Genomic DNA, 60,948 nt, shown 5'->3' with positions numbered 1-60,948 from the left:
GATTAATTTACTTTGGGATTTTTTTGGAGAAGGTCTTGATTGCTTTGGGTCACCTTAATGACAACATTTTTCTTTCCTTCACTAGTTGTATCCTTTCTTTTTTTTCTTCTTTTTCTATTATTCTCTATTTTTTCTCATTTCTTATGCTCGATTCTGGTGGTCATTCCAAAATTTACAAGACCTCTAGTTTTCCTCATAGCTAGAGAAGCTAATTAATATGAAAGATTTATGTTTTATTTTTGTTTTTGAAACGTTTCATTCTTGTGAAATATACTTATATTCACATGAAAAAGTTGTTTAAATATATTTATGTTCACATGAAAAAAAAAAAAAAAAGGAGAAAGAGGAAGAAATTGGCACGCAGCGGGTAGCTGCTTGCTGTGTTGAGGACTGTGGAGTCCCTTTCTTCGCAGAAAGTGACCTCACATCCTGCAGGCTGGCAACCTTTTTCATATATATGTATATATATATATATAATTAATTATATATATTCTTTATACTTTATTATATAAATGTGTGTGTATATATTCATATTGTACATATATATAAATTTAAGTTATTTGACCGATTCATGTGGTCAAATAAATTATTTTTAAATTAAATTCCAATTTAGTTTTTTAAATTTCTAAATATTTAAAAAATAATTTGAAGTGTTGCCCACCTAATAATGCATGATAAGTCCACAAGGATGAATTTCTCCCTCCATATGTCATTCCCTCTTCAATGCGTGATGTAAAATTTGACATCGACGATGCACACAATATAAACCACTCAATCTACTTATAAGAGGGAATATACAATATTCTCTGTGGATCTCAGTCAAATGGTTGTTGGGGCCATTAATTTTTGTCATGTGACAGGCAGGTACAAATGTCTATTCACATATTTATTGTATGAAGATAAGCAATGACCCAAAAATGGTTGATTTTAGGGGTGTTTAAAAAAATTGACAAACCGGGAAAGTTGACTGAATCGAAGTGCATCACATCATGAAATTTTTTGAGAGAAGCGGCTCGGTATGGTTTCAGAAATCCTCAAACTATGCAATTTGTGATTTGAGAATTTCTCAGTTCGGATTAAACAGAACTGTCCAAATATAATGTAATAATAAAAAATTATAAAATAATTTATTTTGATAAATTATTTATTTATCAATCTATTCAACAATTTATAAATTGTTTATAAGTTTATATATAAATTATTTATTTTGTTTTGTTTATATAATCTATTTATAATAACAATTTATTTTAAAAATTATGTAACAATTTATATATTTATGATGTTTATGTATAAACAATCTATTTATGTCTATTTAACAATCTGTTTGTATAAACAGATTGTTTATATACAATTTTATATTTATTTTGATTTATGGGTTAAATAGTTGATGAAATAATTTATGAAATTGTGAAAATCATATCACAAAAATGAGTAAATTAATATTTTGGATGTTTTGGCCAAACTACAAAAATCACACCGCATTTTATGGTGTGGTTCGGTGAGGTTTCTACGCACCAAATCAGATTACGAGTCTGATTTAACAGAAAACTGCACAAGCGATTTGACGTACTGAAAATGTCAAAAATCGGTCAAATTGAACCATGGACACCCTTACTTGATTTGGTAGAAGCTATTCACATGTTTATTGTATTGTAATTTACACTTATATTAACCTCTTGAAGCCTGAACTGTTGCTTAACTTATATATAACATATAAAAATCACTAAATTTGGCAGTTATGTGTCGAATGCAAAAGCCATGCTATGTGGATGATAATTCTTTCCCAATTGCTTCCTTCATCCACAAATCTTTATCATTCAAAGATGGTAGTTGGTGATAATTTCCCTCTTCAATGAATGATGTAAAACATTTGACACTGACGATGCATAAAATATAAGCCACTCAATCTACTTATATGAGTGAATAGTTCAACCATTAATTTTTGTCATGTGGCAGGCAGGTACAAATGCCTATCTATATATGGCTCAAATTAATTTAAAGGACAACATGGGAGACCTATTTAGATTTATATATGTGTGTTATTGTCACGACCAAGAATCATTAATAACAAACCATATATCTTTTTAAGGCTGCAAACCTCAAAAGATTTGGGCGCTCTTTATTTGTAATTTTTTTGTTTTTGTTTTTTATCTTTAGTTTTTATTTTTTTATTTTTTTGTAAAAAACTAAAGAAAAAAAATACCTTTATTGCTGTCAAATATAAACCGGTTTTAATCTTTATAAAACGAAAAAATGTGTTTAAATTGAGAAATTTTCTACTTGAAAACATTAACTAAAAATAAACTAACATTGGTTTATTCTTAATTTTTATTTTTATCCATTTATTGTAATTTTATGAAGTAAATAATAATTCTAATGGATTCCAAATATCTGAAAAATCGTGACAAGGTTTCACTGTGGGTCTTCATGAATTTGGTGTTTTTCAGAGAGTAAATTGTCAATATAAATCAAAGTTAAGTTAAAATAAATTGATAAAATAAATGCTAACGTAATGTTTGTTAGTATTGTGTGCTCTTATGCTAAATTTGGATGATATTTAGCGGATTTGTTGTAATAAATTCATTGTATCTTTGTATAAATCAATAATAGATAAGATTTTTTTCATTCATATTTTCTCCAATCAATTATATGAATGAGTCCCTACATCTTCTATGTGAACCTTATTCTTAAGGTGTTGAGACTGTATGACAGATGTAACACCCCACTTCTCTAGAGTGTTAGGTAACGTAAGATTTCGGGCATATATTTTTCCAAAACAATAAAAAACCCAACATAAACCATTCCCCGAAGATCCTGTTACACCTTCTTAGTATATCAACTATGAATCATCGATAAATTAAGACAGATACATCATCTCAAATGCAAAAGCTCGATCGAAATCTCGATAGACACAAACCAAAACCACTTTATTTAATATAAAACTGAACCAACGTTTACATAATGTCATCAAAATAAACAGCATGACTGAATACGACAAAACATAAACTATCCACTACTCGCCGTCATTCCTCGGCAATTCCCTTTCCCTTTGCATCGCTGCCTTCACCTGGAACGTTTGAATATTCCAGGGACAAAGTCCATATTAGATGATGAATCATCTAAGTGAGAGTTCAAAAACACATTTTTCATGAATGAATGCAAGACATGAAATAAATCAATACACCCGGTAAGCTCTAGCCTAAGAGAATCCCCAACGCTTAACCCTATTATGGGAAAAGAGCAATCTCTCTAAAAGCTATGCCATCATACCGACTTAACGACACGACGCGATTCTAGCTTAAATGAGGCTGCCAACGCATCTCACCAGATTACGTTCCCACCTTAAGTATCCAGGAACCACCATACAATCACGGAAACCAAGGCAGCTATCTCAGCATACTCACCAGCACAAGATACCCCTATTATTCCATCACGCCCTTAGAGAATTATGGCTACACTATTTAGACAACATCCTAGACTGACATCCCACATGAACAATACAGTATGGACCACCTAGTCATCCTAGTGCAACTTTGCTGACCAAACGGTCTGGCACGAAAACCAAGGCGGCTATCCTGACATGCACACCAGCATCAGATACCCCTATTATTCCGTCACGCCCTTGGAGAATTGTGGCTACACTATCCAGACAACATCTTAGATTGACATTCCATACAACTCACAAAACGCAAGACAATGCCACATTTCAAAATTCAATGCATCATATAAACAACAGTTTTATAAAATGTAATGCACAAGTTCAACACGTTTAGGGACGAACCTTCCTCATAAATCCAACCGTCACCGGTTATCATTTGCATGCAACAAAACCATTTTGCATGAATTCTAAACACATTTAAGTAACACAACACCAAGTTTTTAGGATAGAAATACCCACAGTAAATCAAGTTTGGGGGCGAACACTCACAACTTAAAGCCAAGTTTTTCGGTAAAACACTCACATTGACGTATTCGGATTGCCTCGATTCTCGTGCACAACCTTGTTTCACGTGTCAAACAAATACTCATACTTGCACTCAACCTCGAGCCATGACACTCCTAAAACACCATATTTAATTAAGGAAACATCAAAATCCATTTTTCTCAATTTTTCTATAATTTCCTCTATTTTCTCCCAATTTTCACCTTGATAATTCCAAAATAATTATTTCTTCAACCATTTTTTCAAATATTTCAACACAATAAACCCTAAAATAATTAAAGAAAAATTCTAGAATTAAAATTACCAAAAAGCCCTTGCTCACGTGCCCTCGCGCACTCAGCGCATAGGTGAGAATGAAGGCTGGTGCGTGGCTGCACGTGCCACTGTCTTTTTCATTGAACCGGCCGCCGGCGGTTGCTCCGATGACCCCGAAATTGGTACCCCCTTGAAGCCCTTCCTCAATCGATCACAACCCCACCGGTTTCATGCCGAAAGGACACTGAAAAACCCATCGAAAGTCGAGTTGCAGGTAGGTGGTGGCAGTCCGCCTCCAATTCTCGGCCAAGCTTCGAATGGCCTTCAAACGAACACCAAAACGCTCGAAAATGCTCCAAATCTCTTCTCCTTGATGCAAGGATCAAAACCCCCTTATTCACTTTCTCGAAATCATCCTAAAACACAGCCGATTTGATGCCCAAAAATCAAAACCCTCGGCCTTCCTTTTATACCCGATATCCGGCCAAAATCCGGCCAATCAGTGACCAATCCTTGGCCACCAAGCATCCCTCAGCCGTATATGACCTCCCCCAGCTCCTCCCCGGCCGTCCCATCGTCGAAATTGGCCTTCAGGTGCAAAGATTTGTGGCGACTGTCTTCTTCCTTCGCGTTCACATTGCAAACTTTCCATTTTTTACACTTTCACCCCTTGCTTTCTTCCAATTCCATTTTAGCCCCTACCATGATACCTCTGATCTTTCCAACACTGTCACTAAGGCCCACCAGTTTAGTACTTCTCATTTTGCCCTTGAAACTTTCAAAAAATTACTGTTTTGACCTCCCTCGAGCAAATTTAGAAAATTACACTTAGACCCGACTGGTCGATTTGACCTTAAATCCATTTGTTTTAACCTAAAATCACTTAAGGGTTGTTCTATGTAAAAAATCTAAGTCCTCAAGACACTCCGTTGACTTTCTAGATGATCCCTACGTCGATTCAATTTTTTCAGCCTGGTCGACAGTTGTATCGAAAACTGTTCTCGATCCAATTTCTTTTGATTCCTAAAATCATAATTTGTATTACTCGTCCTTACTATACCATTTCCCTTAATCATCTAACGTTTGAGGTACTCCCTCTGACTGATCCAGTCGTCTAAAATCGCGATAGTGTACCTTATAGTCTCATTTTTTCAAAAATTCCATTTATGCCCTTCATTAAATTCCGTTTATATCCTCAAGGATTTCTCGGGTATTACAACAGAACTATCTGGTAATAGAGCTTCTTAAACTATTCCTAGCTAGTCCTTAGATTCTTTAGATGGGGATTCCGATTAATCGAGTATGGACTACTATATGGATTATTATCTCGTTCAATATGGGGATATCGATGGGAGGATGGTGTGTCACATGTTATATGACATGAAATGTCGCTAGTAAACCTGTGGGTGGTCGTTTGGGAATGATCGTAGAATGTCACATCGATGACTGACCACATGGCATCGTGGATAATGGTTGAGTGATCAGGTTGTAATGGTGTGTTGATCCTTAGACTTGAACCGGCACAGTTGTTTTATGTATTGGTGTGTAGAATTTACTAATGAGCTGAACCATCTAATTGGGAGGTGGAAACGTTCATCTATGTGATTTTCTATTGCTAGTATATGGAGAAAGGTGTTGGGAATAGGATCCATCACCCTCGTCGATATTTGATGAGGTTAATGTCTTTTGTGATCTACTATTGATGTGACGGGATAGTCCTTGGTCAAGAAAGATTGAAAGTCAGAAAATGTGTTTCTTGAGGTGTCATCTAGTCATATTAATGAAGTCCAACACATAGTTATTGAGTTTATAACTTTGTTACTCCATGACTCTCGTTCAGTAAGGGCCATTAGGTGATGGAAATATTATAGCACACAGTAATTGTCAACTATAATAAGTTCACTTAAAGTGAGACTTAATTCACTGCCACCTATATTGCCCTGAATCGCTGCTAAGTGCTATTCAAGAACTTTCGGAACGTCGTCGAGATTTGGAGAAGTTCTAGTGATAGGTCAAAAGTTGATCGATACCGTAAAGGGTTTCAATGTTATTTGATTTCTAGCAAGTAGTAAATGTAGAAGGTTACATATCATACAGTATTGTGTTTGGTACTGACATCGTATCCATGAAATATCTCTAAAAATGGTTAGTCAAAAGTTGACCCTTAGCCCCTCATGCCAATAATGCATAGTGTATAGTATCAAATAAATTATTGATTGCACAGTAGATTGGTGGCAGATTATAAATAGTGCATAGTAAAATCAATTATTGATTGCACAAAAACCAGGGGGTGACAGACGTAAGAAGGGATTGCTTTTTGAAAAGAAAGAAGAAAAGAAGTAGGGGGTTGATAAAATGACAGAGACGGGCCCTCTGTTTTCTCTATATATCTCTCTCTCTCTCTCCCTCCCTCACGCTGCTTTCTTTCTCTTCTTCCTCTAAAAATATCATAAAAATTATATGTGTAATTGTTATGTGTATAATTCTGAGGCCCGGGCACCGGTCATACCCAGATTCTCCGTGTCTAGCACGGAAAAATATGATCGAAACTATATCTTACTATATATTAGGTGTGGATAAACTAGGGCCACCACAACGTGAGGTGGATACGCTCTCAGTATAAAAATTATTTATGTACCCCAACCTTACATCGAATAGTAGGTATACATTTATTTATGCATTCAATTGTTGAATATGCATGTTGCTTAAATACCTAAGTTATGTATAGTGTGTATATTATATTTCGTTGCATGTATTTGATACACGTTAAAAAAATTTATTTTTGCGCTTACCGCCATACTAGTAATTCCCGTACTAGTGAGTCCCTTCATTAATGTTAGCCATTAACAAAATCATAGAAAGATTAACTTGAAAGTATTGCAAATCAATTTTTATCAAAACAACACAAACTAAAATTAACACTGAAATTAAATTGAAATTAACTATTAATACGGATAAAAGGCAGCTACAAATGATGGAGAAGCTGAAAATGGAAGGTTAGCCAGCCACGACAATGACAGATCTGCAACTCACGACGATTGGCAATGGATCTGAGAACGTTGACGACAACGGTTCTACGAAGCTGGAGGAAAAGGAATGGTTGCTCGAGAAAGCTAAAGGGTTTGTGATGATCATCGATGGTCAGCAGCTCACTATGAACAAAATGCAACGATGACAGTTACGGATCTACTCTTCTAAAGAGGATTGGAAGGTAACTAAGAGCATCTCCAACCCACCCCAAATTTGGGGTAGCACTATTCAGTTACCCCAAAATTGAGGTAATGTATTTATCCCCATTTGTCTTTCCATTTTAAGTATAATAAATTTTAATTCTTTTTGTATTTTTTTTTTATATTTTTTTACATCTTTTTATTTACTTATTATTAGTATTAATAATATTCAAATAATTAGACATGAGTCGAATGAACACTTTCAAGATTTAAATGCTACATAAATAAAATAATAATTTAATAACCGATAAATCTCTTTCGAATTCTCCAATATCATCAAAATATATATTGGCCAAAGAAACTAGATCTAAATTTAATATCTCCATCGACCTACATATAAAAAAACTAATCAGATCCAATGGTCGAATCTCCATATATCTAAATTTAAATTTTCGACTAAACTCGATTTTTTAAGGGATGGGTTCTTTCTTCAGTGCGGGCGAGCGAGGTGGAGGAGGCGAGGTAGTGGAGATGCGATGGATAGAGGCAAAGGAGAAGCAGTGGAGAGAAAGAGAGAGAGTGACGATGGTACGAGTGATTAGTGGTTAATTTTGTAAAAATTTTGTTATAATTATACCCTTCTTTTGATCTTAAAAATGGCTTAAATTAGATATTAATATATATTTTATGGTTATATGCAACTTTAAATTGAAAGATGAATGAAATGAAGTTCTAAAGTAAATAATAATAATAATATATAAAATTATATATAATACATATACATCATTATATACATGCATGTAATATATATATATAATATAATATAATATATATATATGTGCCATGTGTAATACATATATATAATATATAATTTATTAATAACATTAAATTATTTTTTAGGCATGAAGAATTCAAGCCCATGAAGAATTAAGGCCCAATTTGAGCAACCCATAGAAGATATTATTTGAAGAAAGCCCAAGGATTATTTTTAATCCTAATGAAGATTAAAAAATCAATTTATAGAAATCTATTTTTATTTTTTATGTGAGAGCTTTATTAGGTGTGTTTTTTAGCTAAAATCCATTTAACTATTAGGTGGATATTATAGCTAAAATCCATTTAACTTTATGAGTGCTTTATTAGGTATGTATTTTAGCTAAAATCCATTTAATATTAGGTGTGTATTATAGCTAAAATCCATTTAACTTTAAGTGTGTGAGTGCCCATTAGATATAATTATGTCTAATTGAATAATTGAAATTGTGTGGTTTGTATTGCATCTTGTGGCCTATAAATAGCTCACTTGATTGCATTTGTAAGTGTGATTATTATTCTTGAATCAAAGTTTAGTTATTTCCTTAGAATTCTCTCTTTGAGAATTGTTCTTGTTCTTTCCCCTTTTCTTTAGTATTCTCTCTTGTGATCTTACTTCCTTCCTTTCTTCTTTTAAATTCTTATGTCATTTATTATTACTTTATTATTCACCGCCTAAATGGCCCGTTAATTTATGCCTTTAAATTTCTGCAATTTTAATTCTTGTCTTTTAATTATTCACCGCCTAGATGGCCGGTTAGTTTATGTCTTTAAATTTCTGTAATTTTAATTCTTGTCTTTTAATTATTCACCGCCTAAATGGCCAGTTAGTTTTTACTATTTTAATTCTTATCATTTAAATTCTGTTATTTAAATTACGTCATTTAAATTCATGTCAATTAACTTTTAAATGAAAATGAGTAGCTAAATCTAATCTTGGGTTAAGGCAAGGACAGTGTCCAACGCCAATGATTCCCAAAGAAAACTGCGCTTTAAATAAGTAACATTAATTTAAATTTCAGTATGAGTGTATCTTAATTATTGAGAAATCACTAGGTTTGGATTGGAGCGTAAGCCTAACTTAGAGCTTTCATGTCACCCATGAGAGTTACTAGAACTGGAAACGCTATCATACCCAAACCCGGATGATTAATTTAGTTGTCTTGTATATTAATTGTAATTGGATTTATAGTGGTTGCTTAAATTAGAATCCCGCATATCATGTATGGGGATTACTTAACCTAGAACTATCATCATCTCTAATTGCATTTAATAACAAACCCTCATATCTGAAATTAAATTAATGTTGCTAATCTTTTATGCTAAAATTTGGAAATCAACGAGTTGGCACTGAAATTGTCTTAACTCAAGTACTATCCAATTTTATATTCTCACTTAAAGTATTTATTTCAATTACTGCCTTAATTTATTTCCTAATATCTGTTGTTTAAAAAAACCATAAAAATCTTGTTGCCAATTTGTCCAAATGCGTGTGTGCTTGTGTGACATTCTTTTTATTTTGCCATAAATAAATCTCTCAGTGGACGACCTGGACTCATTCAGAAAATATAAATTTAAGTTTGGACTACAACTACACTCGTACACTGACGAGTATAAACCTCTCACCTAAATAAAGAAAAAAATATAAAATTTTTATTGTGTTTTGTTTTGTGTTTTAATTGCAGGGTGGGAGTGCAGCCAACGAGTGACAATGACGGGTTTCTATGGCCGATCGGGCAGGGGTGATGACAATGCGAGCAACAGTGGCTAGATTGAGAGAGAGAAAGAGAGTGAAAATGGAAATTGGGCAGAAATTTAGGAAAAAATTAAAAAATAAAATAATTTTTCCGACAAATACTTCTCTAAACCATTCTATACAACTAGCATTTCCAATAATGTATTACCATGATGTGATTGGACATGCCACCTTGCTTGAAATTTAGTGGGGACGGAAGGAAATCTCGAAAAAGATTGGACTTAGTACAAAATATATTTTCTACAAAATTAATTAGGGGCAATTGCCCACTCTCAACTGTCAAAGCATTGGATAGGTCGGTGAATGCAGGTGAAGTTAGATTCTTAAACGAGGACCAGACTTGACACTTGTCATGTCTGGCTCCCCACGTTTACAATAAGGAAAATGACTCAAATTAATTAAAAGCTTATCTCTTTAATATATTTGATGTTTCCACAAAATAGGTGCGAATCTAAAAATTTATATAGGAAGAGATTATTTTTTTTTTTTTGAGATGTAAAATTGCACATCACAGATTTTGGAGTGGGTTGGAAATTTTTTTTAAACTAATTTATTATTAAATTTTTTTATATTAAAAAAATTAATTTTAATTATGAGCTATCCAGAATAGCTCACAAGTAAATCCGTCGCTGCCAAGAAAATGCTTCTTTTAAACTTGCAACGGAGAAAAAAAATAGATTGCATGAATCCTTACTTTAGAGTTGTGAATTGCATATTCCCCATAATATATATATACATATATATATATATCTAGAGAGAGAGAGAGAGAAGTCCACATAAAGTTTTATCAAATTATCCATTAAGATTATACTTAAGTTTCATGAGGTACCCTAAAGTTTATAAAATTGATGAAATTTCTTAACAAACATTTGACCGAAGGGTGATTAATATAAGAATACATATTGTAATTTAATAAACTATTATTTATGCTAAATGTAATTTACTTTTATTATAATGATTTCACACTTATAAAGGGTCACAGTATACTTTTGGTATATTTCTATTTCTAACATCCTTGTCTATGCAATGGTTAACTTGATTGGTGTGAAGATCACAGATGTCAAACCAAATTTAATTCTTGTGGTCATGTATGTTCTTATTTGAATGAAGTGTTATCCAATCTATATGATGCGGGCGTGAAGGAAGTAAATGGACACTTCCCTTCTTGGTTATTTCTATCATACTTTGGCAGTTTCCATTTTTTATAAGAAGGTTTAATTAGCTAATAACTTTTGGTAGGAAAGTTTGTTTTGATTACCGTCTACAGTACTGATCTTGTTTCAATTAGTGCTTTGATTTTGTTTATTTAGTTTCCAACTTTCCTTATTCATGGAGCTCTTATATAGTGAGGATTCCTGAGAATGTAGAAGAGGATTTTTTTTGGTTGAATAAAGTTGGGAGAACATTCTTTGTTTGCGGTTTCTAGTTTCTCTACGCTAATTCGCTGCGTCAGGTGGTAGCAGAGCTGGCTAAAACTAGCCCAATCTGATGACAGGAGGCAACAACGCAGTTGGCGGTCATGTTCGCGACGGTGATCAGGATGTGGAAGCCTCGCAGGCTGGATTCCAAGCTCAAGAGGCGGCATTGAGGGCTTTGGAGCAAAATGTTGATCGCAGATTCCAGGCGTTGGAGAGACGCTTTGACGAGATTGTGGATCGGCTGGATGTCCTAGCCGTAGGTGCCAACCGAGATGGGAATGGTGATGGAGTACGACTAAGGGATGATGGTGCCCAAGACGAACCTGTCTACAGACCTATCTATGAACGTAGGCGTCCCATCTACGAAGAAGATAAAGAGTCAGATGAAGAAACAGAGCTTATTATCAATAACTATAGGCCTACAAGAAACAGAAGCAGGCAGAATTATGGGTTCAGAAATAACGACCATAGGAATGACTTTAGCGATCGCCCCAACTATGGTGGTAGGGGGTGAGAGTGACCGAGATGGTGGTGACTTCAGATTGAAGGTAGATATTCCTATTTTAATGGAAACTTGGGCATTGAAGATTTTATTGATTGGTTGGAAGATGGAGACAGATTCTTTGATTACATGGAGATACCTGAGGAGAAGAGGGTGCGGCTGGTAGCATGCAGGTTAAAAGGTAGAGCCTCTGCCTGGTGGGAGAGATTGCAAACCAGGAGGCAGCGTGAAGGAAAATTACCTGTGCGAACTGGGTATAGGATGAAGCAGTTATTACAACGAGATTTCCTTCCACTAGATTATGAGCAGATTTTATTCCAGTAGTACCAAAGATGTCATCAGGGGCAAAATTCAGTCCATGAATATACTGCCGAATTCATGCGGCTTGCTAAAAGGAACGACCTAAAAGAGACTGAAGGACAACAAGTTGCTAGGTACCTGGATAGGCTCAAGCCACAAATTAAAGATAAAATAGGGGTGCAGGTGTTGCGCACCTTGAATGAAGCCAAGAATATGACTTTAAAGGCAGAGCTGATGATGCATGAAAAGGGGAAGTTTGATAGTTACAGCAGTGAAGCATACAAGGCACCAACCGATAGAAATAAGGCAGTGCAGGAAATACAACCAAGAAATGATGGGAGAAAAGAAGATAAATCAGGTGGAAAGCAGAAAAAACTGAGTGGAAAGGAGGGACAAAACAGCCAGGAAGGTAGAGAATCCTTATGCAAAGCCGATGACAGGGAAGTGTTTCAAGTGTAACCAACCAGGGCACAGATCCAATGACTGCCCTTTAAGAAAGGCAGTCCATATAGTCGATCGAGATGATGAAAATGAAGTAGCCTGTGAGCCTAATGGAGATGATGATGAATACGATGAGGAAGAAGAATGGGAGAATTATGTAGTGAGAAGGTTAATGCTGACCCCGAAACAAGAAGAAGACAACCAGCGTCATCGTCTGTTCCGAACCAGATGCACTGTTGATAATCAAGTATTTGATTTGATTATTGATAGTGGTAGCTGTGAAAATATCATTGGCAAGGGAGTTGTGGAGGCGCTGCAATTACCAGTTGAGAAGCATCCTAATCCATATTGTATAGGATGGATCAAAGCAGCAGAGAAGATCGAGGTAAGAGAGCATTGTAAAGTGCCTTTCTCCATTGGAAAATATAGTGATGAAGTATACTGTGACATTGTTGATATGGATGCATGTCACCTCTTGTTTGGGAGACCCTAGCAATATGATGTAGATGCCCAGCATGCAGGGAGAGATAACGTGTACAAGCTAGAAAAAAAGGAATGAAGTTTACTTTGTTGCCTTTAAAGGGGAAATCCGGCCCTAAAGCTTCTAAGGTAGAAGCACGCTCTTTCCTTACTATTACCCAATCTAGGCGTGGGATAAAGGAAGAAATTGGGGAGATGAGGGAAGTTCATGCCTTGATTGCGAAGCAGGTGTTAGTTGCTGATGAAGAACAGAAGGAGCAAGAATATCCGGAGTCTGTTCGACCATTATTATAAGAGTTTAAAGAGCTGATGCCCGAAGACCTGCCAGATGGGCTGCCGCCGATGTGGGACATTCAGCATCATATTGATCTCATCCCGAAGGCTAGTTTACCTAATCTGCCTCACTATAGGATGAGTCCTAAGGAGAGTGAAATATTAAAGGAGAAGGTGGAGGAGTTGTTACGCAAGGGATTCATTCAGGAGAGCATGAGCCCATGCGCAATCCCAGCATTATTGACCCCAAAGAAAGATGGCAGTTAGGGAATGTGCGTGGACAACAGAGCTATTAACAAAATAACTGTAGGGTATAAGTTTCCCATCCCTAGGCTGGATGACATGTTGGAAAGAATGAGTGGTGGTGCTATATTTAGCAAGATAGATTTGCAGAGCGGGTACCACCAGATTCGAATAAGGGCTAGCGATGCGGAAGACAACTTTCAAAACGAAAGAAGGGTTTTATGGGTGGCTAGTAATGCCCTTCGGGCTGACTAATGCTCCTAGCATGTTCATGCGAGTTATGAACCAGGTACTAAAGCCTTTCCATGGGAAGTTTGTTGTTGTTTATTTCGACGATATTTTGATTTACAGTAGGTCGGAAGAGGAGCATCTTATGCATTTGCGCGAAGAATTGGTTGCCCTGTAGGTAAACAAATTGTATGCCAACCTGAAGGGATCCAAGTTGATGATGCAAAAATAAGGACGATTAGGGACTGGCCAATCCCAAAGACAGTGATTGAAGTGAGAAGTTTCCACGGATTGGCAACCTTCTACAGGCGTTTCATTAAAAATTTCAGCAGTATTGCAGCCCCAATCACAGAGTGCTTGAAGAAGGGGAAGTTCAATTGGGGGGAAGCAGCTGAAGCCAGTTTTGCATTGCTAAAGAAGAAGCTTTGCAATGCCCCAATTTTAGCACTGCCGGATTTCAACAAGCTATTCGAGGTTGATTGTGATGCAAGTGATGTGGGGATCGAAGCCGTCTTGCCTCAAGAAAGGCATCCAGTAGCTTTCTTTAGTGAAAAATTAAGTGAAGCAAGATATAAATGGAGTACCTACGATAAAGAGTTTTATTCTATTGTTCATGCTCTTAAGACATGGGAGCATTACCTGGTTGGGCGAGAATTTGTGTTGTTCTCAGATTGTGACGCCTTGAAGCATCTAAATTGCCAAACCCGAATCAGCAAAGATATGCATGCTAGGTGGATACAATTTCTACAGAAATTCCCTTTCAAGTTACGAAATAAAGCAGGGGTACAAAACAAAGTGGTACATGCGCTCAGTCGCTGCGCAGATTTGCTGGTGACTCTAAGCAGTGAGATCGTGGGTTTTGAGTAGCTGAAAGAGGTGTATAGGGAGGATGAAGACTTTCAGGCCATTTGGGAAAAATGCTCTACGAACCAGCCATGCGGAGATTTTCATATTCAGGATGGCTATTTAATACGAGGAAATCAGCTTTGTGTCCCTAGAACATCCTTGAGGGAAAAGGTCATTCGTGATCTGCATGGTGGTGGACTTGCTGGACATTTAGGCAGAGATAAGACACTTGTTGCAGTAGAGAAGAGGTTTTATTAGCCTCACTTGAGAAGGGATGTGTCCAAATTTGTGCAAAGGTGCTATGTATGTCAGACATCCAAGGGGCAAGCACAAAATACCGATTTGTATATGCCTTTGCCTGTCCCAGGAAATATTTGGGAAGATCTGTCAATGGATTTTGTACTTGGTCTGCCTCATACCCCAAGAGGCGTCAATTCTGTTTTTGTTGTTGTTGACAGATTCTCAAAAATGGCGCATTTCATTCCTTGCAAGAAGACTTCAGATGCTACGGGGATAGCTAAATTGTTTTTCAAGGAAGTCGTTAGGCTACATGGAGTGCCGAAGACTATTACTTCAGATCGAGATAACAAATTTCTGAGCCATTTTTGGAAGACTTTATGGCAACTATTTGATTCTTCTTTGAATTATAGTACCACGGCCCATCCCCAAACAGACGACCAAACCGAAGCAACCAATACGACATTGGGCAACTTGGTTCGAAGCATTTGTGGAGATAAACCCAAGCAGTGAGATGTTGTCTTGGCACAAGCTGAGTTTGCTTACAACAGCGCTATTCATCGTACTACTGGCTGGTCACCATTTTCTGTTGTGTATACGTAGGTTCCTAGGCATGCTGTTGATTTGATCAAATTACCTACAACTTCTGGAGTGAGGAATGTAGCAGCTAAACAAATGGCAGAGCAGTGGCAGTCAGTTGCAGCAGAGGTGAGGAGCAAAATTGAGCAGTCTAATGCTAAATACAAGGTAGCAGCATATAAGCATCGCAGGAAGCAAGTTTTCACTGTTGGAGACCAAGTGATGGTGTTCTTATGCAAAGAAAGGTTTCTAGTGGGTGAATACAACAAGTTGCAGCCTAAGAAGTATGGGTCATACCAGATTCTTAAGAAGGTAAATGATAATGCTTATGTGGTAGCTTTGCCAGACAATATAGGGATATCCAAGACCTTTAATGTGGCAGACCTTTACCCTTATTATGATTCTGACGAGCCCTTGTATCCTGAGACTTCAACAAACTCGAGGTCAAGTTTTTCTTAGGTGGGAGAGACTGATGCAGGCGTGAAGGAAGTAAATGGACACTTCCCTTCTTGGTTATTTCTACTATACTTTGGCAGTTTCCATTTTTGGTAGGAAGGTTTAATTAGCTAATAACTTTTGGTAGGAAGGTTTGTTTTGATTACCGTCTGCGGCACTGATCTTGTTTCAATTAGTGCTTTGATTTTGTTTATTTAATTTCCAACTTTCCTTATTCATGGAGTTCCTATATAGTGAGGATTCCTAAGAATGTAGAAGATAATTCTTTTTGGTTGAATAAAGTTGGGAGAACATTATTTGTTTGTGGTTTCTAGTTTCTCTATGCTAATTCGCTGCGTGATTCAATATGTATAGATCCATAACAAGACTACATGAGAAGCCTTCCATTACCCAAAGAAAACTAATTCATGCACCTAGTGCAACACGTTTTATGCATGCAGGATGATGTTGGACCAATCATTTAAATTTTGCCTCTAATCCAATACTTATAAGTGGAGGGGTTTTATTCTTCGAAAGAGTCTCAAATTAATAAAGAAAAGATAAGCAAATATAGAATATTCTTATATTAATGTGTTTTTACCTTTAGGAATTCAATCCTATTTATAGATGACATGGATTGGCATTCAAGGTATAGTTTGACTGTTGGGCTGAGATTTTAAAATAGTAGTTGAGATTTTTGAGATATTAAAAAGATCCTTAGTTAACTGAGTCTGCTAGAGAAATTTCTAGTTGACCAAGTCCAAAAGAGTAGGCTAAGTTATTCTGAATCTTCTATGTCCACAATGGATCTGAATTCGAGCTGAGTTGAATCTAAAGGACATGCGGCATTCTCAAGTGAAAACATATGGTGACTTCAAATTGGCTTTCCCTGGCACATGCGTGTTGCATGGTGATTGATGGACCCAAAGGGGTAGTGGAGTAATTTCTCTCCATGTTCCCTCATCATTTGCCCCCTATCCTTGAGCTAAGAATGTAACATCCCGAAATTTGAGATAATTAGCAACTTTTAATTTTGGCATTTGAAGTGATTATTGAATATTCTAGGGTTTAAGAAAAATATTTAATTCATGGATTTTATGGTGATTTATTGAGTTATGTGAAGTTTATATTAAATTTGGTATGTTGTTGGAATTAAACTAATGTATTTATAATTATTTGAGGTTATTATTTGGAAATTTCAGAGAAATTAATTATTTATGGTATTTGAGGTTAATATTGAATATTTAGAGATTTAGAGAAGATAGTTATTTATGATGTATTTAGGAAATGAGGAAATAAGGCAATAAATTAAATTAATTGGAAGCAATTATGGAAGCAATGAAGTGAATTAAATTAGTGGATTTTAGGACAATTAGGGCGTAAGTGAAATAATGGAACTTGGAGGGAAGAAAATAACCTTAAGAATAAATTAGGTGATATGTTTATCAAGGGTGGCAGCCAGCCCAGCAGTCGAGCGCAAGGGGTTCTTGATAGAAGGTGCGGGTTCGAGTTGCTGGGAGAGCAAGAAAAATAGGCTGGGATTTTGCTCCCAGCAAGGCACCAAACGACGCTGTTTCGAGGCACCGCATGGTGCCCATACACGCGGGCACAAGCTGCCATGCCGATCGCATGCCATGCGCGCGACCGCGTGGCCGCGCGGCCCTTCTGGTCACGCCAGGTGGCAGCTACTGGGTTGCCCCCTAACCTTGTCCATCACACCCATTAGTTCTCTAATTTTAATGCAAAAATTTTTGGAACTTGAAGGAATAAAATGAATGATGATGTTTTCTAATAAGGGGGCCTTGCAGAGAATAAATTGAGGGGCTTTGCAAAGAATTAAATGATGAATTGTGCAGAGAATAATTGAGTGGAGTTGCATTGAATTAAGGGTAACAATTGGAGTATAAATAGGGAATATGGGTGTGCAATTGTAGGAGGAAGTGAAGTAGTGGTCGTGAACTTGAGGTTGAGTTTCTGCAATAAGCGAGAGAACAATAAGGATGAGAATCGATCATTTAAAGGTAAGTTCTCTTCCTAGTTTTTGCAAGTTCTTATTCCTCTTTGTTTAAGAGGCAAGATCTTAGTTTCCTTATTAAATTGCAAGTTCTTATTCCTAATTTGGCAAGTTCAATTTCTCCCTCTTCTCAAGTTCATGTTTTTAATTTGCAAGTTCCATTCTCCATCTCTTGTTATTGCAAGATCCTAGCTCTTACGTTTTAAATTTCAAGTCGTTTTCCTATTTTACAAGTTATTTCCCTTTTTCTAGTAAATTATTCCATGATTTGCGTTTATACCTATTGAATCTCAAATAGGGTCTTGTATCACCCTATCTTTCCTTGGAAATGATTTTTTATTGTGGATATGCGAGAGTTTGATGTTATCTTGCATGAAAGTTGCCCTATTGTGCATATTGCTTCATTAATTGCATGCCAGTTATATATGAGAAGTTATTACGAATATGGATGTTATGATAATGCATGAAGCATATACATGAAAATGGTTTTTTAAAAATAGGTAAAGGCCTCATAATGCGCGTAGCGAACGAGTCCGCAGGATATATCCGCAGAGAAAGTGTTGAGCTCAAAGTTGGAATTCGGTCCCAAGTTTATGTTATAGACTTCAGTCCCAAGTTTATGTTATGGAGTTCGGTCCCAAGTTTATGTTATGGACTTCGGTCCCAAGTTTACGTTATGGACTTTGGTCCCATAGTTTTGGACTTTGGTCCCATGTTTATGGTTTTAAAAAGATTGCATATGAGCATGGATGCATGTTTCATCATATCATCGTGTGAAAGTACCTTAAATGGCATTCATGACTCTTTGTTTTTTGATACCCATGACTCTTATGCTCGCTTTCTTCCAGTTATACTTACTGGGTCTTGTGGCTCATGTTTGCTTGCATCATTCCAAGTAAGGGTAAGGTTAAAGTAGAGGGTGAGCCAAGTGAATTAGGATCTATGGGGTAGTAGTGTGTACAGAGCCGTCTCAATCAAATGTCCTTGAGGGTGTTTTGTGGTGTATAATATTAAGTTACTTTTGTTTATTTGAGCATGTGAACACTATTGTGTTTGTCTATGAGTAAGAATGTATGAGTGTGGCTTCCGTTGTCAAGGAGGATGTGTAATGTTTTAATAGGTTTTGGCATTTTTGTCATCTTCTTGTGGGTCCCTACACTACAAAAAAATTGATTTTTAGCGGCAATTTTTTTGCGGCGGTTTCTAAAACCGCCGCAAAAAATGAAATTTTGCAGCGGTTTACAAACCGTCACAAAATACTATTTTAGCGGCGATTTTTTTAACATTATTCGGCGATTTTGAAAAATCGTCGCAAAATTCATTAAAACATTCAATTTTGCAACGGTTTTCAAAAAATCGCCGTTAAATTTAGAAAATAATTAAATAATTTAAAAATAAAATTAAATTAACATTTACGGCCGTTTTCAAAACCACTGCAAAATTCATCAAAAAATTTAATTTAGCGGCCGTTTTTCAAAACCCCCGCTAAATTAAAAAATAATTAAATAATTTAAAATTAAAATTAAATTAATATTTACGGCGGTTTTTCAAAACCGCCGCAAAATTCATTAAAAAATTTAATTTAGCGGCGGTTTTTCAAAAACCGCCGCTAAATTTAAAAATAATTTAAAATTAAAATTAAATTGAATTAAATTAACAAAAAGAAATATAAAATCTTAAAAGAAATTTAAAATTTTATTTAAATTAATTACAAAATCTTTATATATATAAAAGTATGATAGTTTTGAAAAAAGAAATTTCCTTCCAAAACTTGCATTAATGATTTGCAATTAACACTTATTTTATTAATAATTTATATTTTGTAATTTGCATTAATAATTTAAAATTTTCAATTGCTTTGAAATAATAAGTAATAATAAAATTTTCTCTCAAAACTTGCATTAATGATTTGCATTTAATACCTTATTGCATTAATAATTTACATTTTATAATTTGCATCTTTATATATATAAAAGTAGGATAGTCTTGAAAAAAGAAATTTTTTCCCAAAACTTGCATTAATGATTTTCAATTAATACTGATTGCATTAATAATTTGCATTTTGTAATTTGCATTAATAATTTAAAATTTTCAATTACTTTGAAATAATAAGTAGTAATAAAAATTTTTCCCAAATTAATTATTTACGCTTAGTACTTGTAATACCCCATGTTTAGATAAGGCTGCCACGTAATTTTAATAAGTTTGGAATACCGAAAAATTGGTTACAAGTACCGGATCGACTGCAGGGAATGCCTCAGAGTGAAATTATCTAAGGAAAATCATATGGTCTCGACGAGCGTATCGAGATAGAATTTATGGTATCGAAAGAAATCATATCGGGAGCAGTTTTCAGTACAGCTAAAATACAACTGCCATTTAGGCTGAAAAACCGAATCGTTGTAGGAGACTCCCGAAAAATCAACGGAACCCTAGGGAGGCTTCGATTTTACGTAATAAGCAACCCTTCAATGGTTTCGGGATGAAACGACAACTCGGTAAGGATATTGAGGCGAAATCATTTTTTTAACTAAGATTCGAATTATTAATTTTGGATTTTCAGTATCTGAATGCAATGTAATTCAGTATTTAAGAATGTAATTGCAATTAGGCATTTGTCCTAATAAATTTAGAATGAAATAGTGTAATTTCTCTATTAATATAAGTGTAATATATATATATATATAATATATATAAGTGGGCGTGGCAGTGCTCGTGTGTGTGATGACCAGCCTCTGTGAGATCTTCATGGCCGAGATATTGGCCGCAAAATAGGGGGATTGTGGCAGCGATTTTGCTGAGTGGCAGCAAGATTTGAGGCAAGATTTGTGGGGATTTTCTGATGGGCGTGGCGAGCAAGCATGCAACAGTGCTGTATATATATATATATTTATATGTATATGGGTGGATTGGTGGCCAAGGCAGGGGATCTATAAATTGGAGGGTTTGGCCGATTGAGAAAGCACCAAGAGGGAGCTCGAGTGAGAAAGCGAGAGAGAGCGCGTTTGAAGCAAGGCCAAGTTTCGGCCATGGCAGCCGCGGCCAAAGAAAGTAGGCAGTGAGCGGGCGGAGCTGAGGCAGCCGCAAGGAGGCCGGTGGCGGCTTGGCAGTGGCCGGCAAGGCCAATGGCGGCGAACGAAGGCCGAGAGGAGACCGTTGAAGGCAACAAGGAAGGTCGAAGTCGGCCATGGTAGCAGCCATGGAAGCACCGCGAGGCAGGGGAGATGGCCGCGGGCGTGGTGCAGCGTCGCAGTGGCTGCGGCTGTGCACGGTGAAGATGCGAGTAGCTCGCGGTGGCGAGCGTGGCTCGGCCGGTAGGAGACGCCAACAGCGGCGAAGGCGGCAGCAAGGCCGGCTGGTGCGGTGGGCAGCGGTCGTAGCAGAAGTTGTAGGCAGCCGCGGGTGAAGAAGAAGAAGAAGAAGAAGAAGAAGAAGAAGAAAAAAAAAAAAAGAAGTTGAAGTAGGGGAGTTGTAGGTCGGGCAAGAGGGAGCGGGAGGAGGAAGAAGAAGAGAGGGAGAAGAAAGAAAAAGAAAAAAAGAAAAAAGAAAAGAAAAGAAAAGAAGAAAAATAGGAAAAATTAGAAAAAAGAATTCCAAAAAAATCTCGAAAAATAGGATTTGAATATTTATTAATATTTCGAAGATTTTGGGCGATAAATCAATTCAAGCACGCGTTTCGAGAATATGGCACACATACCGAGAAAGCCAGAGAGGCTAAGTCAAGGATACTTTGAGGCTTGAATTGAAGTGGCTAGTACAAATTTTGAGGTTGGCACGCAAATCGAGGCGAAGCACGATGCAAGGCACGGATATCGAAGTAGCCCGATAAGCTTGAGAAGGTAAGTGATACTCCCCAATTAAAGTTAGTTTTATGAAAAATGCTTGGTTAGTAAGTGGTTTATGTTCATCAAAAATGTTTACATCTTATTGACATGTTATGATATGTACCCCACACGTAGACTGCACCCATGACATGATTATGAAATACATAAATACACGTCGATGTCATTGATCACTCGCATATGAGGCCGTAGGGAGTACGAACTGTCACCGCTGCCTTACCAAGGGTGCACCCATACACCTCGGCTTCGAAAGAATGGGGCCGCTAAAATGGTAGGTAGCATAAGGGGTGCAGTTGACACCTACGAGGTAAGACATTGCATACACACATGACATAACATTATGTACCCTTACTTAGATGATTCATCATCTAACTTGGGTTTTATCCCTGGAATATTCAAACGTTCCAGGTGGAGATTGTAGCAGAGACGAGGATAAATGAGGCATGAAATGGTACTTAGCAGAGTGCATGAGAAATGAAATGTATGTAACGTAACTCCTGTATTTAAGTTCTGCTACTTTAGATTTTGAACGTTTTGAGAAATGTTGAAGATGTAAGAATTTATTTATGATTAATATTAAGATATCAGGTTTCAATCTTTGCTTCCGCATTTGATATGTATAGTGATTCTCTTTCGAGATTAATGTATGGGAATTCTGGGACGGATTCGAGGTATGATGTGGTTTAGCTTTAATGTTTGAAAGAAAAAAATTTATTGTCCCAGAATTGTCCCAAGTTATAAAACGCGCCCGAAAAAGCGGGGCCTTACAGTACTTATTGTATTAATAATTTACATTTTATAATTTGCATCTTTATATATATAAAAGTAAGATAGTCTTGAAAAAAGAAATTTCCCTCCAAAACTTGCATTAATGATTTACAATTAATTTTGATTGCATTTTGTAATTTGCATTAATAATTTAAATCTTTCAATTGCTTTGAAATAATAAGTGGTACCCCCAAAACTTGCATTAATTATTTGCGTTTAATACTTAATGCATTAATAATTTACATTTTATAATTTGCATTAATAATTTAAATCTTTCAATTGTTTTGAAATAATATGTACTAATTATTGTAAAATTAATAATAAATTTTAAATATACGAGTTTTTCAATGCTAATTGTTTTGTATTAAATTTGCATGAGTTTTATGAGAAATATTAATAGACAACTTAAACCATTAATTAAGTCATATAAAATTATCTATTTATTTAAAATATTATTTTTATATCTTTATTCTATGTATATTTATATAATATTAAAATATGATAGTCAAATAAAGTATTTTGACAAGTGTCAATCAATGGTGAATTTTTTTCCTCAAAAATTTGCATTAAATCAAAGGTAGTGATTAATTAATTATTAATTAATTTAATAATTATATTATAGTCTTGAAAATGTGATGTCTTAACAAATTCATAAAAAATTATTTAAGATTGTCAAATACTAGGGTTTTTCAATGCTAATTAATATTTAAGGTATCACATTTTTAAGATTACGGAAGAAATCAAAATTCATTTTTTTTAAATTTTGTTATTATTGAAAAAACTTATTCTTACTCATATTTAAGAGTTTTAATTTATATTTATAATTATAATATAATAAATAGAAAATAATGAACGTCTTTAAGTTGAAATATTATAGATTTTATAATATTTATTTATAAATAAATATAATATAATAAAAAAATTATAAGTATATTGGATTAAAAGTGTTCTCCATTAGCATATTGAATAGTGAATAATTAAGTAAACTTAAATTTTTTCAACATGATCAAAGATTAAAAAAATTATAATTATCAATTTTATTAAAATTATTTAAAATAATAATTTTATTTTTTTATTTTTAAATTAAACTCTCCCATATACCACACGGGTTCACCACTAGTTAACTAAGAATTTAATTTAAAAAAATAAAAATAAAAATAAATTTAACAAAATTTTAATAATTTTAAAAATATATAATTTTTTTTATTTTTAATCAAATAATTTAATTAATTTAATTCAATTAATTTATTTTTAATTTATTCCTTTACTCTTTTAAAAAATAATAAATTAATTAATGTTTTTCTTTCTATATTAAAAAATATAAAATATAATTCTAGAAAGTAGTGGTATATAATTTATATATGCAGTTATATAACAAGAGAGGTTAGCAGATCAGGCGGTTACAAGTATGCATGTGCATAGGGGAGGTTGTGGGTTCGAAACTGGGGAAGGGGCCTCGCCATGTGGCCCGCGAACATGTGGCCACGTGGCTGGGCAGGTGAGAGAAATTAAAATTTTAATTTTTGCGGCAGTTGAAAAACCGTCGCTAAAATTAATTAATTTTTTTTTAATTTTAGCGGCGGTTGAAAAATCGCCGCTAAATCACTAATTTTGTGACAGTTTATATGATTTAGCGGCAGTTATTCCAGCGGTTGGTTAAAACCGCCGCTAAATGCCAAAAAAATCGTTGCTAAATGCCAGTTTTTTTGTAGTACTAGTTAGGGGCGCTTACAAAGAAACTTGGTTAACTTAAGGAATAACTAAGCTAATCTCTTTTAATTTTTTGAGAGTCATTTATTCATGATAATTGTTGATGGAGATGTGGATGACTGCTCTATTAAAAGAGATATTATTTTTTGATTTATGGTTTCCCACTTTTCTTGAACCCTATAAACAGGGAGCTTATGTAGTATTAGAGAACCTTGAGTGTGAAATGATAAAAGGCTTTTGCAGAGGTGAAATTTTATAGTGTAGTAGCTCGATAGCTCGAGGAAGCAAAGCAACAACTTGGTAATGATGGTGTGACAAAATGTGCCCAACTCGATAACAGTGGTACCCAACTTGGCAAAGGAGGTTGATGGCGATAAAGCTCAAGTAGGCAATGAACTCAACAAGCCGCACACAACAATGCAGCTGCTTAACAATCAGCTCGACGAGGCATAGCAATGTGTTGAGGCCCTAGCTAGGCCATGGGGTGACTTAGCCAAGATGCGACCCTAGCTCAGCTAAGGTGTACCCTAGTCATTCCCTCCTTTGTGACTTGGTTTTTTCCTTGATGGATTAGTGTACTTATCCCTAGGTGGGTTAATCCTTCTTTTCCATAACTTGATTTGGATATTTGTCTTTTATATCTTTACCCTTGGGTTAACCAACTTCTACCATGTCCTCATCTAGTGAAGTTAGGGAAAATAGTGATTCAGACTCCTTGAACTTATTTAGCTCTTATCCATCCCCGAATTAATGAAGCACCACTCTCTTCGGAGTATGTTTTCATGTCATAATAACTTGAAAAAAAATTAAAATCTTTTTTCAAATTTCTGCATATGCCTTCATTAACGACTCTGGTAAATTTTATTTTTCTTTCAAAACTTTTATTTGCTTGACATTTTATTTTTATTATTTATTTTTTCCAAATTTAGTAGTATTCTATTGAGTGACACTTATGAAGGTTTACCTCTAGTGGCCCTATCTTTCTACCTAAACTCTTATGTTTGGTTTACTTTATCAAGGCGAAATCTTTGTGTGTGCTCTCATTTTTACGAATTAAACATAATTTAACTCATAACTTATAGTAAAAAGTATAATTTTTCGATTCATTTTGATATACCAAGTTTTTTTTTTTAAAAAAAGATTTTTTCAAGCGTCTGAAGCATAAATCTTTAGAAATAGTTAAAATAAATTTCTAAATCAGTATAACCCAATATATGAATGTAAAAAGTCATTCATTTCTACCAAAATAAAATGGCGTGTCTTAAATGAAAACTAGTTCATACAATAAGTTTTGACATACTTGATACATTTGATATCACCAAAATAGACCTATACATGATTCTACTATGTCACATAAAAACATGCATAATATTTACAAAACATGACATACCAACAGAAGGAAATAATGAAGCTTTCAAAACTACACATCAAAACTTTCTTTTCCTTTGAACTGCTTATTTTACCTAGGACGTTTAAATATTCTAAGAGATAAACTCAAATTAGAAGATGAACTTTCTAAGTGATTAATGTATATAAAATGCGTGCATGTAGGAAAATGCAAGTTTCTACCATGCGATGCCATTTGTGACAATATTATCATACTTCTAAGAACTTTCTCAACCTACACAGTAAGTGTTGGAAGGTCCCATAGTACATCACATTGGGCCTAAGTTGTTAGTCCATTAGGGTATGGCCACTCAAGAGGAGTTGAATTGAGTGATTAAATTTTTTTTTATAATTTTAATAAATATTCTTGATTAATTATTTTATTAGAGAATATATATTTGATAAATATAATAAATTATATTTGAAATTGATAATTAATGCAAGTTACAGATATAATAAGAATAAATAAAATGAGGCACAATATAATTTATAGTGGTTCAATGTCTTCACACACACTTAGTCCACTCTCCCAATGTCTAACCACTTTTGAGGTTCTACTAAACCAATTTCACCAAGATTTCCACACTAATTTACCTTAAAAACTAGATACACACCTAGATTACAACAGATTCTAGATAACTACTACACCAAGGTTTCCACCCTACCTTACCTTAGAAACTCGATTCACCTAGATTTTAGTACTTTTAGAAAACCTATTCAATCCGCAAAAATAATTTAAATGATTACAAGTAATTATCCATACTTGAATACAAATAAATAAGTAATTAAAAATAAATTATACAAGATAATAATATTTAAATAAATAAATTGGTGACCTCATATTTGATAGAGAAATTCGGAATAGATTTGAAAATATTTTTCTCTTCTTGCCTTCTAGCTTTTCAATTGATGTGCAATAACGCTAAAAGGGCCTTGGATTGCTTGGATGTAAGCTTTAAAACGTTTGGAATATTTTGGATATGCAATATGTGCAATTTATTATGTTACAAATAAGCTTGGGGGTATTTATAGGCATTTTTAAAAAATTATTATTCACAACGGTCCGATTATTGTTCACAACAATCAAAATATTACTTGACAAATATTTTTAATAAAAAATAATAGTTTTAGTAATACATATACTATGCCAAAATATTTTATAAATTAAAAAAAATAATTAGATACAAAATATTATTTTTATTAATCATAAAAAATTAATTAAAAATTAAGTACAGCAAGTTGACTCAACATACGTAGAGCAAAATAGCATGATCATACATGAACGTAGATGCAAATGAAAAGTTATACAAATTACGTCTTTCAATACTAATTTGTTATGTAATACAAAAAATATCATCAAGTAAGAGTTTGTGAATGGAATAACGTTACTTTGGGATTTCTTTGGAGAAGGTCTTGATTACTTTGGGTCACCTTAATGACAACATTTTTCTTTCCTTCACTAGTTCTATTCCTTTTTTATTTTTTCTTCTTTTTCTATTATTCTCTATTTTTTCTCATTTCTTATGCTGGATTCTGGTGGTCATCCCAAAATTTACAAGACCTCTAGTTTTCCTCATAGCTAGACAAGCTAATTAATATGAAATATTTATGTTTTATTTTTGCTTTTGAAACGTTTCTTTCTTGTGAAATATACTTATATTCACATGAAAAAGTTGTTTAAATATATTTATGTTCACATGAAAAAAAAAAAAAAAAAAAGGAGAAAGAGGAAGAAATTGGCACGCAGCGAGTAGCTGCTTGCTGTGTTGAGGACTGTGGAGTCCCTTTCTTCGCAGAAAGTGACCTCACATCCTGCAGGCTGGCCACCTTTTTCATATATATGTATATATATATAAAATTAATTATATATATTATTTATACTTTATTATATAAATGGGTGTGTATATATACATATTGTACATATATATAAATTTAAGTTATTTGACCGATTCATGTGGTCAAATAAATTATTTTTAAATTAAATTCCAATTTAGTTTTTTAAATTTCTAAATATTTTAAGAATAATTTGAAGTGTTGCCCACCTAATAATGCATGATAAATCCACAAGGATGAATTTCTCCCTCCATATGTCATTCCCTCTTCAATGCGTGATGTAAAATTTGACATCGACGATGCACACAATATAAACCACTCAATCTACTTATAAGAGGGAATATACAATATTCTCTGTGGATCTCAGTCAAATGGTTGTTGGGGCCATTAATTTTTGTCATGTGACAGGCAGGTACAAATGTCTATTCACATATTTATTGTATGAAGATAAGCAATGACCCAAAAATGGTTGATTTTAGGGGTGTTTAAAAAAATTGACAAACCGGGAAAGTTGACTGAATCGAAGTGCATCACATCATGAAATTTTTTGAGAGAAGCGGCTCGGTATGGTTTCAGAAATCCTCAAACTATGCAATTTGTGATTTGAGAATTTCTCAGTTCGGATTAAACAGAACTGTCCAAATATAATGTAATAATAAAAAATTATAAAATAATTTATTTTGATAAATTATTTATTTATCAATCTATTCAACAATTTATAAATTGTTTATAAGTTTATATATAAATTATTTATTTTGTTTTGTTTATATAATCTATTTATAATAACAATTTATTTTAAAAATTATGTAACAATTTATATATTTATGATGTTTATGTATAAACAATCTATTTATGTCTATTTAACAATCTGTTTGTATAAACAGATTGTTTATATACAATTTTATATTTATTTTGATTTATGGGTTAAATAGTTGATGAAATAATTTATGAAATTGTGAAAATCATATCACAAAAATGAGTAAATTAATATTTTGGATGTTTTGGCCAAACTACAAAAATCACACCGCATTTTATGGTGTGGTTCGGTGAGGTTTCTACGCACCAAATCAGATTACGAGTCTGATTTAACAGAAAACTGCACAAGCGATTTGACGTACTGAAAATGTCAAAAATCGGTCAAATCGAACCATGGAGACCCTTACTTGATTTGGTAGAAGCTATTCACATGTTTATTGTATTGTAATTTACACTTATATTAACCTCTTGAAGCCTGAACTGTTGCTTAACTTATATATAACATATAAAAATCACTAAATTTGGCAGTTATGTGTCGAATGCAAAAGCCATGCTATGTGGATGATAATTCTTTCCCAATTGCTTCCTTCATCCACAAATCTTTATCATTCAAAGATGGTAGTTGGTGATAATTTCCCTCTTCAATGAATGATGTAAAACATTTGACACTGACGATGCATAAAATATAAGCCACTCAATCTACTTATATGAGTGAATAGTTCAACCATTAATTTTTGTCATGTGGCAGGCAGGTACAAATGCCTATCTATATATGGCTCAAATTAATTTAAAGGACAACATGGGAGACCTATTTAGATTTATATATGTGTGTTATTGTCACGACCAAGAATCATTAATAACAAACCATATATCTTTTTAAGGCTGCAAACCTCAAAAGATTTGGGCGCTCTTTATTTGTAATTTTTTTGTTTTTGTTTTTTATCTTTAGTTTTTATTTTTTTATTTTTTTGTAAAAAACTAAAGAAAAAAAATACCTTTATTGCTGTCAAATATAAACCGGTTTTAATCTTTATAAAACGAAAAAATGTGTTTAAATTGAGAAATTTTCTACTTGAAAACATTAACTAAAAATAAACTAACATTGGTTTATTCTTAATTTTTATTTTTATCCATTTATTGTAATTTTATGAAGTAAATAATAATTCTAATGGATTCCAAATATCTGAAAAATCGTGACAAGGTTTCACTGTGGGTCTTCATGAATTTGGTGTTTTTCAAAGAGTAAATTGTCAATACAAATCAAAGTTAAGTTAAAATAAATTGATAAAATAAATGCTTACGTAATGTTTATTAGTATTGTGTGCTCTTATGCTAAATTTGGATGACATCTAGTGAATTTGTTATAATAAATTCATTGTATCTTTGCATAAATCAGTAAAAGATAAAATTTTCTTCATTCATATTTTCTCCAATCAATTATATGAATGAGTCTTTACATCTTTTGTGTGAGAACCTTATTATTAAGGTGTTGAGATTATATGACAGAACTATCCGGTAATAGAACTTCTGAAACTATTCCTAGCTAGTCCTTAGATTCTTTAGATGGGGACTCCGATTAATCGAGTATGGACTAGCACGAGAATTATTATCTCGTTAAGTACAGGGATATCGATGGGAGGATGGTGTGTCACGTGTCACGTGACATGAAATATCGCTAGTAAACCTATGGGTGGTTGTTTGAGAATGATCGTAGAATGTGACATCGATGACTAACCACATGGCATGGCGAATAATGGTTGAGTCATCAGGTTGCAATGGTGTGTTGATCATTAGACTTAAACCGGCACAGTTGTTTTATGTATTGGTGTACAGAATTTACTAATGAGCCGAACCATCCAATTGGGAGGTGGAAACGTTCATCTATGTGGTTTCCTATTGCTGGTATATGGAGAAAGGTGTTGGGAATAGGATCAATTGCCCTCGTTGATATTTGATGAGGTTAACGTCTTCTGTGATCTACTATTGATGTGACAGGACAGTCCTTGGTTAGGGAAGATTGAAAGTCAGGAAATGTGTTTCTTGAGGTGTCATCTAGTCATATTAATGAAGTCTGACACATAGTTATTGAGTTTATAAATTCCTTATTCCATGACTCTCGCTCAGTCGGGACATTAGGTGATGGAAAAATTATAGCACACAATAATTGTTAACTATAATAAGTTCACTTGAAGTGAGACTTAATTCACTGCCACTTATATTGCCCTGAACCGCTGTTAAGTGCTATTCAAGAACTCTTAGAACGTCATCGAGATTTGGAGAAGTTCTGATGATGGGTCAAAGGTTGATCGATACCGTAAAGGGTTTTAGTGTTATTTAATTGCTAGCAAGTAGTAAATCTAGAAAGTCATATATCATATAGTATTGTGTTTGGTACTGATATCGTATGCATGAAATATCTCTGAAAATGGTTGGTCAAAAGTTGATTTTTGGCTCTTCCTACCAATAATGCATAGTGCATAGTATCAAATCAATTATTGATTGCACAGTAGATTGGTGGCAGATTGTAAATAGTGCATAGTAAAATCAATTATTAATTGCACAAAAACTAGGGAGCGACAGACGTTAGAAGGGATTGATTTTTGAAAAGAAAGAAGAAAAGAAGTAGGGGGTTGATAAAAGGACAGAGGCGAGCCCTCTATTTTCTCTCTCTCTCTCTTCCTCACTCACGCTGCTTTCTTCTTCTTCTTCTTCCTCTAAAAATATCATAAAAATTATACGTGTAATTGTTACGTATATAATTTTGAGATACGGGCATCGGTGATACGCAGATCTTCCATGTCTAGCACGAAAAAAGGTGACCGAAACTATACCTTACTTCATATTAAGTGTGGACAAATTAGGACCACCACAACGTGAAGTGGATACAGTCTCAGTATTGAAATTACTTATGTACCCCAACCTTACATTGGATAGCAGGTATATATTTATTTATGCATTCAATTGTTGAATATGCATGTTATTTAAATACCTAAGTTATGTATAGTGTGTATATTATATTTCGTTGCGTGTATTTGATACACGTTAAAAAAAATTATTTTTGCACTTAATTACCACCATACTAGTGATTCCCTTCATTAATGTTAGGCATTAACAAAATCATAGAAAGATCAACTCAAAAGTACTGCAAATCAATTTTTATCGAAACAACTCAAACTAAATTAACACTGAAATTAAATTGAAATTAACCATTAATAGGGATAGAAGGCGGCTACGAACGATGGAGAAATTGAAGATGGAAGGTTAGCCAGCCACGACAATGACAGATCTGCAACTCACGACGATTGGCAATGGATCTGAGAAGGTTGACAACAACGGTTCTACGAAGCTGGAGCAAAAGGAACGATTGCTCGAGGAAGCTAAAGGGTCTGCGATGATCAGCAATGATCGGAAACTCACTATGAACAAAATGCAACGATGGCAGCTACGGATCTACTCTTCTAAAGAGGATTGAAAGGAAACTGAGAGCATCTCCAACCCACCCCCAAATTTGGGGTAGCACTATTCAGTTACCCCAAAATTGAGGTAATGTATTTATCCCCATTTTGTCTTTCCATTTTAAGTATAATAAATTTTAATTCTTTTTGTATCCTTTTTTATATATTTTTTTACATCTTTTTATTTACTTATTATTAGTATTAATAATATTCAAATAATATTATTAAATTATAATCGATTAATGAATAATAATTATTAAATGCACTAAATTAAAAATTACTAAATAAAAATTACAGACAAGATAATTAGATATGAGCCGAATGAACACTTTCAAGATTTAAATGCTATATAAACAAAGATAATAATTTAATAACCGGTAAATGTCTTCCGAATTCTTCAATATCATCGAAATATATATTAGCCAAAGAAACTAGGGGTACTTTAAGATCTGCCACCTTTTTGTTGAGCTCTTTTTTGTAAAATTTTTGTTTGTTCACACTACAACAAAAACAGGCATTAACGACAAAAAATTAGCGACGAAATTAGTTTTGGTCGTTAATGTAGTACTATTAACGACTAAATATAAATCCCGTCGTTATAAGATAACTTTTAACGACAGGCAAAATAAGTCGTCGTTAATATACTATTTTCTCGTCGTTAATGACTAAAATTTTTAATTCGAACCATAAAATAATAAAAAAAATTTCAGGCATGAAATTAAACACTACATTTGAAAAATAAATAAAAAGTTTAAAAATCATAATATTATTAAAATTTTTATTATTTTAAATTTTAGAAATCATAAAATGAAACAACATTTTATGGATGGATAAGAATTGGATTTATAATATAATTATATTTTTAAATAAATATTGATTTGAAATACAATAATTTAAATTATTTAATAATAAGATTTTATTTAAATTATTTTATTTATATTAATTAAATAATTATTAATATTATTTTTATAAATTATATTATTTTGTATTTAATTATTAAATATTAAAAAAACCAAATAAATTGAAGAGACGGAATCACCCCCGCAAATCCCTAACTCCCTAAACTTCCCCCAAATCCCCCATCTCTGGCTCTCTCGCCCTCGCTCTGGCTCTATTGCCCTCCTCCTCCTTTCCCAGCCCCCAAAAAAACCCTCATCCTCTCTGCATCTCCCTCTTTCCCACCCTTCGCCCTCACCCGCTGCATCGCCCTCGCTCTCACCTCTCCCGGCTCACCCTCGCCCTTGCCCTCGCTCTCGCTCTCGCCTCTTGCGGCTCGTCCTCACTCTCGCGACTTGCCCGCTACCTCGCCAGCGCCCTCGCTCTCGCTCACCGGCTCACCCTCGGCCTCGCTCTCGAGGCTCACCCGTTGTCTCACCATCGCCCTCGCTCTCGCTCATCAAAACTCAGTAAGTTCTAGATTTAGGACATATATTGTTCTTTTTATTGGTAAAGCCGCACATCTAATTCTTAGATGGTGGTAGGGCTCACCAATTAGGGTGTACCATAAAGAGTAGTGAGTTTGGGAGTAATGGAGTTTGCGTGAGAGTTTCTCTCTTTTGTGAACCCATTGTTCACTTAATGAATATGTGTCCCTAGCTCCTTTGTCCGTGGATGTTGGCAATTTGCCGAACCATTTTTTTTGGGTTTCCTCTAATTTTGATATTGCGTGGGTGTTACAGCATTTATTCTGTGTTTATTTTATTCCGCATGAAGTGGTATCAGATTGATTATCCAATAAGTGGTAGTAGAGCTGATGTAACTGAAAACATTGTCGACTTTAGATGACTTTAGTTTTTAGACGATGATCTTTTTTTTTTTAAATAACAGAAATAACTTTCTTGTTTCTAATTAATTAGTGTATGTTGAGATAAATTTCTGTAAAAACTTTTTGGAATTGTTCACCATGTACATCCTTTTTGAGTTTATCTGGTTCTAGACCTAAGCCAATCCTACATAGTGGGATTGTCCTATAATATTTTGGTTGGCAATTTTTACAGTAATTGGAAAACTTTGTGATATGTGGTTTGCATTAAGCGCAAATTTCAATTTAAATGGTTTAATGTCGATTTACATTGGACTGGTTGTGGAACCCTGCCATATGATGCTAGGAGATTGTTGTGTGGACTGACATGATTTATATTTGTTGATTTTTATTTTTTACTGTTCAGATTAAATTAAGTGTTGCAAATCATTTTTAATATCCTATTTTGATAGTCCAATATACAAGGAATGAATATCATTTATGTGCCACTATTGAACAACATAACACCCCCTCTTCCCCTGGGGGGCGCAGTGCTAGGGAAGGGAACAAGTAAAGAATGAGAAACTCTCTGAACACTTTCCACGCCACCTTTTTTGGGCAGGTGATGATGAAACACACGCTTATGAAGTGAGATCTGAAAATGTAAATTCTTGTTCTCCACAGTTTTGTGTACATGAATACTGGTAGTGTTTTTATCCCATATTCTCGTGCTCGGTAATTTAATCTATCTCTAATACTATCAATTTTTGTTGTATCTAGTACGATGGATAAGAATTGGATGCAATTGGATGATAGACTTTCTGACTAGTATGTTAATGGAGTTGATAATTATTTGTGATACCAACATTGTTCGAGGTATGTATCCTGTGAGTGATAGGATTTAATCACTCCCTCCGGGTGGTGGGTGATCACCCATTTTTTTAAATTTTGAATGCTTAGTATTATATGTATCCTGTGAGTGATAGGATTTAATCACTCCCTCCGGGTGGTGGCTGATCACCCATTATTTTTTATTATTAATGCTTAGTACTATATGTATCCTGTGAGTGATATGATTTAATCACTCCTTCCGAGTGGTGGGTGATCACCCATTTTTTAAAATTTTTAATGCTTAATACTATATGTATCTTGTGAGTGATAAAATTTAATATGTAACGACTCGTCTAGTGAGCCTTAGATGTTAATTATATTTTTATATAGTTTGTTGTATGTAGGCTTGTTAGATGCCAAAAGTAAGTTATGGGTGAATAAAAGGTTAAATGGCGCAAAATACTATGATGTGTACACCACAGATGAGGAGAGAAATCAAGTGGGTCCAGTAGACATTGAGAGAGAGCAATGGAGAGATTTCGTGCATTGGTTAAGCTCACTTGAGTTTCAGGTACACTACACTTGAAGGGTGTTTGCTTTATTATATTTGTATTTATAATATAATCCACTTATAATTGATGTAATCCACTTATAATTGAAAAAAGTTTCAAATTCTTCTTCATAAATCCTAACACAATCTATTCTATATTTAAGGGTTTTTATGTTTTGGTACATTTTAGTGATTGTATGTTATGTAGTTTGTGATGGAGACGTTTTGAGCTTTGTTAATTCTATTTCTAATATTTTATAAAGAAAACATGAACACTTCTTTGACTCTAATTTCATATATATATATATATATTTTGTAAGTCAATGAGACAACAAGACTCTAAAGGAAGTAACTGTTGTCTTGGAGTACATGAATAGTTTTATGACTATATATAGTGTTTTGTTGTATATTAGTTTTGAATAGTATATATGATTGTTAAAGTGTTACTTTTAGTTAAATATCTTTTTTTGTGTACATTTTTGAATAGTATATGCAATTATCAAAGTGTTATTTTTAGTTGAACATATTTTTTGATGTAATTTGTTGGCGATTAACACTTATATATATACTACTTTTGATGTGTAAATCCTAATGGATAATATTTACTTTGGTTTTATTTGAATGACATGTTTAATTTTACGAGTGTTATTCTAATTTGATATGGATAATGATATATAAGTTTGGTAGTTTATATCAAAACAAGATGTTTTTGTCATTGATGACTAGCAATTGTTTTCATACTATTAAAAAAAAATTAAAAAAAATATTTTTTTTAACAATAGGAATCATACCGTCGCTAATTGTTCATATTATTAACGAGAGGAAATATTGTCGTTATTGATTTGTGTTTTGATAACTAAAAATTATTTTTAACGATAGGAATCATACGGTCGCTAATTGTTAAGACTATTAACGACGGGAAATATTGTCGTTATTGGGTTATAATTTGGTAGTTAATAATTATTTTTAACAACGAGAATCATACGGTCGCTAATACAATTAACGACGAGTTTATCATTCCCGTTGTTAAAGACTTTTATCCTCGGAGGCAATAACGACAATTGACGACAAAAAAATTCCCGTCGTTACAACTTTTTAACGACCAAAAATCAACTTTTAACGATTGATTTTCTCGTCGTTAAAACTTGTTTTTCTTGTAGTGTCAGTTCGAAAATATATGTATGGATTTGGATCCTCTGTTGTTGAGTTCTTTTATAAAAAATTATTATTAATAATTAAAAATTTTAGTTAATTACATAATTTTTAGGTAGTAATTTACCTTGATATATAACAAGTAAGTAAATAATTTTAAAAATAAAATAAATGTTTATAATAACAAAAAAAAAAAGAGAAGAAAATACTATTTCTTTACCCCAAACTAGGGTTGGAGAGAATTTTATGCTTAACTCAAATTTGGGATAAGTTTTACCCCAAATCTAGGGCAAAGAGTTGGAGATGCTCTTAAGCAAGAAGACAGCACTAAGAAGAGGACAAAAAACATTATTTACACAGAAATTGCCCTTAAATTTTAAGGTTTGCATCCTTAAAAGATTTATAGTTTGTAACACTTTTAGAAATCAATATAATTTATAGAATATGATGATTACGTCGTAATATAGCGAAATCTCATGTGCTAATAAAAGATTTATTCTTTTTTTTATAAATGAAAACTTATTACAACCACTCGTTTTTAGATAGAAATGGGTAAGTTCCTTGAATATTTGTAATAGTCCATAAAGCCATAAAGGAAGCACTAATTAACATATAAAAATTAATATTTGATAGTATTCATAAGAAGATTTGAATTTTAATTACAAAAGAGATCATTTTAAGGCTAATTAAGTTTGGGACACCTTGAAAGAGGATGGGAAATGGATTGATTTGATATTAAGGCTAATTTTACATTAAAATTTTGTGAGAATAATATATGGTAAAAAGAACAAAACTCATTAAACTAGTTCATATTTATAAAAAGTAATGTCAATTATTGTCTTATTCATCGGTCACTGTCTATTTTTTTCAATCACTATCATCTGTAGTGGTGAATTTATGTGTGAGTTATCTTGGGTTGAAACTCAGGTCAGCTCACAATTAAAATTAATTTTTTTATATTAATGATGTTAAGATAATTTTTAAGATACAAAATTAATTATTTAATATAAAAAAATATTTTTTTAATAATAACCTATTAAAAATAAAATTATAGGCCATCTCAAAATCTGTGATATATAGTTTTACACCTCAAAAAAAATTTAGCCTCCCCTACTTAAATTTTTAGATCCGTCCCTGATCATTTGATAGAAAATATTAAATCAAATCATTAAACTTTTGTTTCTTCCTCCTTAGTAAACTTCCTTTCACAAACTTTTTTTTTTTTTTTTTTAACTTGGTCAGGCATTATCATCGGTCACTCATCTCCACATCCTCATTTTGAATTACTTTTATAATTTTTATTTACGGACAAAAAAAATTAAACTAGAGTTAGAGACCATATTACTTGATGAAGAAGCCAATAAGACCTTTTAAGTGGAAAGAAATTTTATAAATTGCGTTAAGTTTGATTTTTTTTTAATTTATTATTTATTTTTAATTAATAAGTTATAGTTCATGAATAACAAAACTTATGTTTATGCTTGTTTGAATGGATTATAGAATTTATGTTTATTTTTATATTAAATAATTATTTTTTTTATATTTTTATATTAAAAAATATATTTATAAAAAGGCTCCTATATTTTTTTTATTTATACGTTTCCCCACATCTTTGTTTCTTACTCTTTTTTTTTTAAAAAAAAAATATCATTTTCTCATTTATGTTACATGTCATATGCATTTCTTATTTTTGTTTTTATGCAACCTATAGTACAAGTTATCAATTCGCCATCCCAAACCATATATCTAACCTCCTTTCACAAAGTATTGCACCACAAATTCACATTTATTCTTTTGTATTATCAAATTTTGATTTGTTCTTCTTCTTCCAATGGCGACATTGTCCATAAATAAGAATTTTTGATTGACAAAAAAAAAAGAAAAAGAAAAAACTATGAAGATAAGCAAAGTCCCAAAAATGCTTGATTAGGTAGAAGCTATTCACATGTTTATTGTATTGTCATTTATACTTATTAACCACTTGAAGCCTGAACTGTTGCTCAAAGTCTTCAGGTGTTTTTAACTTATATAGCATATAAAAGTCACTATACACCAATTTCCATATTGGTTACAGAGAATTGCAGTGAACCAACCACTAAATTTGGCAGTTATGTGTCCAATATTGCAAAAGCCATGCTTCGTGGATGATAATTCCTTCTCAATTGCTTCCTTTATCCGCAAATCTTGATCAGTCAAAGATGGTTTTTGGTGGCTTTTTCATTAGTGATTCAAATGTTTACAATGAAATTAATTAAAAAATTGAAGTATGTCCATACCAGAGTGCACAAAAAGATAAAAGAATGAGAGGAGCTAAATAATGAAAATAAAATTTACATGAATTCTTACCTTCTTTAACTCTTAAAAAGCACTTGTCGAATCATTTCGAAGCAGTGTATGTACACCCAAATAAAATTGTCCTCCCATGATTGTTAATACCAATAAAGATACCGAAAGGCATTTCACAAGAATCGATTTTATAAGTGATATCAAAGACGAACACATCTCCAAATTCTTGGTAACAATCAAAGCAAGGAGTAAGGACCAAAAAACAAGCTCTAGCCTTCTCTTAGCGTCAAATATAAAAGCATATTAAAACCTTGTATTTTCCTCCTTTGCAACTCTGAAATGCTGTGGAATATCATTGGCATCATTCTCTAATTAACCTTGTCCCTTAATTTTGCTAAAGATATTTTGAATACCACAACTAATAAATTAACATTTAACTTACACACACACACACATGAACGAAAACACATGCATCCAAAAAAGTCAAATTAATCTTCAACAATTACTTTAGAGCATGGACGCAATTCTCGCTGGGTGTGTGAACTTCTTCAGCTCATCTTCGAACCTCTGCATGGTCGACCCCGGCAAACATATCATCGTAAGAATCCCATCTCCTCTTTCACTGTCCTTGAAACTCGAGAAGAAGCTTATCTGATAGCGGGACTCAGCCAGGCCACCGTACACCGGCTTCCCCCACCCAAAGTGGACTTTGTCTAATCCCAGTTGTGCCGTATGAGAAGCAATAAAGGTTCCTTTCCTCGTATACATTGGTCTTCCCCTAGTCACCATAAGATCAGCCACCGACCTGTAATACTTGCCGTCGATCGCTTGGCTTTTCGTCTTCTTCACCAGCTCCACAGCATATTCCAGTGGGTATTTTGAAACCATTTCGGCCTTCGAAACCGACGCCGGATAGACGAAAACGTTTCCGTAGTACCCATTCGGCATATCTAGCCCCGCCTTACCGCGACCATTGATAGCGCATGAAATTCTAACGCTCTCGTTTGGGCCAATGCCGAGCGCAGTTGTGCGGCATTTCCAGATACAAGCTGTAATTATCTCGAACCTAGTTCATCCAGTTCGTTTCTTCGGGGGAAGATGGCTCCGAAGGGCTCCTATCTCTTTAGGACCGAAGAAGAAACATCGGTTGATCATAGTTTCATTGCCATCACCGTCGGATTGGTCTTCGAGGTCGCTCTCTGGCTCGAATTCGTTGTGGAAGCAAGTGACCCGTGGAGGGTTTCTGGCAAATAAAACCTCCCTTTGCCATACGGGAGTAACCGAAGGGGAGTCTAGTTTCCCTTGAGCAAACTCGGCAATGGCGACCAGGAATTGGTGTATCCCAAAGCCATCACTCATGGTGTGGTTCATGCGAACTGCAAAGGCGAAGCCGCCGCATTAGAAACGAGTCACCTGTGTTGATCATAATCCAAATTAATTAGTATTGTTTCACTAATTAGTTTGTAACTTTGTGCCATAATGTTTGGTCCGAATTAACACAACTCGCTTTAAGATTCTCGGTTCAATTCAGATTATAAACCATTAATATTCTATTAGTTTATATCAAGCAAATCTTAGGATGCTAATATGGCCTTGAATCCGTCAAAACGACCAATTTAAGCTTCCAGTGATTCTTCCAACCAAGGTAAGGTTTATTGGCATCGTTTTGACCAAGCCCATTGTGAAGTATGGTGAAGCATCAACTAAAAGTTGTGATTTTGATAAGGGGTGAAGGGCCACCTAGCAATCGCTCAGTGGATGCTGCAATACACCGTTGCTTTGGAGCAACAGAGCACGGAGGGCCAATCGGCAACGTCCCTCGTCGTTTCATGGCTTGTTTGATTCCCCCCGTACCATCTTATCATTTAACCTACATTTGAGGTCATTGATCTGATTCCTAGGTTTCTTCTTTGCCATTGCTTCCGCCTACTTATTATATTCCTCCGTCTTCTCAAGATTTGTGCAGCATAACCATCGATTGTTTACACTATAACGCCCTGTTTTTTTTTTTTCAGCGCGTTATAAATTGGGACAATTTCCGGACAATAAATTTTTTCATTCAAACACTAAGGATAAACCACATCATTACCTCAAATCCGTCCTAGAATTCCCAATCATTTTTCTCATAAGAGAATCACTATATACATCAAATGCGGAAGCAAAGATCGAAACCTGATATCTTAACGTTGATCATAAATCAAATCTTACATCTTTAACATTTCTCAAAACATTCAGAATACATGAGCTACATACATTTCATTCTTCATGTACTCTGCTAAGTGTTGTTTCATGCCTCATTTATCCTTGAATCTGCTACAATCTCCACCTGGAAGGTTTGAATATTCCAGGGGCAAAACCCAAGTTAGATGATGAATCATCTAAGTAAGGGTATATAATGCTATGTCATGTGTGTATGCAATGTCTTACCTCGTAGGTGTCAACTGCACCCCTTATGCTACTTACCATTTTAGCGGCCCCTTTCTTTCGAAGCCGAGGTGTATGGGTGCACCATTGGTAAAGTAGCGGTGCTAATTCATACTCCTTACGATCTCAAATGCAAGTGATCAATGATATCAACGTGTATTTATGCATTTCATAGTCATGTCATGGATGCAGTCTACGTGTTGGATACATATCAGGGCATGTCAATATGATGTAAACATTTTTGAGGAACATAAACCAAGCATTTTCCATAAAACTAACTTTAATTGGGGAATATCACTTACCTTTTCAAGCTTATCGGGCTACCTTGATATTTGCACCTGTCTCGAAGTGCGTGCATAGCCTCGATTTGCGTGCCAACCTCAAGATTTGCACCAGTCACTTCAACTTAAGCCTCAAACCATCCTAATCACCATAATTATTTAAATAAAAATTAAAACCTATTTTTCCATAATTTTTGGCATTTTTTATAATTTTCTCTCCATTTCTTCCTATTTTTCCTCAATAATTCCAAATTAAATATTTCTAAAATATTTTCTCAAATATTTCACTACGAAAATTTATAAAAAAAATATTCTTGAATTTCTAAAATTTTCTAGGAAATTTTACTCACTTTAACTTAGTATCTCGAATTTCCTCGGTATGCGTGTCATCTCCTCGAAATGAGTGCTCAAACTGATTTCTCACCCAAAATCCCTGGGATATTATCGAAATATGATTCCCTATTTTCTAGAATTTTTTCTGGAATTTTTCTAACATTTTCTCTATTTTTTCTTTCTAATTTTTCTTTCTTTCTTTTTTTTTTCTCTTTCTCCTATTCATCTTCTTCTTCCTCCTGCTGCAACCCCCCTACGCCTCTATCTTCTTCTTCTTCTTCCTTCTTTTCCTTCTTTCTTCTTTTTCTTTTCTTTTTCTTCTTCCTTCTCTTCTTCTTCTTCCCTTTTTTCTTCTCCTTCCTGTGCGCGGCTTCCGCGCACTCGCCCAGCCACCGCCTGCAACCCCTCGCCGCCGACAACGCCTGCCTCGCCGCCCTCGCCAGCTGCCGACGCTTCCCGCTGGCCGAGCACCGGCCTCCGCCCTGGCTGGAAGCAACTCGCGGCTGCTGCAACCGTAGCTGGTTGCTGCTTTGGCGCACCAAGTTGCGGCCATGGCCACACCTAGCTGCTGGCCTCGCTTTGGGCTGCTTTCGACTCGCGATCGTGGCTCATTTCGGGCACCTCTGGCCGAACTCGAGGCCGTCTCCAACTCGCGCGCAGCCATCGCTGCTCAATCCATCGGCCTCCCCTGCTCGCCGCGGTTCCTTCATGGCTGCCATGGCCGACTTCGGCCGAGCCCTCTTTCTCTCCCTTGCTTCTCTCGGTCTCTCCCTCAATCTCTTCAGCGAACTCTCACTTCCTTGCTGCTCTTAAACAACCAAGCTTCATGCCTATTTATAGGCGCTCGGCTGCTCTCTCACCTCACTGACCACACCCTATTACGTGTAAAATCTTTCTTGCGTGCAAATTCATCCAAATGCTGCAGGGCGTGGCTGATTTTGATTTGGAGTTGCAGGGTATGGGTGATAGAGATATGAAGTTGTAGAGGAATGGGTTTAGATTTGCAGAGGGGTGGGCGGCCATTGCACACACTACACGCATATATATATATATACTATTTATACATTACATTAATGGATATAGAAATTAATAGATATATAAAAAAAATTACACATTAATTCTCAATTTTATAATATCACTTTGGGAAATTTCTTTATTGCAACTGTACTCTTAAACCTCAATTTAATTTGCATTACAATATCGAAAATCAAAAATTAATAACTCAAAACTTAGTAAAAAATGATGATTCGCCCTAGTGTCCTTATTGGGTGGTCGTTTCATCCCGAAACCATTGAAGGGTTGCTCATTACACAAAACCGGAGCCCCCCTAGAGTTCTGTTGATTTTTCGGGAGTCTCCTACAACGATTCGTTTTTATAGCCTAAATGGCAGCTGTATTTTAGTTATATCGAAAACTGTTCCCGATTCGATTTCTTTCAATTCCATAAATCTTATCTCGGAACGCTCGTCGAGACCATATAGTTTTCTTTAGACAATTTCACTCCGAGACATTCCCTGCAGTCGATTCGGTACCTGAATTGCTATAAAATCAATTTTTCGGTATCCTAAACTCATCGAAACTACGTGGCAACTTCATATGAACATGGGGTATTACATATACCGATTAGCGTTTCATTCTCTTACCTTTTATGATATTCTCTGTACAATTTTCTTCTACTATTTGTTCTTAGGGTTACCCTTTGATCCCTATTTGTTGTGGTTATGGAGTAGTTTTAAAGAGCTATCGTTTGTACGATGAGTGAATGAGAGAAATGTATATGGAGTCTGTAATCATTGTTTTGATTAGTGCAATGAGGTCTTATCTCCAGAGCTCAATGTGGATGTAGCCCTATTTAACGAGTTAACCACGATAAAATTGTTATGTGTTCTTTACACATGCTTTATTGTTTTATTTATGTTTATGCATATGTATTTGTTCATTGAATGTTTTTCTTTTCAATATTTTGTTTTTGAATCCAAGTGTTGAGGTGGCCGAGCCAACAATGGTATTAGAGCCATTTTTCTGGTATTCACATTTTAGGGTTTTATTATATCGGAGACTGTGCTATTCAAATCTAAGGGTTTTTGTGTTACTCGAGTCGATCCAATTCTTTAGGGTTTGCTAAGAGTCTCTGTCAGTTGGGTGTTTTACTGTGTGAGTCTCAATTAGTGTCTAGGGTTTTAGAGTACCTTCGAGCAAGGCGAAGATGACATCAACTAGATTTGAAATTAGAACATTCGATGGAAAAAGCAATTTTGGTAGTTGGAAAAAGAATATGAGAGAGTTCTACTCTCTCATCACAAAGTGCTTATTGCACTGGAGCCTGATGATAGGAAATGGACAGTAGATCAGTTAGCAAGAACTGATAAGATAAGAGAAGAAGCATACAATCTCATATTCCTGCACCTTAGTGACAATGTCATTCGTAAGGTTGATGATATGAATACTCCTATTGATCTTTGGAATAAATTTGATTCCTTGTATTCTGTTATGACTGCTCCTAATTTGGTTTATCTTAAGTTATTTTAAGGGCATGTTATTTAATTTTAAAATGAATGCATCTAAGTCTATGGATGAAAATATTGATGAGTTTACCAAGTTTTAGGTGACACCAGTAAAGCTATGATTTTATTAAATTCTTTGTCTGATGATTACAATGTTGTTAAGCATGCTTTATAATATACTAGATTAATTGTGCCTAGTTTAGAACTTGTTATTTCTAAAATTAAAGCCAGAGAGTTAGAGTTAAATACCTCTAAGAAACTTGTTAACAATCTATTTGTTAAAGGAAAATTTGACAAAAGAAATAATGCTGGTAATAGAGATCAATCTGGGGGTTCTGGATCTAAGTGTAAAAATAAGAAGAAGAAGGTAACAAAAACCTCAGTAAAAATGTTATCATTGTGGGAAGGAGGGTCAAATAAAGAAATATTGTTATGATTTTATAAAGAAACAAAAAAAAGGGAGAAATCTAACTGTAGTTACTAGTAGTTTTAATACCCTAGCTAAAGTGCTTACTATTTCTAGTTCATCTGTTGCTAATAAATGGATAATGGATTCTGAGTGTTCATTTCACATGTGTCAAAATATTGAATAGTTTCAAAATTTTAGTAATAGAGAAATATACATTGTTTATAAGGGAAACAACCATTCTTGCAGTGTGCAAGGCATAGGTGACATATATTTGAAAATGCATAATAATAAAATTAGAATGCTCACTGATGTAAGGTATGTGCCTGTATTAAAAAGAAACTTAATATCTCTAGGTACCTTAGATGAATTAGGTTTTTCTTATAAAGTTGAAAATGATTTTATACATATATTTAAAAATGAAGATCTGATTCTCATTGGTACTAAGAAGCATGGCTTATATGTTTTAAATGGTTATTCCCTATTCCTTATTAATGTTTTTTCTGCATGCATGGTTAAATATGATAAGATAGATTTCTAGCGTTTGAGACTTGGTCATATGAGTCAGAAAGGGCTGCAGGCACTGTCAAACCAAGGTTACCTTGGTTCAGTGTCTGCAGACACCCTGGACTTCTGTGAACCTTGTACTCTAGACAAGCAACACATGATGAACTTCCAAAAAAGAACTTACCTGGCGAAGGCATGCCTAGAATACTTGTATGCAGATTTTTGGGGTCCTTCACAAATGCCTACTCTCAATGGTAACAGGTATTTCTTATCCATTGTTAATGATTTTACAAGAAAAATTTGGGTGTTTCTACTTAGAACTAAGGATCAAACTCTAGAGAAATTTAAAACATGGAACCTTAGTAGAAAACCAAACTGACTGGAGGATTAAAACCTTAAGAACTGACAATGGACTAGAGTTTTACAATAGAGAGTTTGATAAATTTTGTAACTCACATGGTATACTCAGATATAGAACAGTGAAGAACACACTCTAATAAAATGGGGTGGTTGAAAGAATGAACAGAACATTACTAGAGAATGTTAGGTGTCTTCAGTTCACAACTGGTATACCTAAATCTTTTTGGGGGGAAGCCTTCTTTACTGCTGCCCACCTAGTTAACCATAGCTCTTCTACTGTTTTAAACCTTAGGTGTCCTGAAGAGAAATGGATAGATAGGAAAAAGAACCCAAATTATCTTAAAGTTTTTGGGTGTAAAGCTTATGCTCATCAATCTGTGAGAAAATTATACCCAAGGTCTATAAAATGTGTATTTATAAGTTATCAAGATGGCACTAAAGGCTATAGTTTGTGGGATAGAAATTCAGGTGGAGTCACTACAAAAAAACTAACATTTAGCGGCGGTTTTCAAAATCGCCGCAGATACAGCCACCACGCAGCAATTAACGGCGATTTTTAGCAACCGCTCGTATAACCGCCACTAAGTGATATTTTTAGTGGTGGTTTTAAAATCGAAGCTAAAATTAATTGAATTTAATATTAAACTTTATTATAAAAATTAATTTAATGGCAGTTTTGGTTTTGAAATCGCAACTATTTCCCGCAAGCATGCGAGCAAAAATAGCGTGCTTGCGGTAGGCCCGCCCCTGCGCGCCTGCTGGAATAAATTCCAACAAATTCCCTCCCCAAGTTTTGATACCATGACCTGTCGTACGTGCACACGCACGAAGCCACCTGATCTACAAAGCCACTTTGTAATATATTCGCACATATTAATTATAAAGTAACCGAACTACTATTTTTCAAAATTCCCTTTGAACCCACAAACTCAAGGTTTTTAAATTACACTTGACCCCAAATTAAATTAATTAATTAAACTCTCAAAACACCTAAAAAAGAGTTAACATATAAAATTAATTAATTGAACATAAAATGTTTTAAACTAATTAATTAAAATAAATAAATTATTTAATTTAATTCAATTAAATAAAATAAATTAATTGATATAAATAAATTAACTGATTAAAAAATAAAAAAAATTAGATTATATTGTATAATATAATTTTATTTTATTTTTAAATTATTAATTTTTTTAATTTTTTTTTTGATTTTTTTATTACTGAATTTTGAGACGGTTTTGACAAAATCACCGCTAAATTTAATTTTTTGAATTTCTTTTATTAGTGAATTTGGCAGCGATTTTGACAAAACTATCGATAAATTTAATTTTTTATTTTTTAATTGCTGAATTTTGCAACGGTTGATTAAAACCGTGGCAAAATTTATTTTTGAATTTTATTATTAATGAATTTTACAACGGTTTTGACAAAACTGCTGCTAAATTTAATTTTTTTGAATTTTTTTTATTAATGAAGTTGACGGCGATTTTTGAGAAAATTGTTGCTAAATTTAATTTTTATTTTTTAATTTCTGAATTTTGCTGCGGTTGATTAAAGCCGCCGCAAATTTTATTTTTGAATTTTACTATTAATGAATTTTGTGGCGATTTTGGCAAAACCGTCGCTAAATTCATTTTTTTTGAATTTTTTTTATTAATGAATTTGGCGGCGGTTTTGACAAAACCACCGCTAAATTTAATTTTTTATTTTTTAAGTCCTGAATTTTGCGATGGTTGTTTAAAATATTTGCTAAATTTAATTTTATAATTTTAAATTAATTAATTTAGCGACAATTTTTTTGAAACCACCGCAAAAAACATATTTTGCGGCAGTTGAAAAATCACCTCAAAATACCATGTTTTGCGGCGATTTTGAAAACGGCCGCAATAAACCAGTTTTTTTGTAGTGAGTGAAAATAATTATAAGCAAGGATGTCATATTTAATGAAACTATTTTTGCATGAAAACTTGTAAATATAGAAGAGGATCCCAAATCTAGCACCCCAGATGACTTTGTTATAACATGTGGTACACAAATTGAGATGGAGCAATCGGTAGGTGTTGATGACCTACCAGCTACTCTTGACTCTCAAGTTCCTAACCCGGAAGTTGATTCAATCTCTGATAGCAAAAGTGATCATGAGGAGCAAACTGATGTCCCTGAGGCTGAGGTAGAGCATCATAACTCTCCTCAACAAGACTCAAGTGACTATTAGTTGGCCCGAGATAGAAGCAGAAAGATTGTAAGACCTCCTGCTAGATATGTTTATTCAGACTTAGTTTATTGTGCCTTAGTGACAGGTAAGAGATGAGGAGCAGTGAGTCATTTTGTTATGAGAAGGCTGTTAGCTCTCATGACTACACTAAATACCAGCAAGCAATGGATGAAGAGATGGCTTCTTTGATGGCCAATAATACGTGGAAATTGGTCCCAATGCTTGAGAAATAGAAGTTGATAAGATGTAAATGGTTGTACAAGCTCAAAGAATGTATGTCTCTCATCGACCCTATAAGATACAAATCTAGATTAGTGTTTAAGGGTTTTACTCAAAAGGAAGGTATAGATTATACTGAAATTTTTTCATCTGTTGTCAAGTTTAAAACAATTCATATAATACTTGCTATAATTGTGCAGTTTGACTTAGAATTAGAACAATTAGATGTTAAAACCACCTTCTTACATGGTGACCTTAATGAGCTTATATATATATGGAACAACTAACTAGTTATATTGATAATCTTCATCTTGAATATGTCTGTTACTTAAAAAATCTTTGTAAGGATTAAAACAATCCCTAAGGTAATAGTATACAAAAATTGACAATTTTGCAATTGAGATTGATTTTGTTAGAAGTATATATGATAACTGTTTTTACTTCATACTCTCTGATATTCCTGTTTATTTGCTTTTGTATGTTGATGATATTTTATTGATTAGTAAGTCTAACTCGAAAATATGTGAATTAAAATCACTATTTAATATCAAATTTGACATGAAAGACTTAGGACCTGCTAGAAAAGTTATGGGAATGGTTATTGAGAAAGATAGAAGTAAATACTGTCTAAAAGTTCATCAACATGATTATTTGTTAAAAATTGTACAACAATTTGACATGTCAGATTGCAAAATCTGTGAATGTTCCCTTAGCTGGTCATTTTATCCTGTCTAAGATACAGTCTCCTACATCTAATTCTGAAATGTTTAAAATGGAAAACATCTCGTATGCTAATGTAATTGGAACTATCATGTACTCAATGATTAGTATTAGGCCTGATATTGTATTTTTAATTTTTTTACTTAGTAGATTCATGTCTAATCCTAGGAAAACTCATTGGGATGCTTTAAAATATTTGTTAAGATATATTAATGGTTCCATTAATGTTGGTTTGAATTATAAGAAAAGATATAATGCACTTGATGTTGTGGGTTTTGCAGACTCTGATTTTGCGGGAGATAGAGATTCAAGGAAATCCACCACTACCTTTTTTTTTTTACCTTAAGAGATAATTGCATCAGTTGGAAGTCATGCATAGTTGCAGTCTTTGGTTGCATTGTCTACCAATGAGGTAGAATATATGGCGATAATAGATGCATTCAAAAAAGCCATTTGGCTTCAAGGTCTCTTAAAGGAAATTCATCTATTACAAAGTAAAGTTGTGGTGTTTTTAGATAGCCAGAGTGCTATCCACCTATACAAAAACCCAGTATATCATGAAAGAATCAAATATATGGATGGTCGATACCATTTTGTGAGAGATTAGGTGGCAAATGGTATTGTGAAAATTTAGAAAGTTCCCACTGAAGACAATCCAACTAATATGGGAACAAAGGTATAAGTGATTGCAACTAAGTTCAAACATTGTTTGGACTTGCTGCATGTCGAAGTTGGTAGAATAAACAACCAACAAGAGTGATGATGGCGAGGATTAAAACATGCTGCACAATGTTGAAAAAAATAACCTTGAGGTGTTGAAGTTTCAAGGTGGAGATTGTGAAATTTGGTGAAGCATCAACTAACGATGTTGTTTTGATAGGGGTGGAGGGCCACCTGGCAACCACTCAATGGTTGCTCCAAAATGTTGTCGTTTTGGAGTAATTACAGAGCACGAAGGGCTAATCGACAACCCCCTCATCATTTCACGACTTGTTTGATTTCCCCTCGCATACCATCTTGTCGTTTAGTACTTTGCTGCATTTGAGGCCGTTGATCTGATTCCCAAGCTTTATCTTTGTTGTTGCTTTTGCCTATTTATATTCATCCGTCTTCTTGAGATTTGTGCAACACATCCACCAATTGTTTATACTGATTAGGGTTTCATTCTCTTATCGTTTACGATATTCTCTATACAGTTTTTTTCTACTCTCTTTTCTTAGGGTTAGTCTCTAATCTTTATTTGTTGTGGTTATAGGGCATTTTTAGAGAGTTATTGTTTGTACAGTGAGTGAATGAGAGATATGTATATGGAAGTTGTAATCATTTTTTCGATTAGTGTAGTGAACTCTCTTTGTCAAAACTCAGCGTGAATGTAATTCTATTTAACTAGTGAACCATAGTAAAATTGTTGTGTGTTCTTTACGCATGCTTTATTGTTTTATTCTGTTTATGGGTATGTATTAGTTCATCAAATGTTCTTTTTTTCGATATTATGTTTTTGAATTCAAGTATTGAGGTGGTCCTGACACCCTTTTATTTGAGAGAGAATTTGGACAAATATATTATTACTCAATTATTTCATTGTCACTACTCTTTATGAATAGGCTATTAATCTTTATAGTAAAAAAAAAAAAAAAAAATACCTGAATGAGAAGGAGAGGGCAACTGACGATTCCATCGGAGCCGGGAACATCCTGCAGAAGCTTCGCCGCGTACGGAAACCCCTGCTGATGCGGGTCGCTGACCTGCTTGAGCTCGATATCGGCGTCTGCCTCTACGAACAGAACCCCTTCGCCGGTGCATGCGACCATGAGTTTCCGGTTGCTGGCTCTGATAAGCCTGCCGGAAAACGGGTAGTAGAAAACCAGGGTTTCGGCGAGTGCTGCTTCAATGATCTTAACGGGATCCTGTCCATTCTTGGAAGGATTTTTTCCGTAAAACATTATCACGGGAACTTGAAACCGGTGGCCCCGCTGGTCGTCAATGTCGGAGAGTGGTTTCATGAGTTCACATGGCGTCAGCTTTGCCGGCGCAACCAGTCGTGGCTCTTGCCTTCTCACGGCGAAAGTAAGAGACGATGAAGACGACATGAATTCTCTACTAGTTTGGAGTTGTGAATTGCATATTCCCCATAACATATAGGGAAATTCTATGCCGTCCAGGGCTCCGGCCAATAGAAGGGCGCCTGGGATGCCCCCGCTTTCTCCTCTGCCGCCGTGGTCCCCACCTAGCAGTCAACCCACGCAACGTCTCCTAATTGCCTTCCCCTCTGTAATTTTGTAGAAAATATTTTGTACTAATTTCAATCTTTTTCAAAATCTCCTCCCTTCCTCACTAAATTCCAAGCAAGGTGGCGCACTCCTGTTGGCCCGTCATTGGTTGTACACGTAATCTATTTGTGTTGTTTGGTCACTTGAGTAGTTGGGTCACTTGGTCATATCCTTTTCATGTGTGAGTTCGTTCAGTTATACACATAATAATCTATTTATGTGTTTTTCTTAAAAATAAGAGCTTCATTTTTAAGTGGCCAACTCAATTAAATTTTAAACAAAAGTCTAAAATTTATATATTGGACCCACCCTACTTTGGATTAAAGTGGGTTATATTGGTATGCACAAAAATATTGGAGGTTTGATATAAGTTTAAAGGTACATTTTATTTTTCAAAAATTATATTGATTACTTCTAATAGAATTAAAAAATTATATCAAATTATCCATTAAGATTATACTTAAGTTTCATGAGGTACCCTAAAGTTTATAAAATTGTTAAGATTTCTTAACAAACATTTGATGAAAGGGTGACTAGTGTAATTTTTAAAATGTAAGAATACATATTGTAATTTAATAAAATATTAGTGATGCGAAACGTAATTTACTTTTATTATAATGATTTCACACTTATATAAAGGTCAACAATACTCTTTTGATCTATTTATAAAATCCTTGTCGTTATTGGTATGCAATGTCTAGCTTGATTGGTGTGAAGTGCACAGAAGCCGATCCAAATTTAATTCTTGTGGTCATGACTGTTCTTATTTGAATGAATGGTTATCCAATCTATACTATGTGATTCAATATGTATAGACCCATAAGAAGACTACATGAGAAGCCTTCCATTACCCAAAGAAGAACTAATCTTTGTTGTTTTCAAATTGTTTTTAGTTTTTAATTTTTAAAAATAATAAAAATATGTTCATTTTCATATTTTTAAAAATAAAAAAAAAATTTGTAAAGAAAACTCAAAATAATAAAAAATTATTTTGACTATTTTTAATCAAAATATCCAAAATGCAAAAAACAACACTGTTCTCCTCTTCTTTCTCCAAGATCCAAGTTGACTCATTTCTTCTCTTATTTCTCTCATTTCTCTTATCTTCTTTTCAAGGCTTGACTGTCGACTACGCTTGCCACTGCTATCACCAACACGAGCTGTCGTCGATCGCCCCCGTCATTAAACCACCCACGCATTCCGAAGTCATCGTCGTTCGCTCCCCTTGCATCATGACCAACACCCAAATCCTCAGCTATTCGAATCGCAGCCTTGCCTCGTCTTCACCAGTCGTTTATTCTTCCCCTTCGTCATTCACTTACGTTGTCCATCTTTGCTCTCGTCTGGACCAACCATCGATGGCCCACCTTGCTCTGATCACCTATTCAACCACAAATTGCAAAAGTTTATTTGCAACTGAGTACACGAGCCAGATCTATTGCGTTGCTTGAGGCCGTTTGAAAAAGAGATCTACGAACACCACTGATCTAGCAAAAGCTTCACTCGTTATTTCGATGGCTCCTATTGCTCCCAGATCTAGAAATGCCATTTTCGTTAGCGTTGATTGTGTGGTAATATGAATTTTGCAAATCTTATTTTTTGTGGATTTATAATTGAAATAGAAAATAGTTTACATCTTTCGAATCATTTCCATGTTTTCTCATTGAAGTTGCGGTCACACTGTTCAACTTCAAATTCTTAATTTATTTTTTGTTTATATTTTATTTTTATAACGGGAAAAAATTACAAGATTCACCAACTTCAAAATATATATAGTATTTAATAATATACTATCATTAAACTGTTCCAATTTACTGAATAATCAAATTCATTGAATAAAATATCGTAAAATATTTTTTCTCAAAATTTCAAAATAAACGCATTTTTCAGTTTTGTATTTTAAGAAATATTTTTTAGAATAACAAAAATAATGCATTTTCAGCAATTTCAAAGCATACACTCAAAACATAAAACTAAAAATGAATTCAAAAGTCAAAACTGAAAACTGAAATACGAAGAAAACACCACTTTAGATTTTGCCTCTAATCCAATACTTATAAGTGCAGGGCTTTTATCCTTCGAAAGAACTCAAACTCTCAAATCAATAAGGAAAAGGTAAGCAAATATAGAATATTCTTTTAAATCTTATATGTCCACAATGGATCCGAATTCAAGCAATATAGAACATTCTTTTAAATCTTATAAGAGCACGACTTTTATCATTTGAGGACACGCAACATTCTCAAATGAAAACACATGGCGACTTCAAATTGGTTTTCCTTGGCACATGTGGCACATGGTGATTGGTAGATCCAAAGAGGTAGTGGAATAATTTCTCTCTCCATGTTCCCCTCATCACTTGCCCCCCATTTCTTGAACTAAGAAACTTGGTCAACTTGAAAAATAACAAACCTAATCTCTTTTAATTTTTTGAGAGCCATTTACTCATGATAATTGATGGAGATGTGGATGACTACTCCGTTAGAAGAGATTATTTTTTGATTTCTTGTTTCCCACTTTTCTTGAACCCTGTAAGTAGGGAGCTCATGTAGTCTTAGAGAACCTTGAGTGTGAAATGATAAAAGGCTTTTGGAGATGTAAAATTTTATAGTGTAATTGTAATACCCGAGAATTTTCAAAGAACTCAAAAGTAATTGATCTTGGGGTGAAAATGAAATTAATTTACAGAAGCTTTGAGAATTTTAGTGTAATTTTTTACAGTTATGAGTGACTGAATCGGCTGCAAGAAGTGTCATGGAACCGAGATATCTAAGGAAAATGATATCGTATTAACAAACATCCCGATATAGGATTTATGATATCGAAAGAAATTAGATTAGAAATAATTTTCGGTACAGCTACGATTTGAGTTGAAAAATCAAATGATCGTAAGGGACCTCCGAAAAGTCAAAGGAACTCTGAGAAGGCTCCAATTTTTTTGTAAGGATCAACCCTAAAGGTCCTATAAGGGCTCAAGGACGAAATCGATCTTTATCGAGTAAATGCTGATTATTAATTTTGATAAATTAATATATTATGTGGCTTAAGGGTAATTGTTTAAGGCCTTGGAGGGTCCAAGAGTTATTATCAAAATTTCTAGTGCAATTATCAAAATCCCTAAGAGCAATTAAGGAGAATTGGTAGAGATAAATGTGTAATTTACACACACATATATGTATATATATGTATGAGCATGAGACATAGGGGCAAATTTTGTAGCATTTGAGGGCATTGGTGTAATACCCCATGTTTGTATGAAGTTGCCACGTAATTTCGATGAGTTTAGGATACCGAAAATTGGCTTGATAGTAATTATAAGTACCAAATCAACTGCAGGGAATGTCTCGGAGTGAAATTATCTAAGGAAAATGATATGGTCTCAATGTGCATTCCGAGTTAAGATTTATGGTATCGAAAGAAATTGGATCGGGAATAGTTTTCGGTACAGCTAAAATACAACTATCATTTAGGCTGTAAAATCGAATCGTTGTAGGAGACTCCCAAAAAATCAACAGAACCCTAGGGGAGCTCCGATTTTGCGTAATGAGCAACCTTTCAGTGGTTTCGGGATGAAACAACAGCCCGGTGAGGACACTGGGTTAAAATCATCCTTACAACTAAGCTTCAAGTTATTAATTTTGCGTTTTCGGTATTGTAATGCAAATTAATTTGAGGATTAAGGGCATAGTTGCAATTAAAGAATTGCCCAAGTGAAATAAAGATAAAATTAGAATTTAAATGTGTAATTTTTCTATTATGAGGTAGTACATAATGTTATATATACGTATATATATGGTTGTGCGCGTGTGTGTGAGGCCATCTTCTTGGCCAAGATTTTTGTTACAAATTGGAAGAGAATGGCAGTGAGATTTGAGGGAATAGCAGTGATATTTGTGGAGATTTCTCTGATTTGCGTGGTGGGCAAGCATTCAACGGTAATATACATATATATATATATTAATGTATACAGGTGAAGTAGCAGCCAAGGAAGGGAGGTTTATAAATTGGAATGCATTTTGGCCGATTGAGAGTAGCAAGCAAGGGAAATCGAGAGAGAAAGATGGAGAGAGCTGGAGCAAAAGCCAAATGGGAAGGTGGGTTGCGGCCATGGCTACCGCAAGCAGCAAGCTCGAGCGAGCAGGGTGGCCGCGACCAATGGGCGGAGCAGCAGCGCAGTGGTGCGGGGAAGCCATGGAAATGGCTGGGGGCTCGCTGGTTGCAGCACGAGACGGCAGCGGCGGCGTGCGCTGGTGTGGTTGCAGCCGACCATGGCCGCCATGGAAATGAGCAGCGAGTAGGGAGGAGTTGCGGGGTCTGACGACGTCGAGGCGGCCGACGAGGGGCCGAGTGGTGGCTGACAGAGGGCCAAGCTACGGCGGCCGCGAACTAGTACGCATGTAGCTGGAGGTGCGGGAGAAGGAAGAAGAAGGGAGAAGAAGAAGAAAAAGAAAAAGAAAAGAAAAAGAAAGAAAAGAAAAGAAAATAGGAAATTATGTTTCGGTAATATTCTGGAGATTTTGGCAAGAAAAATGGTTCAGGCACGCGTTTCGAGGATACAACACGCATACCGAAGAAGCCTGAGAGGCTAAATTAAGATAAGTAAAATTCTCTAAAAAATTCCAAAAATTCAAAAATATTATTTTATGAATTCTCGTAGTGAAATATTTGAGAAAATATTTTAGAAATATTTAGGTTGGATTTATTTGAGGAAAAATAAGAAAAATAGAGAGAAAAATAAAAAAAAATACAAGAAATTATGGAAATAGGTTTTTGGATGCTTATTTAAATAATTATGATGATTAGGATGCTTTGAGGCTTAAGTTGAAGTAACTTGTGAGGATTTTGAGAAGGTAACCCGATAAGTTTGAGAAGGTAAGTGGTACATTCCACTGGATTTAGTTTATGGAAAAATTCTTGATTTGTAAGTGATTTATGATTAAAAACCCGATCCTCGAGATTGTTTTCATCATATTGACATGTTCTAATATGTATCCATCATGTAAACTACATGCATGACATAATTATGAAATTCATAAATACACGTTGATATCATTGTTCACGCACATAAAAACCGTAGGGAGTATGAATTGGCACCATTACTTACCAAGGGTACACCCATACACCCCAGCTTCGAAAGAGGTGGCTGTAAAAATGGTAGGTAGCATGAGAGGTGCAGTAGACACCTACGATGAGTAAGATATTGCATTCATGCACGAAATATGTTTTCTGTACCTTTACTTAGATGATTCATCATCTAACTTGGGCTCTGCCCCTAGAATATTCAAACATTCCAGATGGAAATTGTAGCAGATACGAGGATGAATGAGATATGAAATGACACTTAGCAGAGTGCATGATAAATGAAATGAATGTAATGTAGCCCTGTATTTAAGTTCTGCTACTTTGAATTTTGGATGTTTTGAAAGCATGAGGGTGTATAACCTTATTTAGGGTTAATGTTAGTTGAGGACTTATGCTTTGTATTAAGTTATGTTGAGGAACGATGATGTAAGATTTGAATTTCGATTAATGTTAAGGTATCAGGTTCGATCCTTGCTTCAGCATTTGATATGTATAATGATTCTCTTTCGAGAAAAATAATTGAAAGTTCTGGGACGGATTCGAGAAATGATATGATTTAGTTTTAAGTTTGAAAAAAAAAAATTTATTGTTTCAGAATTGTCTGAATTTATAACGCGCCCGAAAAAGCGGGGCGTTACAATTGGGTTCTGAGGCTTAGAGACAAGCTTTGCAGCATTTGAGGGCATTGGGCTGAGAGATTGAAGAGACTTTGAGAGAAATGTCAAAAGAAAGAGTTATGGCTAGTCGGTGCATTGGCTTTAAATAAGGAAACAATTAAGAAGGAGAAAATGGAATGGAATGAGAGATAGAGAGCTTGGGTCAAGAGATTTGTAGCGAGCAAATGGCCAAGAGCTTGGAAGGAAATGAAGAGAAAGCCGATGGCAGCAAGTAGCAACGGTGATAGCCGAAATGGTGGTCGGAATGAGTTGCAATCATAAGACTGGTCAATAACGAAGTTGCTGTTGCAACAGCTGGTTAGAGACAGGGGTGGATAGAGGAGGTCGGCGGTAACCATGGTGGTGGCTGACGGCAATGGTAGCAACGAAGTTACCGTTGCAGCAATTGGGTGACGACGGGACAGCAACAACGGTTGCCTGCAGTGACAGCAATAATGATGGGCGGTGACCGGTAAGGGAGGCAGTAGTTGGTGCGCAGAAGGGAAGAAGAAAGAAGAAAAAAAAATGGAGAAAAATGTGAAAAAAATCCTAGAAAATTCTAAAAAAAATAGAAAATCATGTTTTATTAATTTTTTAAGAAATTTGGCCAGAAAAGTTACTCGAGGCACATAGTTCGAGGAAAAATAGGTATACCAAAAAAGGTTGAAGGGATTATATCGAGGTGAGTAATATTTCTTAGAAAATTTCAAAAAATCAGGAAAATTAATTTATGTAATATTATGGAGAAAAATTCAGGAAAAACCTTAAGCAAATATTATTTTTGAAGAAAATAAGGTTTATGTAAAATAGGAGAAAATTTTGGCAAAAATTTAGGAAAATTAGAAATATTGATTTTCTTGGATATTCATTGATCAGAAGGAAATTTGGCTATAGGATTTGAGAATTTTGCACGAAAATTGAGGTAGGGCATACATATTGAGGAAGCTTGAGAGGCTAAGTTAAGGTGAGTGGTTATCTTCAAAATCTTGTATATAATATGATTGCTTATATTATACATGATATTCATGAGAGTTATGATCATTTTTATTATATTTGTTCATATACTATTGTATGGAAAGTCGTGATTTTCATATGGCATGATATTGTTGGCGTATTGATACTCGTGCATGGGATTGAGATGTCGCCCTGATAATGTAACTGTAATTCTCCAAGGGCAGTCATGGAATAACGTTTGGGAGTATCCCGAAAGTAGGTCGGGATTACTACCGAGGGTTCCATACTGGGCTGGATGGCCAGGGAAGTCACACTAGAAGAAGTCACACTAGGACATATGTTTGTTCATATTTATGCATCATGCATTCATGTATCTATTTTTAAACCCTCACTATAAGATTCATCTTCTAATTGGGTTATGCCCCTAGAACATTCATACATTCCAGATAGGACTTGTAGTTTAGGCAATGTGGTGGTTGAGATGTGACGGCACGTGATGACGTGTCTGATAGATTCAGCATGTTGTTCCGGTATTTTGTTTCCTCATGATAGTTCGGATATATTTTTAGTCTTATGTCCCATTGAGGATTAGTCTTGTAAGATCAAAGTATGTTATGTATTAATAATGATGTTTTGAGAAATCGATCATGTAATATTATTCAATGTTAATTGAGGTATCTTTTGATTATATTTGAGGTACTCAGTTGCCACTTTCAAGAGATGGTTCTCCATGTATTTTATTTGAAGATATGATGGTACAAATTTCCATGTTGTGAATTAAAGTGAATTCGATTATGTACCTAATTAAGTTTCGATTATTGCTTCCGCATTTATGATGATTACCCATCTTAACTTAATGATTCTTATCTTGGTATGCTGAAAAGGTAGAAAAAGATTGTCAGGAAATGATTTATGTTGAGTTTATGTGAAAAAATATATATCTGAAATTCCCTAAGTTATTTAACGCTCGGGAAAAGCAGGGCGTTACAGTAATAACTAGGCAGCTCAAGGAAGCAATGCGACAACTTGGCAATAATAGTGTGACAAAATGTGCCCAACTAAATAACAGTGGTACCCAACTTGCCAACGGAGGTTGATGGTGACGAAACTCAACTAGGCAATGAACTCAGCAAGGAGCACACAGTTATGCAGCTGCTTAGCAGTCAACTCGATGAGGCATGGCGATGTGGTGAGGCCTCATCTAGGCCATTGAGTGACACTTAAGGAGGTTTATCTCTAGTGGCCTCATCTTTCTATCTAAACTCTTATGTTTGGTTTACTTTATCAAGGCAAAATCTTTGTGTGTGCACTTATTTCCATGGATTAAACTTAATTTAACTCACAACTTGTATTAAAGAGTCTAAATTTTTTATTCATTTTGATATACCAAGCTTTCTTTAAAATAAAAAAAGAATTTTTTGGGCATCTCAAGCATAAATATTTAGAAACACTTAAAATAAATTTCTAAGTCACTATAACTTAAGATATGAACATAAAAAGTCATCCATTTCTACCAAAATAAAATGACATGTCTTAAATGAAAATTGAGTTCCTACAACAGGTTTGACATGCTTAATACATTTGATATCACCAAAATAAACCTATATATGATTCCATTACATCACATAAAAACATGCATAACATCTACAAAACTACACATCAAAAACTTCCTTTTTTGATTGAACTATTTGTCTTACCTAGGACGTTTAAATATTATAGGGGATAAACTCAAGTTAGATGATGAACTTTCTAAGTGATGAATGTATATAAATTGCATGCATGCATGAAAATGCATGTAAGCACCCCCGCCCGGATATCCCAATCGCCCGGTCAATCCAAACGAGAACGCCAACATAAGAGAAGAGAAACAAACACAAGACAAAAATACCCTGGCATGCATACATATGAAAAATACAACAGCGGAAGCAAAACAATAGACATGCACGCCTACAAGTACCCTGCTGGAACAGCAGTCAAGGAGTATATAAAAATATACAGACACCTGTGCCAATGATAAATGATACAAGGAACAACCGGGCACAGTAAAAAATGAGAGTCAGAACTCCTAACAAAACATCAGAGAAAACGGGGGCAGCTAACTGTACACCCTACCGACACGGCTGGCTGCTAGGTGGCACGATCCTCGCCCTCGACTTTAGCCTTACCCTTACCTGGAATGATGGAAAGCAAGGTGAGTCGCAAGACTCAGCAAGTTTATATAATAAGGAAGGCTGTAAACGAAACAGAAGAGGAGATCACCCCAAATATAAACCCACATGTACACACAAGTCATGTGACGCAACAACGCAACAGTGCCGCATAATAAAACATATACCGGTCCTTAGGGCCCACATAGAACACCTGGCACCCAAGTCCCATACCAACCTGCCGCTGCCCTGAAAGGAAACATAAATCACCACAAACCTGTGCGCACTGTTCCGGGTCGGTACTCTCGTCACCCGTATCCCTGTCGGTACTCCCGACAGCCGAGCCAAAGGCTCCCTCGAAACGGTACTCCCGTCCGAGAACTAATAACTACCAGTAACCATGCAATGCATATAAAATGCAAGGCGTAATGAGCACCAACGTGATACAAGGCGCCCATACATCCAGGCATCAAGCCATGCTCCGCCCACGTAGTAAATCACACGCGATGCATATGCCCGTGCTGGATGCAATCTGACCAATCTAAAATGTCCGTGATCAAGCATAACCAAATCATGATGATCCCATCATGCAGCCCGAACCCATGTGCATACCAAACCATGCAACAAAAATAAAATAATCAAGTATGCTATAATCACATAACGGTAGAGTAGGTCAGCAGTGCCTGACACTGGTCAGCGGTCAGTGACCAAGAGAGACCATCTAACGGTCTAAAATAGACCGTATAACAGTCACATTGTCACCGTACAGCTAACCCTTGCCCCCACTGCCTAACCACTCTAGCCAATAAATAACCGAAAATCCATAATAAAACCCGACAACTAAGAACCTAGCCCCGGGTGAGTACGACATCATTCCCATAGAATTGGGGGTGATACAAACCCCCGTAGGCAACCAACGAATAATACCCTCGAAACCAAGTTAATAAATTAAATTATTAAACACACCGTTTAAATTCCATAATTTATTAACAGCCAAATCCAATTAAGGGAGGCCAAATAAATTGACATCGAAAGAATCGACAATGAGGGTATATAGAACTTGCCTTTCCGGAGATAACCTTAGGCTCAATTTGACCAAACACGGTCAAAGTTATACAAATTGCAATATTCCAATTATTGACAAAATTAATAAAATTGGGCTCCAAATAAAATTTCAACCGCAGAGAATATTAATTACTAGTTTAATTACATACCTGGATAATTAAATCAGGGATTAAACGGAGTTTAATCCAATTTTTGAAGCCCCAAAATTCTCAGATTTACGTTGCGCACGCTGCTGAATTTTTTGCCAAAATTTGCTCACTGTTTGAGCAAAAGGAATGCCCGAAATCAGGCTTTAAATCGCGGCCAAAATTGGCCAAAATGGGTGGCCAGCGCGCGGCCACGTGGCAGCGCTAGGCGGCCACCGCCTTCACCCCGAAACGACGTCGTTTTGGGGTGCTTGGCTGATTAAAAATCAGCCCTCACGCACAGCTGCCCCCCCCTCCCGCGTTTCGATCCCGCGACCGCCTACCTAGCACGCGCGCCCGCGACCACCCGCGCCACATGCCTCATTCAACCTATATATGTTTTAACTTATATTTAAGGTGACTTTTTCCCTCTTCCG

The 60,948-nt window shown here is 34.8% G+C and overlaps 1 protein-coding gene and 1 pseudogene across 1 annotated transcript; one reads left to right on the top strand and one right to left on the bottom strand.

Annotated features, from left to right (window-relative positions):
- The first annotated feature begins 13,778 nt into the window (after window positions 1-13,778).
- Window positions 13,779-15,943, top strand: LOC127812819 (uncharacterized). Its single transcript, XM_052353346.1, has 5 exons — window positions 13,779-13,883; window positions 13,949-14,605; window positions 14,690-14,916; window positions 15,127-15,382; window positions 15,509-15,943. Exons 1-5 carry the CDS (start codon window positions 13,779-13,781, stop codon window positions 15,941-15,943), a joined length of 1,680 nt encoding a protein of 559 aa, XP_052209306.1.
- A 22,265-nt stretch (window positions 15,944-38,208) lies between these two features.
- On the bottom strand, window positions 38,209-50,485 carry LOC127813774 (alcohol acyltransferase 16-like; annotated as a pseudogene).
- Between the last annotated feature and the right edge of the window lie 10,463 nt (window positions 50,486-60,948).

The sequence above is a fragment of the Diospyros lotus genome, chromosome 11, assembly GCF_014633365.1.
Source record: "Diospyros lotus cultivar Yz01 chromosome 11, ASM1463336v1, whole genome shotgun sequence".
NCBI lineage: Eukaryota > Viridiplantae > Streptophyta > Magnoliopsida > Ericales > Ebenaceae > Diospyros > Diospyros lotus.
Note: the sequence above shows the minus strand (reverse complement) of the source record. Positions and strands in the feature narration are given on the sequence as shown.

Excerpts from the sequence above, each read along its gene's own strand:
- LOC127812819 (XM_052353346.1), top strand. The coding sequence starts at position 13,779 with ATGCGGAAGACAACTTTCAAAACGAAAGAAGGGTTTTATGGGTGGCTA. Across the intron at positions 14,606-14,689 it reads AGTTACGAAATAAAGCAGGG|CTGAAAGAGGTGTATAGGGA; the intron begins GTACAAAACAAA and ends GGTTTTGAGTAG. Across the intron at positions 14,917-15,126 it reads CTTGTTGCAGTAGAGAAGAG|ATTCTCAAAAATGGCGCATT; the intron begins GTTTTATTAGCC and ends TGTTGTTGACAG.